At 38.6% G+C, this 72,089-nt stretch overlaps 1 long non-coding RNA gene across 1 annotated transcript; it reads left to right on the plus strand.

The window, feature by feature from the left end:
- Positions 1–15,922: 15,922 nt before the first annotated feature.
- LOC130020113 (uncharacterized) lies at positions 15,923–51,937 on the plus strand. Its single transcript, XR_008791952.1, has 3 exons — positions 15,923–16,008; positions 48,676–48,739; positions 51,882–51,937. It is a non-coding gene; the product is annotated as an uncharacterized LOC130020113 (long non-coding RNA).
- The last annotated feature ends 20,152 nt before the right edge of the window (positions 51,938–72,089 follow it).

The following is a 72,089-nucleotide window of genomic DNA, read 5'->3' on the forward strand; positions in this document are numbered from 1 at the left end:
CTTTCTATAAAATAGAGTTATGGGGCTTTTCGAGGCAACCATCAAGCTGTATCTGAAGTGCACTTGTCCTACGCTTGCTAGATGATCCCAATTTTGCAGGCAATCATGGACTCAGGTTAGACTGAGGAATTGCACTTTATGTAAAAGCAAAGTCAGTCCTAAACTCTGTGTAGGCTTTATATATTCATCACCATTCTGTCACAAAAAAAAAAAATTTCAGGAGGAGAAGAAATAATGAAGCAAGATATTTTATTTAATGAAATGTACTAAGAATAACAAGGGGGAAAGAGAGAAAATATATATTCAAGAAAGAACAAGGCTTCTCAAGTGTGAAACAACAAGAAAATGGGATACATGCTCAATAGAGAACAGGAACTTGGAAAGAAATCTGAAATAAGACACAAAAAGTCAATCAGAGTAAACATATGTTCAAGAGACAATATGGCTAGAGAGTGCCAGCCCTGAATGGCTTCCAAAAGGATATTTTTTAAAATATTTTCTGCAAAGGGTTTTTATTTTCCCTTGGAGTTCTCTGCATATATAAAAGTTAGCACAGTGGTAGGGCGTTTGCCTTGCATGCAGCCAATATGGCCGACCCAAGTTCAATTCCTCCACCCCTCTCGGAGAGCCTGGCAAGCTACCGAGAATATCTCACCCGCACGGCAGAGCCTGGCAAGCTACCCGTGATGTATCCGATATGCCAAACACAGTAACAAGTCTCATGATGGAGACGTTACTGGGCCCACTCGAGCAAATCGATGAACAACTGGAGGACCTTTACCTTTACCTTTACCTTTAACTTGTCTCAGAGAAAGCCTTGCACTATTTTCAGCTTCAGTAGCTTCTCCTGTTTTGCTGAGTGCTCCACCCTTCTCTAATTGTGGATTTGGATTTATGGCTAATTTCGTCTTTGGATTTATGCCTCATTTTTCCTCTCTAAAGAGTCAGGATTTGCATCTCAAAGGGATGTGGTCTTCCTGCCTTTGAACTACACTTAAGAGTTAGAAAATCTGTTCTTAAATTTTATTATTTCCCAAGAGCAACATTACCAGGACCACCTAACTTATCTGCCTGCAACACTTGCAACAAAACAGAAATGAGAGAAATAAATGAAAAAATTCTGATCAAAAATTACTCCTCAAAAAAATCAAAACTTAGAAATCTAACTTATAAAAGAGGTGAAAAAAATATATAAATAAAGATGTAATTGACCTTATATAAAGAAATGAAAGAAGGCATAATGAAATGGAAATCTGTCACCATAAAAATTCTACCCAAAACAATATACACATTTAAGGCAGATCCTTTAAAATACTAACACTTGATCATTTGACACCCGATACTCATCAATTTGCTCAAGCAGGTGTCAGTAATGTCTCCAATTGTCTCTGTTGCATGCTAGTGTAGCCTAATCACATATGCTCCAGGAACACAAAGAGCCTCAAACCATTCGTTCAGGGTCTTGATGAAGAAGTCTGACCATCTCATAGGTGGGCAGCCACGCGATCTTTTGACATCCCGTGGAATCTAGTCTGTAACGGTTCTAGTCTAGTGGTCTTCTCCAGATCGCATTACGTGTCCAGCCCATCTGATTTTTGATGCCTTGTCAAATGAGATAGCATCCCTGATTCTGGATTTTCGACAGAGGTCAGAACTCCAGATTTTTTTTTCTCTAACTTGAGCAAAGCATGATTCTCCAAGCATAGCTCTTTCAATTCCTCTTTGGGAGACCTGAATACCATTCTCATCCTGTTTTTGTAGGGCCCAGGTCTCTGAGGAGTATGTTACTGCAGGAAGAACAGTGGAATTGAAGAGATGTGCCTGGAGCCGGAGGTTCTTTGTCCTCGTAGCTATTTCTTCGATGCTCTTAAAGGCATTCCAAGCTTCTCTCTTCCTCCTGTGCAACTCAGGTGCCAGGTCATTTATCATGTTGACATCTTGACCTAGCTACACATAACTGTTGCATTCAGAGATGTTTGTTCCACTGAGAGTGAATGGAATGTCAGGAATTAGTCCATTTCTCATAAACATTGTCTTTGTGAGATTCAGCTACAGTCTGACATTTCCATATTCATGGTCGAAGTCGGCCAGCATTTGTGCTGCTTGGCTAATGTTTGGTGTTACTAGAATGATGTCATCATCAAAACAGAGGTGGTGTAGTTGCCGTCCATCTATCTTCACTCCCATTCCATCCCATACCAATAATCGCCTGACCTTCTCAAGGCACCGAAGAGTTTCAGTTAAATGGTATCACCCTGCCGCACCCCTCTCTTGATATCAATGATCACTTCCTTGTAGAAACGTCAGAACCTGGTAGTGAATCTGTAATACAGCTCACAAAGGATGTTGATGTATTGAGTCCGAACACCCTGTTTGGCTAGGGCTTCGATAACCACTTCAGTCTCAACAGAATCAAAGGCCTTCTTTAAATCAATGAACATTAGACAGAGCGGCATCTTGAACTCCCAAGAAACCTCAATAAGCTTGGTTACCGTGTGGATATGGTCAATCGTGCTAAATCCTTTTCGGAACCTGGCTTGCTTGCGTGGTTTTTCTTCATCTAGTGTTCTGCCAATTCTATTCAGGATGATTTGAGTGAACAGCTTGTAGAGGACAGACAATAGGCAGATCGAGTGATAGTTGCTAATGTCATGGATATCTCTTTTGCTTGCTGTTGCCTGAGGCTCAAGCCAAGCCATATTGGTGAATGAGATCGAGAGTTTTCAAAGACAAGTGTCTTTTTGTGGCTATCTTTCTCGGTGCTCCTCGCAAAATCATGGAGGTGCTGAACCAGTTGATCATATTCCTCATCAATGTGGTCAACGATGGCATCTTCCCATGTTGCAGCAATAGTGCCAAAGAGCTCCCACTTGGTGGTCATTCTGGTCGTTCTGGGTGGTCTTTTTAAACTTTTCAGTTCTTTGTCCCTTTTTTGTGAAGTAAAATTTTCCACAAAGGAGACAATGGTCTGATCCCATTTAGAATTTTGGGACAACGACATCGGTTAGGCAAAACCATCTATTGAATATGATGTGATCAATTTCATTGTGGAACCGTCTACTGGGAGACTCTCATGTCCAACGTTTAGATTCGACCTTCTGGAACTGTGAGTTACCATAGATGGTGTATTCATACATGGTAAAACAGTAAACAGTAAACAGCCAAAACAGTAAACAATGGGTCTCATTCCCCTGACCCTGAAAGAGCCCCCAATATGGCAGTATTAAGAAGGATGAGGAAGGAGAAGCTGATAAAATCTCAAGGCCAAACTAGGCTTCCTAAATGAAGAAGGACTAAAATGACTGTACTTTGAAGGCCCATCATGCCATTTTCGACACTGGAGAAGAACTGTTCCTCGGAACATGTGACAAAAGAGGTGTCGGTGGTGTCAGTGTCCTTGTGATTTATTCGAATGCCTAACAACCCGAATCGGATGATTACACTTGAATAGATGTGGCTCACTGCCAGCAGTTTCTATCTTCATTTTCTACTCACCAACATCCAATTATGTCACTGTCACTGTCACTGTCCTCCCGTTGTTCATCAATTTTCTCAAGCAGGCCCAGTAATGTCTCCATTGTGAGACTTGGTTGTTACTGTGTTTGGCATATTGAATACATCACGGGAGCTTGCCAGGCTTTGCTGTGCAGGCGAGATACTCTCAGTAGCTTTCCAGGCTCTCCGAGAGGGGCAGAGGAACCGAACTCGGGTCGGCCATGTTGGCTGTGTGCAAGGCAAACGCCCTACCCGCTGTGCTATTGCTCTAGCCCATCCAATTATGATGAAGAAGAAATCAAGACTTCTACATGGAGCTGGAGAAGTTCTATAAAGAAGACCACACCTTCTACAAGATCATTTTTGGTGATTTTATGCCAAGATAGGATCAGCTGAAGAATTGCACATCGGGACCCATGGCCTAGAATGGAACAAACAGGGTGAGAGACTGTCTGAGTTCATCATATAATAGAATACAAATATTAAATGTCAGTTTAATGTGTTTGAAATAATTTTGTGTTTTTGAATATGTCTCATCTCCAATCGAAAATAATTTTTAGTACTATTCTGAAATTGTAACATTCCTCCACTTTTTCTAATAATAGTCTTTCGGTAAGCTAATATAGTCAGAATAATTCTGTATTTCACTTGTGTTTCACTATGTCCGTGTCTAAGATAAGACTTCTTGTTTAGTATTTGACTTCTATTCTCTTTTGGATTCAATAAAGTTCTTTGAAATTCACTTAATTTCCATTCTTTTTGGACTTATTATTATGCTGGTTTCTGTCACATTTTATTGCTAAGTGAGGAACCCATGGAAAAGAAAGAATCTTAAGTATCTAGGTTGTTAAAAACTAAATAGCCATATTTTTTCAAGGATTTTAATATCTTTTTACCTTTTTATACCTTTAGTTTCCTATAAGACTTATTTAATGAAGTATAAATAGAATCAGGGTTAGGGAAATGAGATCCATTTATTACTGGATTTGGCATATCAATTTGGTCTATTTGGCATAGATCACGGATAGCTTGCCAGGCTCTGCCGTGTGGGTTGGATATTTAAGGATATTTAAGGTATTCTGAAGATTATTAAATAAATAGAATACTTGCCCACATACCACATACCACATGATGGATATGTCGTTCCCAATGTTCTCCCTTCCGAAATCCAACATGCCATCTCGTCGGTAAAGAAACAAAAAGCACCTGGCCCAGACAAGATCAAACCTGAACACCTGAAGAACTTACCATCAGTACTCATCAATACATTAGCTCGACTCTTCACACGCTACCTGTCTGAATGCAAGGTTCCATCCCAATGGAAAACCAGCAAGACTGTACTACTATACAAGAAAGGAGACATCCACGACATTGGCAACTATCGCCCAATCTGCCTATTGTCTGTCATCTACAAACTATTCACTCGAGTCATCCTGAATAGGATTAGCAGAACACTAGATGAAGGACAACCATGTGAACAAGCTGGATTCCGAAAAGGATTCAGTACCATTGACCATATCCACACAATAACCAAGCTCATTGAGGTATCTCGGGAGTTCAAGATGCCGCTCTGTCTAACGTTCATTGATTTAAAGAAGGCCTTTGATTCTGTTGAGACGGAAGCGGTCATGGAAGCCCTAGCCAATCAGGGCGTACAAACTCAATACATCAGGATCCTTCGTGAGCTCTATTGCGGATTCACTACCAAGATCTCACCATTCTACAAAGATGTAATCATCCATATCAAGAGAGGGGTTCGGCAGGGTGATACCATTTCACCAAAACTCTTCAGTGCCACCCTCGAGAACATCATGCGACGACTAGAATGGGAAAACATGGGAGTGAAGATAGATGGTCGGCAACTACACCACCTCCGCTTTGCTGATGACATCGTTCTAATAACACCAAACATCAGCCAAGCGGCACAAATGCTTGCGGACTTTGACGGTGAGTGTGGAAAGGTCGGACTACAGCTGAATCTTACGAAGACAATGTTTATGAGAAACAGCCTTGTTCCTGACGCTCCATTCGCTCTCAACGGAACCACCATCTCCGAATGCAACAGTTATATATACCTAGGTCGAGAAATCAACATGATGAATGACCTGGCACCTGAGTTGCGCAGGAGGAAGAGAGCGGCTTGGAATGCCTTCAAGAGCATTGAAGAAATAAATAAAAGGACAAAGAACCTCCAGCTACGAGCACATCTCTTTGATTCCACTATTCTTCCTGCATTAACATATGCCTCAGAAACCTGGACCCTACGAAAACAGGATGAGAACACTATTCGGGTCTCTCAAAGAGGAATCGAAAGAACTATGCTTGGAATATCACGATTCACTCAAATGAGAGATAGAATCCGGAGTTCTGATCTTCGTCAACGCTCAAGAATCAGAGACGCTGTCTCATTTGCCAAGACATCAAAAATAAGATGGGCTGGACATGTAATGAGGTTTACAGACAACCGCTGGACTAGAGCCATTACTGATTGGATTCCACGAGACATCAAAAGATCACGTGGACGCCCACCTATAAGATGGTCAGACTTCTTCGTCAAGACCCTAAATGATCGGTTTGAGGCTCTACATGTTCCTAAAACGAACAGATACCATTGGGCTACGCTAGCACGCAACCGGGATGAATGGAGACGTTACTGGCACCCGCTCGAATAAATCGATGAATAACGGGGATTAAGTGATTAAGTGATTAAGTGATAAATAGAATAATTTGCATAAACCCATGTCAGAACACTTTAGCTTAAAACAGCAGGGGAGAAAATGATTTTCACACAGACTCAGTTTTTGATGTTATTTACAAGTATTTTGCAGGGCAGGAGCGATAGTATAGCAGGTAAGGTAGTTTCCTTACATATGGCTGACCTTACTGATCCGATCCCACGGCGTAAAGTTGAACTACAACAGGGTTTTGCCCCCAAATCAAGCAAATAAATATATAAAAGTATATTGCATGCATTTTGTTTTTTCTATTTAAACACTTGTGTAAATCATAATGGTGCTCTAGAGTAGTTATCAAAGAATTATTGATATTTATTGATCCTGGCTATAAGAGAAAATGTAATTTGAATATCATATAAACAAAAGAAATATTTCTGTGAATCTTTTTTGAACACTAAATGTTAAATGTCTGTGAAAGATTATGCTATTGTCCAATATTTAAACATCTAACATGTTGGCCGCTTGTAAGGCGAACGCCCATAGTTATTTACATATATATATTTAATATATCTTTTAGATGTTTAAATATCCAATACTCCCCTCTCGGAGAGCCTGGCAAGCTACCGAGAGTATTGGATATGCCAGACACAGGAACAACAAAGTCTCCAATGGAGACGTTACTGGGCCCACTCGAGCAAATTGACGATCAACGGGAGGACCTTTTTTTAAATAACTATAGGGCTGTAGCGATAGCACAGTGGGTAGGGCATTTGCCTTGCATGCAGTCGACCTGGCCACCCCAAGTTCGATTCCTCCTCCCCTCTCGGAGAGCCTGGCAAGCTACCGAGAGTATCTCGCCCCGCATGGCAAAGCCTGGCAAGCTACTGTGATGTATTCAATATGCCAAACATAGTAACAACAAAGTCTCACAATAGAGATGTTACTGGGCCCTCTCAAGCAAATCAATGAACAACAGGAGGGCAGTGCTACAGTGTTACAGAAATAACTATATGTTTCTTTGAAGGTTGAATGCTAATAAGAAAATAACATAAAACATTAATCAGTCTTAATTCTTTCAGTTTTATCCTATCTTGGCTTAAAGTTATATATAATTATAAATACAGTTTATAACTTATACCCCTTTTTATTGAATCCATTATTTTTATTGAATCTTCAGTAAATGATACATTGTTTAAAATTTGAATATAAGGAAATACTTCACTAAAAGCCTGTCAATATAATACAACAAAATCACTGTATCACTATCATCCCATTGATTGTCAAATTACTCGAGTGAGCACCAATAATGTCTCTATTCCTCCAAGCCCTGAGATTTTAGCAGCATCTTCTTACTCGTCTTTTCCCAATGGTGGTAAAACTAGATAGCTACCTGCAAAAAAATGAACTCTAACCTCTGTCTAATGCCAGGCACAAAAGTCAGGTCAAAGTGGATTAAAGACCTCAATATCAGACATGAATCTATAAGTACATAAAGGAAAATGTAGGCAGAACTCTCCACAACATTGAAGCTAAAAGCATCTTTCAGGATGAAACAGCACTGACCATGCAAGTGGAAGCAAACATAAACAAATGGGACTACGTCAAACTAAGAAGCTTCTGCACCTCAAAAGAAATAGTGACCAAAATACAGAGAGAGCCCACAGAATGGGAAAGAATATTTACCCAATACCATCTGATAAGGTATTAATATCCAGGACATACAAGACTCTAGTAGAATTGTACTACAAAAAAACCTCCAATCCCATCAAAAAATGGGGAGAAGAAATGAACAGAAGTTTCCTCAAAAAAGAAATACAGGTGGCCAAAAGGCACATGAAAAAGTGCTCCACATCACTAGCCATCTGGGAGATGCAAATCAAAACAACAATGACCTATAATCTCACACCACAGAGACTGGCATACATTCAAAAGAACAAAAGCAACCAGTGCTGGCATGAATGTGGGGGAAAAGGGACACTCTTTCACTCTTGGAGGGAATGCAGACTGGTCCAGCCTTTCTGGAAAACAATATAGACAGTCCTTCAAAAACTAGAAATTGAGTTTCCATATGACTTTACAATACTACTTCAGGGAATATATCCTGAGGATGAAAAAAAAGCACAGTAGAAATTACATCTGTACCTATATGTTCATTGCAGCACTGTTCACAATAGCCAAAATCTGGAAACAACCCAAGTGCCTTAGAACAGATGACTGGTTAAAGAAACTTTGGTACATCTATGAAATGGAATACTATGCAGCTCTTAGGAGAGATGAAGTCATGAAATTTGCTTATAAATGGATAGACATGGAGAGCATCATGTTAAATGAAATGAGTCAGAAAGAGAGGTACAGACATAGAAGGACTGCACTCATTTGTGGAATATAAAAATGTAATATGAGGCTGACACCTAAGGATAGTAGATACACGAGACAAAAATATTGCTCCATAGCTGGAAGCCTGCCGCTTGAACAAAGGGGAGAAGGCAGCTGAAATAGAGAAGGGATCACTAAGAAAATGATGGTTGGAGGAACCAGTCGGGACAGGAGATATGTGCTGAAAGCAGATAATGGATATCAAACATGATAGCCTTTCAATATCTGCATTGCAAACCATAATGTCCAAAAGTAGAGAGAATGGGGAATATTGTCTGCCACTGAGGCGGGGGGAAAGGGGGATATACTGGGGATATTGGTGGTGGGGGAATGTGCACTGGTGGTGGGGGAATGTGCACTGGTGAGGCATAGGTGTTTGATCATTGTGTGATTGTAACCCAAACAAGAAAGCTTGCAGCTGTCTCACGGTGATTCAATAATATTAATAAATAAATAAATAAATAAATTCTTCATGGAGGTAAAAACAAAACAAAAACCTGACTCTTTTACGGTCAGGAGAATAAGACCTGTTATTGTTACTGTATTTGGCATATTGAATACACCATGGGGAGCTTGCCAGGCTCTGCCCATGCGGGCAGGATACTCTTGGTAGTTTGCTGGGCTCTCCGAGAGGCATATATTTATATATTTTTCTCTATGATTTGTTTCCTACCATCTGAACCCCATCAGATATGATGTAGTAATTGTGGAAAATGGGCCAGAAGTGTCCAGAAAGTGGCCTGGAGTGTGGCGGTGGCTGGGCAGTGGAGGTCAGCTGCCAGGGCTGGGTCCCTTGGTGTGGGGAGGGCTCTCACCTGCCCACAGCCTGTTGCAAAGTTGGGTGGCATGGTTCTGGGAGCCTCATTTTATACTCCCATCTGGGTGGAGCATCCTAAGTTCTGGAGGGTGGTCGATGAGGACATTATCTGTTGCCGGCAGGGTGTGCTTATGGGTGTAATCCCCGAGTCACTGGAGACCGGGGAAGCATACAGAGGATCTCTGTTCAGGGGTCCCATTGAGTACAGAGTCCAAGGTCACGAAGTTCTGCATTATTTGGGTTCCGTGGGACTTCATTCATGTGTGAGGCTTGGCCTGAGTGTCCAGAAAGCTTCCTGGAGCATGGCAGTGGTTGGGTTGTGGAGGTCGGCTGCTGGGGCTGTGTCCCTTGGGATGGGGAGGATACTCACCCACCAACAAAATGGCTCTCACAACAGTCATAGATTATAAAAAATAAATAGTCCAAGGAAGTGACTCAGTGGCAAACTACCTGCGCTGCAAGTATAATGTGACAAATTCGATCCCTACATGCCCATGAGTGCACCAAGTGCAAATCCCAATGGTTCTTCCATCTGGGATTCCCTGAGTTGCAACAAAAAGAGGGAAACTTTTCAACTAAAGTATGTGACCTCTGGCCAGCATTACAACTGTAAAGAGCACACACATGATAATTAAAATATGCAATTTATAGCAAGAACATGGATAAACACCACGGCTATAATATATGTACTTTCATGAGGATTGTATCTAGATATCTGAGAATCTCACCAGAAGGGCAAGGCCTAGTGAATACCACAACCAAGCACGCAAAAACCAAGTCAATGCATGTGTGATCCTTCGCAATTACAACAACAAATGGAGTAAAAAGGAAAACTTTAAAGAATTTTAGAAGGGGCTAGAGATATAGTATACAGAGAGTAACATGCTTTTTTTGGACGTGGCTGATCCTGATTCAATCCCTGGAACCCCATATTGTGTCTTCTGAGATCCCCAGGAGTGATCCCTTAGCACAGAGTAGAGTCAGGAGTTACCCGCGAGCACTGTGAGGTGTGGCCTATACCAAAAACAAAACAAAGTAGAGCAAAGCAATTTTAAAAATAAATACTGAATAAATGCAGAAAAGAATTTTATATTATTCAATACTCATTTATGATATATTATTAAATGATATGTTTTAAAATGTTTCTTAAGGATCTGTGATTGAAAAAAACTTTATTAATATAAATAAAGTGATCTGACATTTGAACAAACGTTATTAATATCAGTATTTGTTGGTGCCAACCAGATTGTTAGGATGAGTGCTCGGAGGCTTACCTAAACAGGTAGAACCTTTGACACCACTGTCACAAGTGTGCAAGAGAAGGCTTGTGTGTTCGAACTGGTCTGGAAAGGGTTAAAATATCTTTCTTTAACTGCATCAGCTTTAACCTGCCTCCTAGTGTAACAGAGCCATCTTCCCTTTGTCACAGATCCCTAATCAGCTCAGCTTTGGAATATAGACATTCTCTCACACCCCTTAGAGCCCCAGGGCGGAGCTGTAACCCCTGGCACCATAGGCTTTTGGTTTTCCATTCCCATCCTGAGTTTGTTAACTAATTGTACTACAGATTTAAGAGGACAAAATATCCTTAGTATTCTATTGTTCCTCCTGTAAACCCCCTTTCCCCGTTAATGATTTCTATGTACTAAGTACATTAAATGTGTGTATGTAGGATGGTAAATAAAAAGGGCCGAGGGACGCTCCTCCATGCTTCTAGCCAGAGAGAGCAAGGAGCCTCTCCAGAAAATCCCATTTCTCTCGCGTCTTTTATCTCAGCATCCCCGACCAAAGGAATATTCCCACAACAAGTATTCTCCAAGAATTTCTATTAAACTAAGGCATAGATTCATTATTTTAGGAAAAATATAAAAATTAAAAGGAGATAAATAAAGGTTTTATAATGTGTTTATTTTTTAAAAGTCATTATTAATCTTTTTTATTGGCTCACCATGAGATACAGTTACAAACTTTCATGATTTCATTTTCGTCATACAATGATTCTGCACCCATCCCTCCACTTGTACACATTTTCTACCACCATTGTTCCCAGTGTCCCTCTCCTGCTACCCCACCCCATCCCATCCCTGCCTTTGTGCAGGAACATTCCTTCTTACTCCCTAATTTTGGACTTACTCTCAAATTATGATTTGCAATATAGATACTAAGAGGTCATCATGTTTGGTCCTTAGTCTACTTTCAGCACACATCGCCCATCCCGAGTGATCCCTTAAGCCATCACTTACTTAATGGTCCCTTCTTTATCCAAGCTTCCTTTCCCCCCAGCATGTGAGGCCAGTTTCCAAGCCCGATTGTCCTGACCCTTATCTCTACTGTCCTAGGTGTTAGTCTCATATAACACTACTTTATATTTATATTCTTCAAATGAGTGCAGCCATTCTATCTCTGTCTCTCTCTTTCTGACTAATTTCACTTAGCATGATACTCTCCAAGTTGATCCACTTATATGAAAACTTCATGATTTCATCTCTTCTCACAGCTACATAGTATATCATTGTGTAGATATACCAAAGTTTCTTTAACCAGTTATCTGTTCTCGGGCACTCGTTTTTTTGTTTTGTTTTTTTCCAGATTCTGGCTATTGTGAACACTGTTGCAATAAACATACAAGTGCAGATGTCATTTCTACTGTGTTTTGTTTTTCTTCCACAGAATATATTCCCAGAAGCGATATTGCTAGGACATATGGGAGTTCAATTTCCAGTTTTTAGAGGAATGTTCATATTTCCCCAAAGGCTCTACCAATTGGCATTGCCACTAACAATGAATGAGGGTCCCTTTCTCCCTGCATCGTCACCAGCACTGTGGTTCTTGTTCTTATCAATGTGTGCCAGTTTCTGTGGTTTAAGATGATTTCCCATTGTTGTTTTGATTTTCATCTCCCTGATGATTAGCAATGTAGAGCACTTCTTTTGACCATTTGAATTTCTTTTTGAGGAAGTTTCTGTTCATTGCTTCTCCCCATTTTTGATGCGGTTGGAGGATTTTATCTTGTAAAGTTCTACAAGTGTCTTGTATATCCTGGATATTAAGCCCCTCTCTGATGGGTACTGTGTAAATTTTTTTTTCCCATTCCGTGTGCTGTCTCTGTATTTTGGCCACTGTTTCTTTTGCTCTCAGTTTAATGCAGTCCCATTTGTTTAAATTTGTTTCCACTTGCTTGCCAGTGGTGCTTCATCCTTGAAGATGCCTTTAGCTTCAATTTGATGGAGGGTTCTGCCTACATTTTCCTCCATGTACCTTATGGATTCAGGTTTGATATTGAGGTCTTTAATCCACTTTGATCTGACTTTTTTTTTATTAGTGAGACACCATGAGGTACAGTTGTAGACTTAGAGATTTTGTGTTTGGGTTTCAATTATACAATGATCTGACTTTTGTGCCTGCAGTTAGACAGAGGTCTGAGTTCATTCTTTAGCAGGTAGCTGTCCAGTTTTCCCAGCACCACTCGTTGAAGAGGATTTTCTTGCTCCACTTTATATTTCTTGCTTCTTTGTTAAAGATTAAGTGATTTTATACTTGAGAGGCTGTGTCAGAATATTTCACTCTATTCCCTTGGTCTATGGGGTCTGTTTCTATTCCAATACCATGATGTTTTAATTACTAATGTGTTGTAGTACAGTTTGAGGTTGGGGACAGTGATGCCACACATCTTCTTTTTTACAAGGATTGCTTTGGCTATAAGTGGGTGTTTATTACTCCATATGAATTTCAGGAGTGTTTTGTCTATTTCTTTGAAAAATATCATGGGTGCTGTTATAGGAACTGCATTGAATATGTACAATTCTTTGGAGTATATTGCCATTTTGATGATGTTAATCCTCCTGATCTATGAACACAGAGTGTGTCTCTATTTCCTAGTGTCCTCTTTATTTCTTGAAGTAGTGTTTTGTAGTTTTCTTTATATAGGTCCTTCATTTCTTTAGTTAATCTGATTCTCTTGATTTTCTGAGGCACTATTGTGAATGGGATTATTTTCTCTCTTTTATTTATTTTTTTATTAGTTTTGCTTTTTGGGTAACACCCGGCGATGCTCAGGGGTTACTCCTGGCTTTGTACTCATGAATTACTCCTGGCAGTGCTCAGGGGACCATATGGGATTCTGGGAATAAAACCCATGTCTGCCACATGCAAGGCAAACGCCCTACCCACTATGCTATTGCTCTTGCCCTCTGGGATTGTTTTCTTAATATCTCTTTATTTTTTAATTATCTGTATATAGGAAAGCTATGGAGTTTTGGGTATTAATTTTGTAACCTACAAACCTTGGGGTCAAGAGGGACCTTACCTGCCCCCATTCCCGGTCTCTCCAAATAAAATAGCATGGTGCGGGGTCCAGTAGCATGGCTATGGCCTCTTATCCTCCTTTTGAACTAATTTCTACCTAACATCATGCACAAAAGTCAGATCAAAAAGGTTTAAAGTCCTCAGACTTAATATCAGTCAACATCAGACCAGAATCCATAAGGTACATTGAGGAAAGGTTGGAAACAACCTCACGATGTTGAAACTAAAGGTATCTTCAAAGACAAAACACCACTGACCTAGCAAGTGGAAGCAGAGATAAACAAATGGGACTATGTTAAACTAAGAAGCATCTGCACCTCTTACAAAACAGTGACCAGGATACAAAGTCAGTCTACACAATGGGAAAAAATATTCACCCAATGCCCATCTGATAAAGGACTAATATCAAAGATATACAAGACACTGGTTGAACTCTACAAGAAAAAAAACATTCAATCCTATCGGAAAATGGGGAGATGAAATGAACAGAAACTTTCTCAAAGAAGAAATCTGAATGGCCAAAAGGCACATGAAAAATGCTCTTCATCACTAATCATCATGGAGATGCAGATCAAAATAACATTGAGATATCATCTCATACCACAGAGACTGGCACCCATCCAAAAGAACAAAAGCATCTGCAGGTGTTGGTGTAGATGAGGGGAGAAGGGGACAATTATTCACTGCTGTTGGGAATGCCGGCTGCTTCAGCCTCTTTGGAAAACAATATGGACATTTTTCAAAAAACTAGAAATTGAGCTTCCATTTGACCAAGTAATACCACTTCTGGGAATATATCCCAGAGATGCAAAACAATACAGTAGAAATGCCATCTGCACTTGTATATTTATTGCAGCACTATTTACAATAGCCAAAATCTGGAAAAACAAACCCATGCCCGAGATCAGATGACTGGTTAAAGAAACTTTGATACATCTACACAATGGAATACTATGCAGCTGTTAGAAAAGATGAAATCATGAAATTTGCATATAAGTGGATCATCATGGAGAGTATTATGCTGAAAGAAATGAGTCAGAGAGAGAGAGAGAGAGAGAGAGAGAGAGAGGGACAGACATAGAATGACTGCACTCATTTGTGAAATATAAAGTAACAGAATGTGAGACTAACACCCAAGGATAACAGAGTTAAGGGCCAGGAGGATCTCTCCATGGCTTAGATGGAAGCCTCACATGCTGGGGGGAAATGGTAGCTAAGATAGAGAAAGGACAAGTAAGTAAATGATGCTTGGAGAGCTCATTTAGGATGGGAGATGCATGCTGAAAGTAGATTGTGATCCAAACATGATGGCCACTTACTACCTGAATTGCAAACCATAACACCCAAAAGGGAAGAGAGTAAAAGGGAATGTGCCTGCCACAGAGATGGGGAGGTGGAACTGGGTGTGGGGGTGGCAGGAGGGATTCTGGGAACATTGGTGGTGGAGAATGGGCACTGGTAGAGGCATGGGTATTTGATCATTGCATAACTGAAACATAATCATAAAAGTTTGTAAGAATGTAATTGTACCTCACTGTGATTCATTAATTTTTTAATGAACTAATATCTAAAGCTTCTCTTTGTTTCAGGGAATCCCTGTAAGAGAAATAACATACTAGTCACTGGGATTGTTTGCTCTGACAATATTTCAAGTTGCCAGTAGCCTGATCTACTGTTAGGTAGACTGTGGGATATTACATATTTTGGATCAGGATTGTATAGTCTCTTGCAGTTTTCTGCTATAACTTTTGGAAAAATCAGGGCATATTTTGCAAAACTGTATTTTAGATGGATAGGTAGTTCTGCTTTCTAAATTGTCTGTACTTGATTATTTATACTATTTAAATTTTTTTATGTACTGTGCCTATATTTAGAGTAGAACAAAACAACTATGCCCTACACTTCTCAAGGAAGTAGGAGAAAGGCTGGGGAGCAAGGGGCAAAGATTGTCTTTAGAATTGAAGTACAGAATTGCTTAGAGAATTGCAGAGTGAATGTGAGGATAAAGATCTGCAGTATTTCTGCCATCTGGAAACTTCAGTTCCCTGCGGCTTAGACACTTTTAAAAAGCTGCTCATCTCTTAATGGCAAATTTACTCTTTTTGCTGTTCTGGCACCTATGCACTTGATATGCAGGCTCCCTATGGCTATTAAGCTATTCTTGTCAGATTATCTACGGTTCCAGACAGACTGGAGCCTGTGAAGTGAGGTTTGGGCTGGGTACGCCTACTGGAGCCTGCGCCAAGGTCAGACGGAGCAGGGTACTGAGCACAAGTTGCATTTACTGGAAATATGAGGAACAAATAAAAGGTACTATCTTGGAAAAAGCCACAATTAAAGGTAGGAAAATGTTGTGACTAAGTCCCTGTGTAATAGGAGAAAGAAAAATGAGAGAGACAGGTTAAAGAGACAAACAAGGCGACAGAAAGGGCAGAGGGTGCCAAAGATAGAGAGCCCAAGAATAGCACTAAGCAGGACAAATGAAGAGATTTATTTGATTTTGGCTTGTGGGGAAATATGGGGGTTAGGCCACACTTGCCAGTAATCAGGGCTTACTGCTTGCTCTGTGCTCAATGACCATTCCTTGCGGTGATTAGTGGGGAACATATGCAGTGTTGGGAATCAAACTTGGGTTAACTGCATGCAAGATATGCATCTTAACCCTTATATTTTTTGACTCTGAAAATGAGCATTTGGTACGTTATTAGTTTGTTGAATGAAAGTTTCAGAGTAAAGAAGTTTTTTGAATTAGTTTAGACAGAGTACCCATGGCCTCACATATACCTAAGGAAAAAAAACTATGTAACACAGGGGTGTTATAGTACACTCTGGTTATTTTGCTTATGAAAATTTTTCTCTATCAAAAGTATATATATTATATATGCACATAGTGATAGCACAGCGGGTAGGGCGTTTGCCTTGCACGCAGCCAACATGGCCAACCTGAGTTCAATTCCTCCGCCTCTCTCAGAGAGCCCGGCAAGCTACCGAGAGTATTCAATATGCCAGACACAGTAACAACAAAGTCTCCAATGGAGACATTACTGGGCCCGCTCGAGCAAATCGATGATCAACGGGAGGGCATTTATATAGAACCATTTTCATTATATATGGTATTATGATAAATATATTGTAGATAATGAAATAAACGGATGCGGGAACAATTTTTGAAACATGTTTTTCTTGAACTCTAACTTAATAAGAATTCTCATTTAGGGACTCATGGGAGTGAATATTTCCAGACATCTATCTACAGGTAGTTAGAATCTAATTCTTAAAAATAGCTACAGTTAAGAAACTGAGATCATGTCAAATATTGCAAGTTTTGCTGTAAGGAATTGTACACAATAAGTATGCAACTCATTTTTCTACCCATGATGCTTTAACCTGTAGAGAAATTTTCCTCTTTAGTATACACAGTATTTTGAGCATGTCAATTTTTTCTTCCCTATGTCAGCCAGAATTCTTAATAGCAAGTAGTATATCGTGTTATAGGTTAATTTAAACAACAACAACAAAAAGAAATTTGATTAAAAACTAAACAAAAAAGCCATGTCTCGCATACCATTTCTTTTTGGTTTTTTGGGGCCACATTTGGCAGGGCTCAGGGCTTACTCTTGCTATGCACTCAGAAATCACTCCTTTCCTGCTGCTGGGATACCAGGGATCCAACCTGGATAACCACTTGCAAAGCAAGTGCCTTATGCATTGTACTATCTTTCTAGTTCCAATACTTACACATGTTCAAAATCAAGTTTAAAAACTTTCTAGCCAAGAGGAATATTAAAAATTATACCAATTTTTGGTTTCATAAATACCACCATGTAAATATACATGGTTATTAATATAAATAACCTTTCTGGTACTGCCACTTTACATTCTGGGAGTTTTACTAAAATTGCTGCCAAGTTTGACCCCTGAAATGCATGACTGCTTTCTTTGATTAAAACCTCAGGAACATCTCTTCCTTATAACTCCTGCTTTTTAAAAATGTCAATTGTTACAGGTGCAATTACGCATGAAGCCTAAGTCAGAGACCAGTATCTTGATTACTAGTGTATATAAGAAAAAAATTGTAAAGAAATAAGAAAATCACCCTAAATTCTGTTGTATTATTATTCAGATGTTGCTTAAATAATTGGATCATCAAAATAAAAATAATACATTTTCTTAGTATGTAATAATTTAGTACATAGTTCCTTAGCAAGCAATGTCTTCCTGTATCCATTAAATACACAGAGAAAAAACTTTCTAGCTGTTTTTAGAGGCGATAATTTTGTAAAATTCTGAGAGAGGATATTAGAAAAAAACTGGGAAAGTTCAGTTAGGAAGAAAAAGTATGCAGACATATTTGCCTTTCCAATAGAAAAGTTAAGATTGGCCTTCTCCTGTAGAGAGCTAAAAATATCATTGCAGATAGGTTTATTTGCAAATATCTTTTCAAAAATACAGCCTACACCCGGCCTCAGAGACCCTTAGATGTTATAACTGCTTATAATATATATATTTACATATATATTCAGGAATTAAAGATTTTATTCCATTGCTAACTGTCAACTTAATTTTGAGCAGTGGGATGCAGATTACCCCTTACTGTATGTGGTAGTTTAGGGTCAAAGATGCTACAGTTTCTTGCTTATAATTTAGCTGTTTTAACAAAATTATGAAATCTGACGATTATTAAAATATTATAGCATAAACATTTTTGACACAAATAAAATATATAGGTTAAGAGCTATATCTTCTCAGTGCTAAAACTTTGAGTATGGGAGGCTGATTCATATTTTAATATTCAAATAACTCCATTCAGAAACAGTCTTACAAAATTAAGAAAGTACTCTAAATTTCATACAAATGCACAATTCAAATGCACTTATTCTTTTTTGACAAACATTATAGTTGTTTTTTTTAGCCTCTTCTTTTTAATCCCAGAGAGTTGCTGCACATGCTAGGGGAAAAGGCAGCTCAGATAGAGAAGGGAGCACCAAATAAAGAATATTGGGAGGATTCTCCCAGGATGGGAGATGCATGCTGAAAGTAGACTATATACCGAACATGATTGCCACTCAATGCCTCTTTTGAAAACCACAGCACCCAAAAGGAGAGAGAACAAAGGGAATGCCCTGCCACAGAAGCGGGGTGGGATGGAGGGCTTGGGGGTGGATGGGAGGGATACTGGGATCATTGGTGGTGGAGAATGGGCACTGTTGGAGGGATGGGTACTTGATCATTGTATAACTGAAACCCAAGCACAGACATTTGTAAGTCTACAACTGTATCTCATGGTGTTTCACTAATAAAAATTTAAAAAAAGAACAAAGAAAAAAATAACCCCAGAGAGTTGAGAACTAAAACTTGAGTCTAAGAGTCACAGGTCACTTATTAACTTCTAAAGCAAAAAGACTCGTAGAAACAGAAAAGTATTTTCTCTAAATAAAATTACAGACTGAGACTAAAAGGATAGTCCAGTAGGTAGAGTGCATGCCTTGTATGAGGCCAACTGGCTCTGCTTCTATCCCACTCATCCTATGTTGTAGCCCAAGCCCCACAACAAGTAAATCCTTGAGCATGGCTTTGTGTGCTCCAAAAACAAATTTTAAAAAGTTAAAAATTCTGGAATTATATTTCAGTATTTTTACTACATATAAAATTTTGAGAGTACCCTGCCCACGTGGCAGGGCCTGGCAAACTCCCTGTGGCATATTTGATAAGCCAAAAAAACAGTAACAATAATGGGTCTCATCCCCCTGACCCCGAAAGAGCCTCCAAGATGGCAGCTTTGGGAGAGATGAGTAAAATCTCAGGGCCAGGACATTACTGGCACCCTATCAAGTAAATCCATGAACAGTGGGATGACAGTGATAAGATACGTAAAAATTTGAAACTATGATATATGTAACTGTAGATATTGAATGCTGCATAGGTCTAGATTGCAGTTCCAAGCACTTTAGGCTAAACAATGGGTTGTCTCTTCTCTCCCAGCAGAGAGCTTGTGCTATTGTAGTGCCATGCACTGCAGTGCTCCTCAGGGCACACCACACTCCACCTGGGCACTTCCAAACCTCTATGCTTTTCCTTCACCCCTCCGCTGTGTTATTTTCCCCTGTTAGTCACAACGACCTCCAAATAAGACACGATAACTTATAAAGTCAAACTCTGGATTTTGTATATGTAAGTGGTGGAAATATTGCTTTTCTTTTTCCTTTATGCTCTTTCCATATTTTTATTTCAGAGCAATGTACTTTTTGTAGAAGAAAGTTAATGCTATGCTTTTGTAATATGGGAGTTAATTGACTCTGAAAAAATATTTACTTCTAGACATTCTTCAGGAAAATCTCTGTCATGATCCAAAAATAAGTAACAGAAAAAGCACTCTATTGAGATTAGGAAAAACTAACATGATGACTGTAGTTTGGGAAATATAGCAAGATGTCCTGGGAAAAGCCACTCTTTACCATGAGTCCAGAGAAACCACTGAAGCTAAATTTAGGGTATTGTTAAAATCTATATCTCTTACTATGTTCATACAAAATGACTAGAAAAATTAAGAAATAAATTTAATATGTTTGTTTAAATGGATTACCAGTAAAGGAAAGTAGAAAGTAACATGTTCCTAGATGGAATTCTGCCCCTGGGTGGAATCTCCTTTGAAGGAATCCAGAGTGCTGGACTCCCTAGATGTAGTGTTGTCTATAGGTGGACCTCCTAGAAAAATATCCTTTGAAGGAAGCACGTTACATCTGTTCATATTTACGCTAATGTTCAACAACACCTACGTGTAATCGTTGTCCCCCCAACCCATCACGATTTCTCTATAACAACCCTTATTGATTTGAATTATGTGGCCATTGGTTAACGGCCTATGGACTTGTTCCTTCATCCATCACCGGGGGTGACTGCCATTGGCCCCAAACACACCAGGGAACTCGCATCACCACAGGATGGTGACTCAGGCAAATATTTACATACTTTTAATAAAACAAATGTAATGAATGTAATTACAAATTATAATCATACAGTATATCAGAGAAGCAATAGTATACATTTAGTATATATAGTACTTATTAATTTATAATTAATATATTAATACATTTATTTCAATGACATTTAATTCTAGGGTAGAAAATGATTTAGATAAAACTAGATAAAATTAGAATAGTTAGAATTTGTTCTAGTTAACAAAGACCATACTATTCATTTCTGGCTCTTAGCACTTTCTGGCATTCTGGTGTATCTTTAATTCTTTTAAACACGTGTTTTTGGCTTTCTGGCTCATCTTTAAATTTTTTTTCTTTTTTGGTCACACCCAGAGATGCACAGGGGTCACTCCTGGCTCTGCACTCAGGAATTACCCCTGGCGGTGCTTGGGGACCATATGGGATGCTGGGAATCGAACCTGGGTCGGCCACCTGCAAAGGCAAATGCCCTACCTGCTGTGCTATGGCTCCAGCCCCCTCATCTTTAATTTTTAAAGCACATGTTTCTGGCTTATCTTTAATTTTTAAAACACCTGTTTAACAAGTTTTGATATTTAAAAAACAAAGACATGTTTACAGAGCTATATGAGCCAATGTGCAATAAAAAATATTCACCTTGACAATCCTTGGATATTATCTACCACTATAAAGAGATCAAATTAATACCTATTTAATAACTTAAAATTACATCTTATTTAGTAATTTATAATACATAAGATGAAATATTATATTAGATATTTTATATTATTAGGTTAAAACTAAAGATCAAAAATGGTTAAAATTGAAATAATTAAAATTCTGGTAGGAGTCCTGAGAATTACCAGCTATTTTAATCAAAACATCTTCAAGGGGGTATGTTGCCATCAGCAGGTCAGATTGTACCTGTGAGGTGAGTGCATCAGCAGTCTGATGGTGCCTTCAGATTTCTAGATACCCCCAAATTTCTGCTATGCCTTGGCCAGACCCCAACAACTTGGGGCCAAGTTTACCAAGAAAGTAAAGGGCCAAAAGTGAAGTGTGTGGGAAACACACCCACAAACCACCTCCAGCTCAGCTATATAATTGGAGGCAAGGCCTCTCTGGTTCCTGATGGAGCTGCTTAATGGCCAGGATCCCAGAGACTCAGAGGCAGGTCGGCACCCATGAACGGCCTCTCTGCCTCCTGATCAAGCTGCTTAATGGTCATGATCCAAGCAACTCAGAAACAAATCTCAGAATGCAGCGGCTTTTGGCAGAAATGTGTCTGGTCCCCACAGCAGGTTACTGGTGCCGCAGGTGGGACTAGGTTTCATGCCTTGGCCTGTTACCTCTGGCAGATGGGAGGCCATTGGACAGTCAGGTTTGGGTCCGCAGTGATGAGACACATGGGGTCTCATGGGATGTGAGTGGAGCCAGCCCTTTTCTCCCGGACCCAAAGAGATCCCAAGTTGCTGCCCATGAACAGCCTCTCTGACTCCTAATCAAGGAGTTAACTGCCATGTTCCCAGAAACTCAGGAACAAACCTTGTAACCCAGCAGGTTTGGGCAGAAATCCCACCAGATTTAATTGTTAAAATTTTGGAATTCCAAAATCGTGCGGCCACTACTACAGCTGTGCAACATCATATGCTATTCATAATCAGAAAGAGAAAACAAATTGTCTGGTTGCCTTTTTGGCATATCTGAGTGTTGGGGTAAAGTCCCCAATAATAATGGTGGGTCTGGTGTAGAAATATTGAATGTAATCAAAGTAGAGAAAGAGTAATGTAGAAATCATCTGCTCCACCGGTAGGGGAAGGGTTTGGGATGGGGTGTATATTGGGGTTTTTGGTGGTGGAAAATGGGCACTGGTGAAGGGACGGGTGTTTCATTATTGTATGACTGAGACTAGACCCGAAAGCTTTGTAACTCTTCTCACGGTGATTCAATCAATAAATTTATAAAAAGAAAAAAAGAGAAGTAAGGCGGAGTTCATGCCCAATTCAATCAGCCTAATCAATGGCTGAATAAATAGCAATATTCTAACATTAAAAAAATCTTCAAATCCAGGTTTTCCAAGTCTGCTTCCTCGGATAATTTGAAAAATAGTGCAAAATTTGGCAAATACATTCATTATGGTGATATACTGAAAAAATATACTGAAATATACTGAAAAAATATAAAGGTCTTTATCTCAAGCTTGCATGGTCTCTGTAAAGTCTTAGTTCTTTTAAAAGTATATTAATTTTGTTTTACGATCGACGATCAACGGAAGGGCCTTTTGTTTTACTTAAAGCACTGTGATTTACAATAATTTTTCTTTTTTAAATTTATTTACCGTGAGACACAGTTACAAAGCTTTCATGGTTGAGTTTCAGTCATACAATGATTGAGCACCCATCCCTCCACCAGTGTACCTTTCCAACCTCCAATGTCCCCAGACATCTTTCTGCAACCTCCACCCCACCCAATGCCCTGTCTCTATGGCAGGCACTTTGCTTCTTATACTCTCTCCACTTTGTGGCAATATCGTTTACAATACAAATGCTGAGAGGCCATTATATTTGGTCCTTAATCTACTTTCAGAACACATCTCCCATCCCAAGCAATCCCTAAAACCATCATTGATGTAGTGGTCCCTTCTCTATCCCAACTGCCTTCTCCTCTAGCACTTGAGGCAGTCTTACAACTGTGTACCAATCCTTCTGGCCCTGTCTTTACTGTCCTTGGGTGTTAGTCTCATACTGTGTTATCTTATATTTCACAAATGAGTGCAGTTATTCTATGACTGGCCCTCTCTTTCAGACGCATTTCACTCAGCATGATATTCTCCATGTCCAGCCAAGTATGAACAAATATATAGACTCCATTTTTCACTAGCAGCTACATAGTAAACCATTGTGTAGATGTACCAAAGTTTCTTTAACCAGTCGTCTATTCTCTAGCACTCCAGTTGTTTACAGATTCTGGTTATTGTGAATGGTGCTGAAATAAATATACAAGTGCAGATATCATTTCTAGAGTGTTTTTTGCACCCCCCCAGGATACATTCCCAGAAGTGGTACTGCTAGGTTACACGGAAGCTCCGTTTCTGGTGTTTTTTTTTTTTGAGGAATATTCATATTGTTTTCCAAAAATGTTGGACCAGCTGGCATTCCAATCAACAATAAATGAAAGTCTCTTTTTCCCATGCTCATGCCAGCACTGGCTGTTCTTGTTCTTTTTGATGTGTGCCAGTTTCTGTGGTGTAAGATGATATTTCATTGTTGTTTTGATTTGCATCTCCCTGATGATTATCAATGTAGAAGATTTTTTCATGTGAGTTTTGGCCATTTATGTTTCTTTTTGGTGGAAGTTTCTGTTCATTTATTCTGCTCATATTTCAATGGGTTTTTGTGTGTTTTTTTTCTAAGGCTCTACAAGTATCTAATAATTTTTGGATATTGACACCTTATATGATTCGTATTGGGTAAATAATTTTTCCCATTACATTGGAAAAAATTTGGTAAAAAGAAAAATACAAACCACTATTTCAAAACAAAAAGAGGATACAAGAAAATGAAAAGACATCCCCTGCTCATGGATCGGGAGGATTAGCATTTTCAAAATGGCAATACTCCACAAAGCATTGTACAAAGATTCAGTGTGGTTCCTTTAAGGGTAGCACTATAGCACTGTTCTGTTCTCCCTTTGTTCATTGGTTTGCTCCAGCCGGGGCCCACTAACATCTCCATTATAAAACTTATTGTTACTGTGCCTAGCATATCAAATACATCACGGGTAGCTTGCCAGGCTTTGCCATGTGGGTGAAATATTCTCAGTAGCTTGCCAGGCTCTCTGAGAGGGGCAGAGGAATCAAATCTGGGTCGGCCACGTGCAAGGCAAATGCCCTACCCGCTGAGCTATCGCTCCAGCCCTATAAGGGTACTGATGATATTTTTCAAAGGATTAGACAAAACACTCCTGAAATTCTTATAGAACAACCAACCCCCACAAATAGCTAAAGCAATTGGAAGAAAGAAGATAGGTGGCATCACCTTCCCCAGCTCAAATTGTACTACAGTGCAATAGTAAATAAAAAAGAATTGTATTGGAATAGAAACAAATCTGCAAACCAATAGAATACAGTTAGAATACCAATAGAATATCCTAACACACACCCTCAAATATATGATGACTCAATCTATGATAAAGGAGCAATAAATGTGAAGTGGAACAAGGAATGCCTCTTCAACTAGTGGTGCTGGGAAAGCTGGACAGATACATGCAAAAAACTGAACTGAGTACTCTATCCAATCCCAGGCACAAAAGTCAGATCTAAATGTATTAAAGACCTCAATATCAAGTCTGAGTGCATAATGAACATGGAGGAAAATGTGTTAGAACCCTCTATTTCATTGAAGCTAAAGGCATCTTTAAGGTTGAAACACCACTGATCAAGTGATTTGAAACAAAAATAAACAAATAGACAACATTAAAGTAAGAAGTTTCTGCACCTCAAAAGAAACAGTGATCAAAATGCAATATAATAGTTTTAATTGTAGCAACACTAAGTTAAGTGCATATAATAAATGAACTGGAAAGTCTGATTTCTTATACCACGAAGAGGTTGTCATATCCTCTGTGTTATAGACCTTATACTTGACTTTTATTAGATTTCTTTCATATACATATATGATATATATATGCTACACCCACCCATGGAAGGGCTCATTCCTGATTGTGCACTCAGGGACAGGGGAGGTGCTCAGAGAACCTTAAAGGTTGATAGGGATAAAACCCTAATTGGCTGCATGCAAGGCAAGATCCCTACCACCTGAATTATCACTCTCATCTCTGTTTCAGCCACCATAAGCCTAAAGTATGACTGATGTTCTTGTTTGTTTGTTTGTTTGTTTTAGGAGAGACAGGAGAACTACCCCATGTGCATTAGTTCTTAACCACATTAACTTGATTTCTTTGCACTCTTACATTCTCCAGCTTCAAAACCAATTTTAAAATTGTTTTTTCAGTTTCATTCAGACCCTTGGTGGGGTTCCTAACTAGTTATTTGGGAATAAGGTCAATTTTAGAACGATTAGTAGTAGGGTAAATAAATGTACCAAGAACCTCGGGTTCTATAAAAAGTTGCTTTATAAACCAGCAGGATCTACAAATAATGATTATGTTTTAGAATTTATTTTTTCAATTCTTGAAGCTCCCTCAATGTACAGGTCCTACCAGAGGGTTACAGTTGTTATCTTCTTAATAGATTCTATTCCTGACAGAAAAATATCAGGGTATTCTTTCTTTCTATTATTTTTTTAGTTTAGGTCAATATTTTTGTAATGTAGGCCAACATTTCTAAAACAGTTCAGCTTTGATATTACAGTCAAGGTTTCAGTAATGCAAACAGTATCCAAGTTATCTAACAGAAAGAAATATTTCTTCCTGGATTTTTTTGACAACCAGCGATTCTTATGTCATATAAAACAATTAAATTTTCTGAAAACATAAAAAAAGAAAAGGCAATATTTCAATATTTCTCATAGTAATATATGATCTGCCAGGTTGCTGAAGGTCATGGCTCAGAAAGAAAATGTTTGAGTTCAAAAAGGAAATATTTATGGGGTTGGAGCAATAGACAGCAGGTAGGGCGTTGGCCTTGCCTGCCGCCAAACCGGGTTCAATTCCCAGCATTTTATATGGTCCCCTGAGCACTGCCGGGGTAATTCCTGAGTGCAGAGCCAGGAGTTACCCCTGAGTACCGCCGGGTCTGACCCAAAAAGAAAAAAAAAAAAAAAAAAGGAAATGTTTATAAATCAACAATATAGGGTATAAATACATCAATAAACAAGGATTTTTGTTGCTATTTTTCTTTAATTTCAGTATTATGTTTTTCAATTCACTTTAAGCACTATGGTTTAAGAAAATTGTGATTGGTATAATTTAATATATAAAACTTCCAGAACCACAAACTCCGCCCGTGTTCACTTCCCTCCACCTTAGTCCCAGTACCTTCCTTTGCCACACCCCACTATTTTTTTCCTGTGGCAAGCTTCCTACTGGAAAAGATTCTTAGTTTCAGTTTCCTTTGCACGTTTGTTATCCCACTACTATGTTTCTTTATGTTCATGTGGCAGAGATCATTCTGTGTCTGTCACTATCCTTCTTGCAAACTTCACTCATCTAGAAAAAAATTCAGCTATTAACAAAATAAATCTTATATAGAAGGGGGTGAGTAGCACCCCCGGCATGTGCAAGGGTTATTTCTGGCTTTGCGCTCAAGATTTACTACTGGTGGGGCTTAGGGGACCAGGTGGAACGCCTGGGATCCAGTCCAGGTCAGCTTTGTTCACGGAAAGTGCCACACCCACTGTGCTATGTCTCTAACAAAAACTTATTAGGATTATATTTATCTTAAAGAGTTTCACTTAGTTACATGTAGAAAATATTATTTTATTAAATTGTAATTTGCAATTGTTTTTGTCATGATCTTTATAATTATTATGTTCAGTTCCGTGACAAATCTATACTCCAGTGGGTAGCAAATTATTCCTATAGACATTATGACAAAGAATTAGAACAGTTATGCAAATGGAAATAACTTTATAATGTTCACAAGTAAATATTTACTATAATTGTTGTGAAATGCAATTATCTAGAATAAAACCCAGAATTAGCAGACCATATTAGACCTTCACGAATTCCATATAATTTTATGGAATTTATCTTTAATGACAATCTTCCTCTGTTATAAATTTAATTCATTATAATATTATTTTTTTAGAATTAGTTTTATTATAATTATTATAATATAATTATAATATTAGTTTAATTTTTTGAAGTTCTATTACATTATAAAATTATGAAAACAGGAGAAAATGAACACATGAATTATTCTTTATTCAATTTATATAATAAATATCTTTTCAAATTAAATGAATTTCACAATATTAATGAAAACATTTATTAGATGACCCCATTCATGAGTATTTACTGAAGTTTTCATTTCTTTAGAGAGGAGAAAATAAAAATGCTAAAATTATAGGGCAATCCCAAACTCTCCCAGAAATTTATAAATGACACAATAGGAAATATGAACACAAACAGCAGTTTTGATATGTACGTGTCTATTAATATATGCTAAAAATTATTACTTAAGAGTTTTCTTAATATTTATTATGGCATGACTTATTAAAAAGGAGAAGAAAAGGTTCAATGAGATAGTACGGCAGATATTGTCCCTGCACACAGATGGTGACATGCACCACATATAGTTCCCTGAGCACTGGTAGGAATTATCTCTGAGGACTAGGAGTAAACCCTGAGCACTACCAGGTATGACCAAAAAAAACAAAAAAACAAAAAAACAAAAGGGAGAGAGAGAGCCAGAGAGACAGAGTGAATACATTTGCCTTGCATGCTACTGGCCAAGTTCAATTCCCAGAATCCCACACAGTCCTTTGAGTACCATCAGGAGTAATTCCTGAGTGCAGAGCCAGGAGTAACCCCTGAGCATCACTGAATGTTGCCCAACCTATCTCCCCACCAACTCCCACACACAAAAATCAGGCATCAACAGACTATGTGCATGAATATGAAAGATTTGACATTAAGAAATATTCATTGAGATCAGGGTTAATATGTAAGTAGTATTAGGTCCAGTGTTCATCGATTTGAGTGGGCCCAGTAACATCTCCATTGTGAGACTTCTTGTTACTGTGTTTGGCATATCAAATACGTCACGGGTAGCTTGCCAGGCTTTGCCGTGCGGGCGAGATACACTCAGTAACTTGCCAGGCTCTCCGAGAGGGGCGGAGGAATCGAACTCGGGTCGGCCATGTTGGCGCTTGCAAGGCAAACGCCCCACTGCTGTGCTATCCCTCCAGCCCAAGTCCAGTGTTACCATGTATTTTAGAAGTGTAGATGGCATTTTACAGAAAAAGGAACATATGTGATTTGGAGGGACAAGTCTCCCAAATAGTGTTCAGTGAGCCATTGGGCCTGTGCCCAAAGTACTTGGCCGAGTGATGCCCAAGCTTACCCTTGCTGTGGTCGACCAGTGCTATTCTGAAAGTGTTAAATGGAATTATGTGGTGTAAGAAATATAGTACATGTCAGATATGCACTCTAGTCCCTTGAGAAATTTCCCTAACCCCAAATGAGGTTAAAAAACAAAAAGTTAAAGTCCTAATTTTATCAGACCAATTCAAATGCTAATTTATTTTTCTTTTAGGCCACACCTGGTAGTACTCAGAGGCTACACCCAGTTGGTCTTTAGGGCACCATGTGGTGTTGGGAGTGAACCTAGGACTCCTGCATACAAAGTATTCGCTATAGTTCTTTGACTTATCTCCCTGGTTCCAGTGATAATTTTATCAATATGTATTATGTGAAAATTTTTCATAACCATTTAACTTTGCTTGAGTAAGTATACATTTGAGGTTTCCTTCTATTCAGTTATTTCAATATAAAAATCAAGGGGTGTTTTACATGGCTATGGATATGTGGGAATAAATCTATTAAACTTTTTAAACTTGGGGTAGGAAAGAGTTAGAGGTTTGGGAGAGTAGAGAACAGAGCATTCAGAAATGCTTAGACTGAAAAAAATTAAGAATAGCATGCCAGAGGATAAATATAATGCCAAGATACACTTATCATGTGAAACTGGCAAACACAACTTTGAGCATTGTACTTTTCTTATAGGGAATAGAAATTCGGAAGTTAAATATTTTTGAATATTTTGTTGTACTTGAAGTGGCATTTTAATTATATGATATGTATAAGATTTTGAATACACTTTATTTAAACAAACCTGTACAATAAATGTAGATGATTATTATTTTGAGAACTATTTTGTGATGTATTCTAACTATAATATACAGATTGAATTTAACTTTTTTCTCTTTAGCAATGTAATCATCTCAGCATATTAACCATTGGGAATATTATTTCCCTCTTCAGTTTCCAATTGCAAATTTCATTATAACATGATATGGGTACAATCTGCTGTTTCTTATATAACATTATACTCAGGTTTTCCAGCTTTGAAATGACAATATTTTAAAGCAAAACAATACCAATCTGAGTGCCCAAGAACAGACGAATGGATAAAGAAACCATGGCACATCTACACAATGCAATTATGCAGCTGTAAGGGAAAATGAAGTCATGAATTTTGCCTATAAAAGGATGGACATGGAGAGTATAATGTTGAGTGAAATGAATCAAATAGAATGACTGCATTCATTTGTGATATATAAAAATAATCATAGTAGAAAACTAATACCCATGGCCAGGGAAAACAGGTTAAGAGGACTGATCAATGGTTGGAACTAACCACACGTGTGTGGGGGGGCTGTGGGGGGGGGGCTGAGGGTAGGTGAGATAGGGAAGAGACCAACATGACAATAATAGCTGGGAATGATCATGAAAGTAGGTAAAGGGATATTCTTGATAACCTTTCAGTATCAATATTGCAAACCACAATACCCAAAAAGGGAGGAAGAGAGAGAGAGAGAGAGAGAGAGAGAGAGAGAGAGAGAGAGAGAAAGAGGGAGATATATATATATATATATATATATATATAGAGAGAGAGAGAGAGAGAGAGAGAGAGAGAGAGAAAAGTGCCTACCATAGAGGCATAAAAGCAGGCAGGGGTTGGGGGTGGGTGGTGGGTGGGTGATGGGAGGTCAGCCTGGGGACACTGGTGCTGGGAAATGTTTACTTGTGGAGGGATGGGTATTGAAATACTGTATGACTGAAATCCAATAGTGAACAGCTTTGTAAGGGTCTATTTCACAGAGATTAAAAAAAAGTAAAAAGAAATTATAGGACTTTCAAGACTTTAAGACAACTAAATAAAAAAGCTAATTTGATAAATTTCACACTGATCTCTTAAAATCAACATAGTTTAAAAACTCATATGAAAGTGCTATCTGTATAATTCCAACAAGAATGATAAGCATAAATTAAACTATATTTGTATTTTATAAGTGTGTTATTTACATGAAATCATATTCTCAGGAGGGCATAAATTATTCTTTGTATATTTTACCATGACCCTGAATTATACATATTAAGTCACCTTCTCAATAGACACTTTTTAAATGAAATTGTGACATGTTTACTTTAAATATGATCATTGTATGGTGTATTTCAGAGTGATATTAACTGGAAAATCACATCGCCAATCTAGAGTCCATCCTTAGCACCGAATATGTTCCCTGAGTCTTGCCAGGAGTGATGCTGAGCACAGAGCCAAAACGCATGCTTAGCTCACCTCCTATGTCCACCAACCCTAAAAGTGTCATAAATAAAATGACAAATATGATGCCATAAAGAAGAATAATATCAGGGCTGGAGCGATAGCACAGCGAGTAGAACATTTGCTGTACACGTGACCAACCCTGGTTCAATTCCCAGCATCCCATATGTTCCCCCGAGCACTGCCAGTAGTAATTCCTAAATGCATGAGCCAGGAATAAACCCTGTGCATCACCGGGTGCGACACAAAATAATAAAAAAAAGAAGAATATCACAATAGTGTTCTAAAGTGCACTGAAATTTCTTCTCACTAATGCACTTAATATTTTTCTCACTAATGATTTCCCAAGTAAAATTTTACTCTGTCAAATTTGTTAATCCACAGGACAAAAGGAGTAGAATATAAATATACATTTTTCTATTCTGAACTATAGCACACTAAATTTATCTTGGAATCTTAAACATTCCTGTAGTTAACAAAATATCTTTTCTTTTGTAATAATAAGCCTCAACTTTTATACCTTATATACAACATGCTGAAAAGTTTAGCAATATTAAATTTTGAAATGGTGGCAAATATTTTTTGGAAAATGTACTATTTCAAAAGAAAAAATAAAGACATTAAAGAGATATTAAAGACATAAAAGTAATTTTATCTTAATTTTTCTATTTTGAAAAGTATGCATAGTGAGATTGGTATATTGTCAATATTAAGCACTTTTACCCCATATTTTTTTTAGCTTGTATGAATCCCAATGTCTATTGCCCTATATTTAATATGAATATAATATTTTTGATGTCTAAATATATTATAAAGACAATAAATAACTAAAAAGTCATAGGAAATTGCATTATGACATGATTATGCTATTGGTAAGTTATATTTTCTGAATAAATGACAATATAACAAATTATTCAAAATAGAGAATAATAAAATATTTATGTAAAACATGCATTTTTCTTTTTAAAACATAATACTTACTACAGTATTTTATCTCAAAATAAAGCATAAAATATATTTTGTTTTTAATATTAATTTTGTCATGTTTAAAATAATGGCATTTCCAATTGTTTTTAAATTAACTTTAGGTGCAACTTAAATATTAAAATGTTTCATTTCTAAAATATTTCATATTCCAACCATAATACTGAGTGTATTTTTTTCTAAAAAGCAATTCATCAAGTTAAGTATACATAGGAATATTCTAAGTGTTATATAATTTGCAAAAATTTGGAAATCAGAGTCAAGGGTAGAAGAGAGGACCCTGGGACTGCAGTGGAGGGAAGTGGGCAGTCTGGTGGTGAGTTTGGTGTTGAAACTACGTGTGCATGAACAACCTTAACAATGTTATAAATCATGGAACCTCAATGAAAATGGGACAAATAATTTTCAAATCTATATAACCAAAGTAAATAAAATACGAAAGTAAAAAATAAGGAATGAAGATGTCTTGGTATGTAATGTGCTCATATAAAAAGTTAACAGTTGGAAACTGTGAATGTACAATTTCATTACCACTAATAATTACCCAAAATAATGCTGCTGTTAATCAAATAAATGACCAAATCTTATTACATAGTCACCCCCAATCCTCAATATAAATGGATAGGAGGGGAATATACACATAAAAGGTAAGTAAACATGGAAAAAATTTACAAAGTTTCATACCAGAAATATCTAAATCATAAAAATGTGATATCGGCAGTGGGAGCATGGAAGGAAGTAATTCAGTCAAATTAATTTTGCTATTTTTACTTGTAATAGTGTAGTAAATCTGAAACTCTAAATAGATTACTTCAATAGTATTTTAAGTATGATACCTAAATAAAATATTAGTACAAATAATAAAATTTAAAAATAGAAATACTATTGATATAATTAATCTATAATATGAAAGGTCATAGCTAATGCATTTGACTTGAACTAAAAAAAACATAGAGGGGAAACAATAGAGATAAGGTGCAATTCCTTTTCTGTAATAGGAACCAAGACCAAATATATTAAACCTATAAATACAGCATTTTCTGAATTTTATTCAGGAATCAAGATCATGATTGGTCAATTATGTAAGTTTCTATTGAGACTGATACTGACTACAGATTAACAATTCTATATTGCTAATACAACAATATCAGTAAAGATTCATCGCATTATAGCTTTTTCTACAAAATGACCCTTTTCAGTAAAGTAAAAGTTAAAATATGAATGATTAATTCTTTGAAATTTTAAAAAAAAGTACTGGGAAACTAACCAACACACCTTTCACAAAACCACTCCTTTATAATCACAAGGAAGAACATTTAACCCAAAAGACAGAGTTCATCTTTATAGGCAGAGATTACTTCTCATGGTCAGATGAACATTGTTCTTAGTTATTTGAGCAGCAAGGAGCATGGAATAAGGGAACAAGACATGACTAGGTGGAAAGATTTTACATGGATGCCAATAAGCTGCTAGCAGTATTTTACACTCAAAGAAATAGTGGATCGGACATCCAATAAAATATTTGAGGATATGAGAAAAACAGTGGATCAAGCAGTCAATAAACTACAGGAGGAAATGAGAGAGGAAATAAGAAAACTACAAACAGCAGTATCGTTAATAAAAAGTTGGTAGGTGAAATGAAAAACTCAAGTGTGTGCCCTCAATAGTAGAGTAAAAACAGCTGAAAAAAAAATCAGTGAGCTTCACAATGAGTGGTAATAACAGTTAAAGACATCATTGCTGAAAACTTCTAGAAGCTGGAGAATGCAGGCATCCAAATCCAAAAAGCTAAAAAAGGAACCATCTAAAAGATATTCCTATAAAAAATTATTCCAAGACATATCCTAATCAGAATGATGGATACCATAGATAAAGATATAGTACTGAAAACAAGATCAAAGAAATTATTTACAAAGGAACGTCCCTTAGATTTACTGCAGACTTATTTAATGAAGCCCTTAAGAACCTAGACCAATGTCAGGATCACTGTCACTGTATCACTGTCATACCATTGTTCATCGATTTACTCAAGTGGGCGCCAGTGACATTTCCATTAGTCCCAGCCCTGTGATTTTAGCAGTGTCTCCTTACTCATCTTTCCCAATGCTGCAGATTGGAGGTTCTTTTAGGGTCAGGGGATTGAGACCCATTATTGTTACAGTTCTTGGCATATTGAATATGCCACAGGTAGCTTGCCAGGCTCTGCTATGTGGGATACTTTTATATACCAATATTATTTAAACAATTTTATTCTGTTGCCAGGGATAAAACATAAGGAATCGTACTTGCAAGGCAAGAGCTCTAATACTGAGCAACATCCCTAACCCAATACAAACTTTTAAATAAAGTTTTAAAAACTTTATTACTTTAAAGACTATTAGTAGTTTTATTTATTAGTTTTTATTATTATTAGACCTGCACTGTAGCCCTGTAGCACTGTCCTCCCGTTGTTCATCAATTTGCTCGAATGGGCACCAGTAACATCTCCATTGTGAGACTTGTTACTGTTTTTGGCATATCAAATATGTCACGGGTAGCTTGCCAGGCCTTGCCATGCGGGTGAAATACTCTTGGTAGCTTGCCGGGCTCTCCTAGAGGGGTGGAGGAATCAAACCTGGGTCGGCCCCATGCAAGGTAAATGCCTACCCGCTATGCTATCGCTCTGGCCCATTAAATAGACCCTTCTTTCAAATTTCTACTAAACTGTGCTGAAATGCATAATAAATGTATTAGAGAATATTATAACTGAAATGGACAGAAATGGCAAGGAAGCGATTACACCAACTGATGTGCTCTCTAATGATGCATCATCATGAATCAGCATCCAGTCAATACATTCTCACCAACCGGAATCACGTTCATGTGTAAGGATAAAGCAGATAAAACACAAAGGTGCAGTTCTCCCCTGATCTAGCCTATGTCACAACCAAAGCTAAGCCCTGAGCACAGCCAGGTGTGGCCCAAATGTTGGGATATAATAAAATAACTTAATGAAAGGAAGGCCGCATCAAGAATAATTTCACTTAATCACTTAATCACTTAACTTCCCGTTAGTCATCGATTTGCTCGAGCAGGTGCCAGTAACGTCTCCATTTGTCCCTGTCGCGTGCTAGTGTAGCCCAATGGCATCTGTTCGCTCCGGGAACATGAAGGGCCTCAAACCGATTGTTCATGATCTTGACGAAGAAGCCTGACCATCTGGTAGGTGGGCGGCCACGCGGTCTTTTGACATCCTGTGGAATCCAGTCGGTAACAGCTCTAGTCCAGCAGTCGCTTTAAATCTCATTACGTGACCAGCCCATCTGATTTTCGACACCTTGGCAAATGAGACAGTGTCCCTGATTCTTGATCGTCGGCGGATGTCGGAACTGCGGATTCTTTCTCTCATTTGAGTGAAACGTGATATTCCAAGCATAGCTCTTTCAATTCTTCTCTGGGAGACATGAATAGCGTTCTCATCCTGTTTGCATAGGGCCCAGGTCTCTGAGGCATATGTTAATCCAGAAAGAACAGTGGAATCAAAGAGATATGCCCAGAGCCGGAGGTTCTTCATCCTCTTAGCTATTTCTTCGACGTTCTTGAAGGTGTTCCAAGCCGCTCTCTTCCTCCTGTGCAGCTCGGGTGCCAGGTCTATCCCTCTCGGAAAGACTGGCAAGCTACCAAGAGTATTCCCCCCGCATGGAAGAGCCTGGCAAGCTATCCGTTGTGTATTCGATATGCCAAAACCAGTAACTACAACTGGTCTCATTAACCTGACCCTGAAGGCTTCACCGACATGGCAGCACTGAGAAGGATATGAAAGGAGAGGCTGATAAAATCTCAAGGCCGAACTAGGCTGCCACAACGAAGGAAGACAAAAATGATCATCTGTACTTTCAATGCATGTACGCTAGCATCAGATGCATCCATCGAGGACCTGATGGTACAAGCGTGAATGATCAAGTACGACATCATTGGTCTGACCGAGACAAGAAGGCACGAATCTCACCATGTCGTTTTCGACACTGGAGAAGAATTGTTCCTCGGAACATGCGATAAAAGAGGTATCGGAGGTGTCGGTGTCCTTGTCAAGACAAACTTGGCCATGAGCATTGATTCACTCGAATGCCTAACAACCCGAATCGGATGTTTACATTTGAATAGATGTGGCTCACTGCCGGCCGTTTCTATCTTCGTTGTCTATGCACCAACATCTCATTATGATGAAAGAGAAATCGAGAAGTTCTACATGGAGCTGGAGAAGTTCTATAAAGAAGACCACACCTTCTACAAGATCATTGTGGGTGATTTTAATGCCAGCATAGGACTGAGAAGATCAGCTGAAGAACTTCACATCAGGACACATGAACTAGAATGGAACGAACAGGGTGAGAGACTGTCTGAATTCATCATGTTGACCAAGACCATCCATGGTAACTCACAGTTCCAGAAGGCAGAATCTAAACGTTGGACATGGTCCTGGTGGACAATTCCACAACAAAATAGACCACATCATATTCAATCGACAGTTTTGCCTGACCGATGTCACTGTTGTCCCAAAATTCAGAACGGGATAGGACCACCGTCTCCTTCGTGCAAAATTCTACTTCACAGAGCAGGGAGAAAGGGCTGCAAAGTTCAAAAAGAGAACTCCCAGAACGACCGCCAACTGGGAGCTCTTTGGCACTATTGCGGCAACATGGGAAGATGCCATTATTGACAACATTGACGAGGAATACGATCGACTGGTTAAGCACCTCCATGAATGTGCAAGAAATGCCAAGAGAGAGATAGCCACAAAAAAACGCCTGTCTTCGAAAACTCTTGAGCTAATTCGCCAGCGTGGTTTGGCGCATGCCTCAGGCAACCGCAAGCTAACGTCCGAGCTTGCAAAGCAGTGCAGAGATGCGATCAAGGAAGACCTCAAAGAGAGAAGAGCAGAAGTGCTGGTAGATGCGGCAGAAGCTGGGAAAAGTATTTGTAACGCCCACCTGTCCTTCGCCAACTACAAGACCAAGATAACTGCCCTTCAACATCCTGATGAATCCATCACATCCTCCAGAATGGCAATGGAGAAGATTATCCATGACTTCTACTCAAATAACTCAAATATCTTCGATAGCCATGTCCACTTGCCGACATACCAAATTCCACAGGATGGATATGTCATTCCCAATGTTCTCCCTTCCGAAATTCGACACGCCATTTCATCAGTAAAGAAACAAACAGCACCCGGCCCAGACAAGGTCAGACCTGAACACCTGAAGAACCTGCCATCAGTACTCATCAATACACTGACTCGGCTCTTCACATGCTACCTGTCTGAATGCAAAGTTCTGTCCCAATGGAAAACCAGCAGGACCGTAATACAGTTCAAGAAGTGAGACATCCATGACATTGGCAACTATCGCCCGATCTGCCTATTGTCTGTCATCTACAAGTTGTTCACTTGAGTCATCCTAAATAGGATTGGCAGAACACTAGATGAAGGACAACCATGCGAGCAAGCCGGGTTCCGCAAAGGATTCAGCACCATCGACCATATCCACACGATAACCAAGCTCATTGAGGTTTCTCGGGAGTTCAAGATGCCGCTCTGTTTAACGTTCATTGATTTAAAGAAGGCCTTTGATTCTGTTGAGACAGAAGCGGTCATTGAAGCCCTAGCCAATGAGGGCATTCAAGCCCAATACATCAAGATCCTCCCTGAGCTGTATTGCGGATTCACTACAGGATCTCACCATTCTACAAAAAAGTAATCATTGATGTCAAGAGAGGGGTTGGGCAGAGTGATACCATTTCACCAAAACTCTTCAATGCCACCCTCGAGAACATCATGCGATGACTGGAATGGGAAGGAATGGGAGTGAAGATATGTTCAGCAACTACACCACCTCTGCTTTGCTGATGACATTGTTTTAATAACACCAAACATCAGCCAAGCAGCACAAATGGTGGCCGATTTTGACTGTGTGGAAAGGTAGGACTACAGCTGAATCTTACGAAGACAATGTTTATGAGAAACAGCCTCGTTCCTGATGCCCCATTCACTCTCAACGGAACGACCATCTCCGAATGCAACAGCTATGTGTACCTAGGTCGAGAAGTTAATATGACAAATGACCTGACACAAAGAATACTTTAACCATCTATATTCTCATTCAGATATGAAGTAATAATCACAATTTCATGGATAAACAATAGCTAAGGAAGTTGATAGGGTCAAAACTAATTTTGAAAGAATTACTGAAAGGGATACTGAAAGGCAAGACAAACCCCAAAAACACAACACATTATAAGAGAAAGATGGCACAAATGGCACAAACTCCCAATAATCTTGCTCAACATCAATGGTCTAAAGACACCAATTACAGTACAGAGATTGGCAAAATGTATTAAAATATCGAATCCAACATTTTGCTGCATAAAAGAAAAACATGTGAATAATAAGAGCAATCATAGACTCAAAAATCAAAGTCTTGAAAACAATTCTTTAAGCAAAAAACTCCATTAAACAGATTGCGGTGACCATAATAGTATCTGATGTCAAAGATTTTAGGCTGAAAAAGCTTAGAAGAGACAATTAAAGTCATTTATTAATAATCAAGGAATACATATACCAGAAAGAAATTACACCCCTAAAAACACCCAATTAGAAACCAAAAAATACTTGAAAAATGATTGCTAATAGACTTCAAGAAGGAAGTAGTTAGCAACACAATAGTTTGTAGCAACACAATAGTAATCGGAGACATCAGCACCACTTTGTCACCCCTTGATAGATTAATGAGACTAAAACTGAACAAGGAAACACTGGCTTTGGAGGATGAAATTGAAGAAAGGGAGCTACTATATATATATATATCACTATCACCCCGTTGTTCATCAATTTGCTCGAGCAGGTGCCAGTAATGTCTCCATTCATCCCTGTTATGTGCTAGTGTAGCCCAATGGCATATTGGGGGCTCTTTCACAGTCAGGGAAATGAGGACCATCACTGTTACTTTTTTGGCATATCGAATACGCCATGGGTAGCTTCCCAGGCTCTGTCATGCGGGTGGGATACTCTCGGTAGCTTGCCGGGCTCTCCAAGAGGGATGAAGGCTTTTAGGGAAGCCTCTAATCACCTTTACAGGTGTTCCCAATCAGGCATATATGTGGACAAGAAACTCACAGTAACCTGCTGGGTTCTCTGAGAATGAGAATTAGAGAATAAGAGGTCTGTTTGGAGTAGGCCCAGTCCCGAACTGAGGAGGCTTTAAGATCTCAGCCCTGGGTCCAACACACCTGGGTTCCTCTGCCGGTTCCTTCATGTGTGAGGCTGATCTGAGTATGTGTAGAGTGGTCTCATCATGGCTGTGGCTGGGCCCCAGAGGTCTTAAACTACTGGGGCTCTACTCGGGGTGGAGAGGGAAACTCAACCTGCCCTCCTCCAAGGGGCCCCGGTGAGGACAGCCAGGTGCGGGGGCAGGAGACTCTACGTTGTTCTCTTCCAGGAGCTTGGTTTTATACTCTCTGGATCCTGGCTATATGTGAATTATTAAATGACTGAGAAATAACTCCTGTCTGTAACTGACCTGATAGTGTAGGTCTGATGACTTTTTACTGAAGCCCATAAGTGAGCTTCTTTTGGGTAGCAGTACTTGTGGGAGCACCATCACCATTTAGAAGTGAACTTCTTAATGACCTTAATCTTCACTGCCCTAATCACATTATTCCTATGAGACATATTGCTCAAGGCCATACAGTTTATCATTTTTTAAGACGTTAAGCACAAACAAATTGTCAAAAAAGACCACTATTACTGTTAATAGCCCTTCCCTGAATTCAAATTTAAGAAGCAAGTTTTAGGTCAAAGGCTAAATGGCCAAATCCCTAGATGGTCACATTTATCATTCCCAAATTCCCAAAACTTGGAAGCTAATATAATGATATGTTATTTCTAATTCATAAAATAAAAATCATAATTTAATTGAAGATAATTCAGAACCATTTAATTGAACCCCAACAGCCAAAAATCTCCAGAACCCAGCCACGGCCATGCTCAAGGCCACTCTCCATATGCTCAGACAAGCCTCATGCATGAAGGAACTGGTAGAGGAACCCACGTATGCAGGACTCCGGGCTGAGATCCTCAAGCCTGCTTGGTTCGGGACTGGGCCTCCTCCACACAAATCCCCCATTTTCCAATGGGTTGGCAGTCACACCCACAAACTGCCCCCAGCGTCATGTAATCCCATCAATGGCCTAGATCCAGAGACTAGAAAATAAAGCTTCCAGAAGCACAACGACACAAATGTGGTCACGTGACCTCTTATAGTCGAGCCTGCTGAGATACCTAAAACAGCCAATGTATTTGGTTTTAACATACTTGCTTGTATTCTCTTATATACATTCTCCGACCCTCTCAGAGAGCCCTGCAAGCTACCAAGAGTATCCCGCCTGCACTGTAGAGCCCTGCAAGCTCCCTGTGGTGTATTCGATATGCCAAAAACAGTGACAATAACGGGTCTCATTCCCCTGACACTGAAAAAGCCTCCGATATGTCACCGTTGGGAAGGACAAGTAAGGAGCCACTGATACAGTGATGACAGTGATACAGTGATGAAAAACGTAAATCAAAATAAGATACAAAAGTATCTAAATTCATTTAAAATGTATGAAACAACTCTTGGAAGGAAATCAAAAGAAAGATACTGAAAAATTGCTTTCTAAATGAAATAGCCTTTAGATTTTTGCCAATTAGAGAAAATGTGAAGCTCGCCCTGACAAAAAGTTAAAGGAATATTGGTTAAGATTTCTACTACTGGGTTTCCAGACCCCTGCCCACTGTGCACCACTCTAGCTCTGCCATTACTTTTCCCGCTTCCTAGCACTGCAGACTTAGGTCACAATCTGTATAACCTGTAAAAGCTGTTCAAAGATATGAAGTCATGAAATTTGTGCATAAATGGATCAACATGGAAGGTATGTTAAGTGAAATGAGTCAGAAAGAGAGGGACAGACATAGAAAGATTGCACTCATTTGTGGAATGTAAAGTAACAGAATGGGAGACTAACACCCAAGATAGTAGAAATAAGGACCAGGTGGTTTACTTATGGTTTGGAAGTCCGCCTCAAATGCCAGGGGAAAAGGCAACTCAGATAGAGAAGGGAACACCAAGTAAAGGATATTGGGGAACCAGTGTGGGTTGGAAACTGTGAGCCGAATGTAAACTATAGATAGAACACAATGGTCACTCAATGTCTCTAGTGCAATCTACAACACCCAAAAGGAAAGAGAACAAAATGGAATACCCTGCCACAGAGGTGGGTTTGTGGGGAGATGCGGTGGGTGTGGTGGAAGGGGTACTGAGATCATTGGTGGTGGAAAATAGGCACTGGTGGATGGACAGATACTTGATCATTGTATGACTGAAATGCAAGCACGAAAGTTTGTAAGTCTGTTACTGTACCCCATGGTGATTCACTAATGAAAAATTTAAAAAGATTTCTACATATATATATATATATATATATTTATACACAGAGACACACACTGTAATTGAATAACAGATGAGATGATGGATGGAGTAAGCTCTGTTTTTCACTGTTAGGATGGGATGTTAATGAAGTTTAGGATTATATCTGTGTAGTAATTGGATTTGTATTCTTTTATGTTTAGATTATAAGCTAAAAAGTACTTAAGAAATATAAGCGTTGAGATTAGTTTACATTTATAACTAATAGGTTATAAAAGCCTAACACCAAAATTAATTTGTGTCAGTCAGAACATTATAAGAAACTACAAGAATAAGGGTGATAATAATGGCAATAATAATGTTAATGATGATGATTATGATGATGATGGTAAAATATTCCATGAGAACATGTTATAATTATTCTTTTATCAAGTGTGCTTAGACTTTGAAAATATTATAAGAGGAAAAAGAAAATATTATAAAGAAGTGTGTATTCAAAATACAAATATGAAAACCCGTGGCTCTCTCTTGCCTCCTGTGTTCGGTGATCTCGGGCTGCTTCCCCTACCCTAGGACAGCTGATGGCTATATTCCAATAAACTAAGGAATGGGAGTGTCTCAGGAGCACTGAGATGGGTGTAACCTGATAAAATTAAGCTCCCTGTACCAAGGGTGAAAGGGCAAACAAATGTTAAGCCTAAATGTTTAGAACTATGTTCCAACAAAAAGGAAAAGAAAAATACAGTAAAAAGGGAAATATTTTAAATAGAAGGGGATAGCTCAATATATAGTAGAATATTTGCCTTGCAAACATGACACTCCAAAATCTATAACCAGAACCCCATAGTACTTGAAGAGTCACAAATATGCCATCAAGTAGGAAACATAATTTCATTATCTGTCTTCCTTCTCTAGCACCAGGTTTTCTCATTCCTGTATGGGCCCTGACAATTTTTTTTTAGATTAGCATTTTCTTTTCTTTTTTATTGAGATTCTGTAGTTTATAATGCCATTAATAATGGTTTACCATGCACATAATTCCAATACCAACATCACACCCATCCCCAGTATATCCCATCCCTTATCCAAGAACCCCAATGCTCCTCCCTCCCAAACTCCTCACCTGACTCAATTTTGTGTATCAGTTCTACCACTGTGTTGTCTTCGGATCTGTGTGACCACCTTGCTGGGTATCTTTAAGCCCCACGTCTGAGGGAGATCATTCTGTATCTATCTCTTTACTTCTTGTTGACTTCACTCAGCATGATATCCTCTAGTTCCATCCATGTGGCTTCAAGTTGCATGATTTTTGCTCTTGGTGCTGTATAGTATTCCACTGTGTCTATATACCATAATGTATTAACCCATGAATTTGTAGTTGGGCATTTGGGTTGTTTTCATATCTTGTCTGTTGTACTAAGTATGATAATGAACATGGGTGTGTATAGATGCTTTCAAATGAATGTTTTTTGTGTTTCGCCTGACAATTTTTTTTTAATTTTTTTTCTACTTATTTATTGAATCACCGTGAGAACAGTTCAGAAAATAGTCCTAGAACCCGCATGCCAGAGTCATGCTTGTAGAAGCTCATGGTCACCGGGATTCCATCAGGAGAAGGTGGGGAGACAGCGCCTACCCCATCTGGGACCTCCTGGTGATATCAGCTCTGTGTGGGTCCCGGAGAATTCCCAGGGAGTTGTGGCACCCTCCAGCCAGTTTTCTTCTTCACTGCTGTGTGATGTAAAATGGCTCTGGGGGTGGGTTCACGCCCTGACAATTTTATGATATCCATCCTGGCCCAGATCTGGAACCAGTAAGTTTTAAAAAAAACTAACTCAGAATTACCATCTGGGTAGCCTACTCTTGCTATCTTTGAAGTTTAATTTCTTCCATTCAGAGGTGTCCTCTTTGGTTGGAGAAATGAAGACTCTAACAAGTACTTTAGCCCAAATTTTAATTCTTCTCACACAAATAGACAAGATTGTCTACAGTCATGCAGATGTTCATGTGATATTAGTATCACAATCAACACAAAATGAAAAATTAATACATATAGAAGTGAACTGAGGAAAATGACAATAATATGTAAAGTATAAACTGTGCTGACAGTAAATTTTCACATTATTTCAATTTAAAACTAAAGTATAGTATATCCTAAGATATTAAGGATATATATAAAATCTATTTTCTTATACTTTTCTTATCCCATGTATAGTGTTTTCCTAGTTTCCTAGTTAAGCATATCATGCATTATAAAGATTTATAATTTACTGAATCACTCAGCTTGCATACACTTGTGTTGTTCACATAGGAATTTTTTTTATTTATTCATTGCTATTTTAGCCTATATAAATTTGGAGTTTGAAAAAAAATCATAGAATAAATAATAGAATGTGCTTCCTTTTTGTGCAGAAGAGAAAGTAACATAACTTATATAATATTTATTCTCACTTGCTTACATATCTGCCGCTTTGCTGCAAACTGTGATGATACATTAGTTACACCAAAATTCCATATATTAGTATTAAAAATGCAGACCTAGAATAAAAGAACCCTGAACATAATTAATGGAGACATGCAGGTGTTATACAATGTTTTCAAAACAGTTTCAAAGTAAGTGCACGTACTACTCTAAATCAGTCTTTTGTGATTATTGCTGAGGTTTTTGATGTTTTCTCTTTAATAGATCTTACCTGAAGACATTGTATACAGAAAAGCAATCAGGGTGGCAAAGTATTAATATAGCCAGCATCCTTTGCTTCACATATGTTGAAAAAAAATAGAAAACTAATTACCTATAGTTAATCTATGGCTAAATTATTTAATTAAGTTGTATTCTTGAGCAATAAATGTAGAAAAATTCCCTTTTAGATATTATTTCCTATCTCTGGTGTATGATAAATATTGAGACACTAAATCATCTGAAGAATGTGTATCATTTTTTTCATGAATTCTATCTGCTTTTAGATATAAGCTTATAATATCACACTGTGATGTTAGCTTATAATATCACATTGTGAAAACGTTGTTTTGACTTTTTGGCTAGGAGATAACTCAAACATTTGGATATTATTTTTGCCTGCAAGGGTCCAGGTTTGAACTCTGTAACCTCATGTCCACTAAGAACTGCTGGTACTGACCATTACTAACCAAATCAGAAATACTTACTGGGAACTGTCAGATAGTATACAAAAACAAAAATTACCTTGGACTTATTTAGCATCTTTTACTTGAAGGGAAAGAAATTGATTAGAATATCCCTACCTTCTAATAAAACAAAATTACATTACTTAAAACATTAATTTTCTCAGAGATGTGCTTTAAATTTAAATGTGAAAAAAACGATACTGATAAACTAATCATAATTCTCATTGCTTTAGCTTATATTTCTAGAAGAAATTGATTAATTACTGGATTACTATAACCTCCCAAAGTTGAACCAAGAAGAGATGAAATACCAAATAGACCTATCACTATCAAGGAAATTGTAATGGTAATCAAAAATCTTCCCCCAAATAAAAACCTAGGTCCAGGTGGTTTCACTACTGAATTCTTCCAAACCTTTATTTTTTGAATAGTAAATGATTTAATATTTTATTTTTATTTTTAAAATTTTTTAATTTTCTTTTATTTATTTATTTATATATTTATTTTTTAATTTATTAGTGAAACACCATGAGTTACAGTTGTAGACTTACAAATTTTTGTGCTTGGGTTTCATTTACGCAATGATTGAGTACACATCTCTCCACCAGTGCCCACTATCCGCCACCAATGATCCCAGTAAGCCTCTCACCCCCCCACCCCATCTCCCTACCCCATTCCCCCACACCCTGCCCTGCATCTGTGGCAGGGCATTTCCTTTTGCTCTCTCTTTTCTTTAGGTAGTTGTTTGTAATAGAGGTATTGAATGTCCATTGTGTTCGGTGTATAGTCTACTTTCAGCATCTCCCCTCCTGAGCGACTCCTTCAAACACCATTTTCTTGGTGATCCCTTCTCTATCTGAGCTGCTCCCCCCCCCCCCCAACATGTGCTGTTGGCTTCCAAGACATTGAGCAAACCTCCTGGTACTTATCTCAAATAATCTTGGATGTTCTTTTCCCATTCTGTTATTTTACATTCCACAGATTAGTGCAACCTTTCTATGTCTGTCCCTCTCTTTCTGACTCATTTAACTTATGATATTTTCCACGTAGATCCATTTGTGTGCAAATTTCATGACTTCATCTTTTCTAACAACTGCGTAGTATCCCGTTGTGTAGATGTACCAAAGTTTCTTTAACCAGTCATCTGAACTTGGGCACTGGGTTTTTTTCCCAGATTTTGGCTATTGTAAACAGTGCCACAATGAACATACAAGCACAGATGTCATTTCAACTATACTTTTTTGCCTCTCTAGGATATATTCCCAGGAGTGGTATTGCTGGGTCAAATGGGAGCTCAATTTATAATTTTTTGATAACCATCCTTAATGTTTTCCAAATGGCCTGAACCAGTCGGCATTCCCACCAGCAGTGAAGGAGAGTCCCTTTCTCCCTACATCCTTTGATTCTCTTGAGATGGAAGTGGTCATTGAAGACCTAAACAATCAGGGCATTCATACTCAATACATCAAGCTCCTCTGTGAGCTGGATTACGAATTCACTACCAGGATCTCACCATTCTACAAAGAAGTGATCATCGATGTCAAGAGAGGGGTTCAGATACCATTTCAACAAAACTCTTCATTCCACCCCCGAGAACGTCATGCGATGACTGGAATGGGAAGGAATGGGAGTGAAGATAGGCTGTTGGCAATTACACCACCTCCACTTTGCTGATGACAATCATTCTAATAACACCAAACATTAACTAAGCAGCACAAATGCTGGCCGACTTTGACCGTGAGTGTGGAAAGGTCAGTCTCTAGATGAATCTCACGAAGACAATGTTTATGAAAAACAGTCTCATTCCGGACATTCCATTTGCTTTCAACCAAACAACCATATCTGAAACATGACAAATGACCTGGCACCTGAGTAGCACACAGAAAGAGAGCGTCTTGGAACGCCTTCAAGAGCATCATACAAATAGCTAAGAGGATGAAGAACCTCCGATTCCGGGCACATCTCTTCGATTCCACTCTTCTCCTTGCATTAACATACGCCTCAGAGACCTGGGCCCTACGAGAACAGGATGAGAATGCTATTCGGGTCGCCCAAAGAGGAATCAAAAGAGCTACGCTTGGAGTATCATGTTTCACTCAAATGAGAGAAAGAATCTGGAGTTCTGACCTCCATTGATGGTCAAGAATCAGGGACGCTGTCTCCTTTGCCAAGGCATCAAAAATCAGATTGGCTGGACACCTAATGAGATTTGGAGACAACTGCTGGACTAGAGCCATTACCAGCTGGATTCCATAGGACGTCAAGAGACCATGTGGCCGCCCACTTACAAGATGGTCAGGCTTCTTTGTCAAGACCCCGAATGATCAATTTGAGGTTCTTCATGTTCCTAGAACGAACAGATGCCATTGGGCTACACTAGCAAACCACAGGGAAGAATGGAGATGTTACTGGAGACCACTCGAGCAAATCAATGATTAACAGGAAGTCAAGTGATCAAGCGTTTTTTTTGATCTGCATCTCCCTAATGTTTAGTGATATAGAACATTTTCTCATATGCCTTTTAGTCATTTGGAAATCTTCCAAACCTCTAAAGATGATTGATTGCCAGCTTTTCAAGCTGGTAATATTTTTCAAGATTTTCCAGGAAAGTGAAGAAAAAAAAAACACTCCCAAGCAGCTTCTATGAGGCACATATCACATTGATACCAAAAGTAGACAGATAAACCACAAAAAAAATGGGGAGAAGAAATGATGAGAAATTTCTTCAAAGAAGAAAAAATTCAAATTTCTTTGAAGAAATTTCGAATGGTCAAAAGTCACATGAATAAATGCTCTCCATCACTAGTCATCAGGGAGATGCAAATCAAAACAACAATGAGATATCATCTCACACCACAGAGACTGGCCCACATCCAAAAGAACAAGAATCACCAGTGTTGGCTCAGATTTGGGGAGAAACGAACTCTCTTTCATTGTTGGTTGTAATGCTGACTGGTTCAGCCTTTTTGGCAAACAATACCAATATTCCTCAGAAAACTGGAAATTGAGCTCCCACTTGAAGCAGCAATACAAGTTCTCAGAATATACCCTTGGATCCAAAATCATACAGCAGTTACGATATCTGCACTCCCAAGTTCATGAGTTCATGGGCTAGAGCGATAGCACAGTAGGTAGGGTGTTTGCCTTGCATACGGCCCACCCGGCAAACCAGAGTTTTATTCCTCTGCCCCTCTCAGAGAGCCTGGCAAGCTACAGAGAGCATCTAGCCCGCATGGCAAAGCCTGGCAAGCTTCCCGAGATGTATTCAATATGCCAAACACATTAACAACAAGTCTCACAACATTACCAGGCCCACTGGAACAAATAGATGAACAATGGGAGGACAGTGGTACAGTGTTACAGTGCCTCAGTTCATGCAGACTTTAGAAACAATTTGAGCTCCCCAGAAGAGACGAATGGATCAACAAACTATGGCATAGCTCATAAAGAGATTGGCACAGCTCAAGAAAGATTTCTCAAGTAGGGGGGCTATAAAGAAATTTACCAGGGGAACATAAGTAGGAAGTAAGAGCAAGAGAAAGAGTTTTCAGTTGGAAGCTTGCCACTGGTATGGGTATGGGTGTAGAATAAATTCAGGAAGGTAATACTAGGAGAATTATGGAGGGGAAATATGTCTGTCATAGAGACAGACTTGGGAACAGAGGGAAACGGGATGTTGTGTAGGGGAGTTTTTTCTGGTGAAGGGACGGGTATTGGAACATTGTATGCCTGAAATTCAGTCACAAGTAGCTTTATAACTGCAATTTTCAGGAAACCAGCAAAAATAAATACATTTCTTAAAACAGAAATAAAACAAAAACTGTTCTGTGAATTTTTAGAGTAATTTAAATTTTTGTAGAAAATTAAGATTTATATAACTGCTGAGAACAGAGTAAAAATTTCCTTTCAGTTTTTTGAGTTAAAAGGTAAAGGCCCTCCCGTTGATCGTCGATTTGCTCGAGCGGGCCCAGTAACGTCTCCGTTGGAGACTTTTGTTGTTACTGTGTCTAGCATATTGAATACTCTCGGTAGCTTGCCAGGCTCTCCGAGAGGGGCGGAGGAATCGAACTCGGGTCAGCCAAGTTGGCCGCTTGTAAGGCGAAGGCCCTACCCGCTGTGCTATTCACTCTTTGAGTTACATGTTATTTCTGATATACTCTTAAATACAATTCTTTTGCTGCATTTGGAACTTGGACAAATTAAGTTTCAAACATTCTTTATGTCATAATAATTTTATTCATAATTATTACAGGCTACTTGGAATATTTGTCTCACCTAAGAAGTTTTCGTAATGAGAACATGGACAGAATTTCAAGGTAAGCATATGTAATTCAAAAAAGTCGTCTTGGAAAATTAGCATCATATCCATGAATTATTTTTTAAGATTTTTCATGGGAATGACCTTCCTTTTGGACAAAGAAAAAATATGTTACATGTTGAAACCCTGAGAAGAGTATTTGTTATTTTGGATGTCTTTATTTATATTTCATTTCATTTCATCATCCTGTTAATCGTCGATTGCCTCGAGCAGGCCCCAATAACGTCTCTTTCATCCTAGCCCTGAGATTATATTCACGGCTCTTTAGGAGAATGAGACCCATCATTGTTACTGGTATTTGGCATATTTGGTACACCACGGGGAGTTTGCCAGACTCTGCCCTGTGGGCAGGCTACATTCGATAGCCTGCAAGTTTGTCCAAAGTAGGAATGAGATAATAAGATGTCATAAAAATAAAGTTTTGATTCGCGGCCGCGCGGTTCCAGGATCTGCATTTATTTATATGGCACAAAACTCTATTTTTTCCTTCTTTTTCTTTTTAAATTCAAAGTAGCTATATAAAAAGAGAGCAAAAGTGACAAGGAAGATATCTTTAATATTTTAAAATTTAAAATTTGAAGGTGTATTTCAAAATTGTTTATGCCTTTAGATAGCCATAGAAAAATTCATAATATTATGAATAGGTTAAATGGTTCCAGTTTATACAAAGCAAACATTATTATAAAACTAAATAATATAATTTTTCCCTGCATAAACTCATAATTACTTTTAAGTTGTGTTATTTTAAAGTGGTGTCAGCAATGAAAAACTCGATTTTTCTGTTCTAATTAAAATAAATTAAGTATTGGTAAAGGGAAATGTGTTTGATATTTGCATGACTGAGACCTAAACCTGAAAGCTTTGTAACCTTTCCCACAGTGATTCAATAAATAAATAAATTAAAAAAACAAAACAATAAAATAAATAAATAAATAAAATCAATTAAATGTCCAAATTTATTTGAGAATTTAATTTAAATTTAATTACATCTTACTTTGATATAAAAGATAAATAATGACTGAAATCCTACAATATTTCCAAATTTTCAGACATATTTTAAATGATTCTAAAATTCCAAGAAATAAAATCACCATAAATATTTTGGGTATAAAATTGAAAAACAAAGAAGGTACACAGTTTGAAGACTTCCTCAAATGCTTGATGAGAAGGCAGCTGGGATAGAGATGGGAAAATCATGAAGAAGATAGACAGTTGGAAATGATCACTCTGGGTTAGAAACTGTGTGTGGGGAAATTAGGTAACAGAACCAACATGATAACCTCTCAGTACCTGTATTGCAAACCATAATGCCCTACCACCCCACTGTGGAGAAGAGGGAGGGAGGGGGAGAGAGAGAGAGAAAGAGAGAGAGAGAGAGAGAGAGAGAGAGGAGAGAGGAGAGAAAGGGAGGGAGGGATGGAGGGAGGGAGAGAGAGAAGCAGAGACAAAGACAGACAGAGAGACACAGAGAGACATAGAGACAGAAACAGACACAGAGAAAGATAAGGAAAGTTCCTACTATACAGAAAGGCAGGGGGGAGGGTGGCAGGAGGAAAACTGGAGACATTTGTAGTGGGAAATGTACACTGTGGAGGGATGGCTGTTGGAACACTGCATGACTAAAACCTGACCATGATCGGCTTTGTAACTCTGTATCTCATGGTGACTCAAAAAAAAAAAAAGAATTAAAATTTAAAATAAATGAATAAATAAAACTAGAAAAAAATCACCATGGCAACATGATTCTAAAGAAAACATATTTTATAGCATAAGACACCTAAAGTGTAAATGTCAGAAATCAGTAATTTGGAGATTCTTGCTCTTTGAAAAATTTTATATACTTGGAAGAATATTTAAGCACATTAAATCTTGGTTTAGCAAATATTAGCAAAACTATGTTTAGTTGGAAATAAATGTATTTGCCTATCTACAAAATACCTACAAAGTATATCATTTTTTGAATAATTATTGACTTTAATATGAATATATTAAAATATAATTATTTTTGCATTTACAAGTATATTAAATGTTCAAATTATATTTGTGCCGACATTTAAAATTTTTAAATGACCAACATATATTAAAATATTTTGCTTTGGTTCATTATTTTGTCAAATACACTACATGCTATGTAGTTATGTTTCCTTTGATCACCCACTTTCCTGTGTGCTAGACACCAAAGTTTCATAGAATCTTAGTCTTCAGAACTACCAGTCTCCATTTCAAGCAAAAGAGAAGAATGAGAGAGTGAACTCAATGAATTGAGTACAAGCTCTGCATGCTGTGTGACTCACTCACTGGGTTTGATTTCCTTCACTGAGCGATCCCCTGGACACCATTGGAAGTCACTCTGAACATAACTGACTGTGAGCCCTTAAAAAACAAAATAAAATAGGATTCCCTTCCATTCTAATTACCACAAAAATCTTTGTTTTCTAGTAGATTATTAATGACAATAATCTCATATCCAAAACTGATAATTCAATAATCTGATTCCTAAAATATTGCTGAAGGCATAATATTATCTCCCAGCAAATCTGTATTAACTCTTCTTTTGTAAACTTTTGTTTGTTCAGCATTAGTCAAGAAAATTACATTAAATATACTGGAAAATTATATTAATACAATAAATAAGAGTGATGATTATCTAATATGGGTCAAAATATTCTTTAATTGGCTAAAGTATAATATCCTTAAACATATACACATCTGTGCTGAGGCAGCTTATTTTCCAAAGGTATAGAACTCTAATCGAATAATTTGTCATATGTCTTTTAGAATATTAATAAGAATAAAAGGAAGTGATCTTATATATAATTGAATTATTAAGAATTTTATACTTTATTTACTTATTTATTTTGAGGGCCCCCTGTTGGAGTACATGGAGCTTAGGTTTATCAGGTTACACCCATCACAGTGCTCCCGAGTCATTCCCATTACTTTGTCTGTCTGTAACTAGTTCTATGCTCTCTTGCCCAACCAATTCGTAAGGTCTCATCCTTCTTAGACACTGAAGCTGTACTGTAAGTTAATAGTGCCTTTCTCCTGTCCTTATGTCTTTTGAGCAGTTTACTTTAATGCAATGTCCTTTTGTATAGATACAGGAAGACAATTAATTAATATTATGCTTTATAACATAGGATTTAATTGGCTTTGGATATTATTCACTCCTGGGCATCTGCCTTCTCAACTTAAGCCTCAGTTGCCCTCACTTCCTAGCACCCCAAGGGCAGAGTCCCGACGTGGGACTGGATGGAACCAGGGCAAGCCAGGTAAGTTATGTGCTACCCTGGCATAGCGATGGGCCAGGCCAAGGTACCACGGTTCTTAATTATAAGTTAGAGTTTGATCATAGGCAAATGCTCTCATGATCCAAAAGTAATGACGAGACTAGGACCCTGCTGCTAAGAATAGGAAAGATATCTGGCCTGAGCACTGCCGTCTGAGATTGAGATGGCCCTGGGAGAGCAATTCTATAAGCTCAAGGTATTTCTTACTGTGTCCATACAAAATGATTAATATTACGTATGCTTATGTTGGTTGGACAAGGAGAGGAGAAACACGTCCTAGAAGCAGTTTTCCTTTGTGTACTGACTAGCTTGGATGAGACTGAACTTTCTCCCCTTCAAACTGCCTTCAATAAATGATTTCAGTATATTGAGATCTCACAGGTACCTAGCTGGCCTTAGGTATGCAGATTCCAGGTGCTAAACCAGGCCTGATCTTTGGGATGTAGATGCCTGGCTCCAGGCAGGCTGATGTAGATTCCAAGCTCTAGAGGACTGGTCTTTGTTGTGCTAATCCAAGTGCTTGTAGCTTGTAAGATGAGGCCAGGTTTACTGGCCTGCAGATGTAAAGAAACAATGTATGTTTTGCCACCTCAGTGTTCTTTCTGTAACTCCTTTTGATGACATCACTATATTGCGCCCTTTAGAGGTACTATGATCTATATAAGGGAGATTTCAGGGCTCTGGGGGGGGAGGACACGTGCATCAGAGAACCTGGGAAGATGGGGCTGAGGACAGAAGCTGAGAGAACAAAGGCGCACGTGCTTGAGAGATCCTGGGGCCTCCATGACATACATTTCTTCCCTGTAATAAACTGCTGCTAAGACCAACCAGCCTGGCCCCCGTTTCCTTCCTTCTCCTGACCATCGCCATCGACCTCCGTGGAGTGGGGAAACGGCCTGACCACTGGCCCTTTTATTTTTTGTGTGATTACACAGCCTCCAAGAAGTGCTCAGGGGTACTGGAACTCTATATGGTCACATTCAGCTTTACTTTAGGGGCGCTAGTGGTTCAGTGATGGAGTCAGTAAAGTATTAGAATCCAGCAATATGGCGTTTATCTGTATTTCAGAGGTTGAGATGGTCATCAGGGATAAATCCTGAAGTGGTTGGAGATCACCCAGGATGCCCTGGTGGCACTCAAGGATTCATGCAATCACAAAACTTCAATAAGTCTCATGCTCTACCCATTGATCTAACCCCAATATTCTCAGAACATTAATACTTCTCAGGAATAACAGAAGTTTAGAATAGAGGAGAAAAGTTTAAAACAAAGTCACATGTAAAAATCGGGCAGAGAGATAGTATAACAAGAGGGTGCCTTCCCCAGACTGGATATGGCCTCCCATATGGTCCCCTGAGCATTGTCAGGAGTAATTTCTAAATGCAGGACAAGGAGTAACCTCTTTGCATCAATGAGTGTGACCCCAAAACAAAACACACATATCATATGCAAAAAATAAGAGCAAATAAAACAATGTCAATTTTGTTCAGCATCATAACCTCCAATTCCATACAAGTTGACAAAAACTTCATGAATTTATTCATTGGGTGCTGCATAGTATTCATATATATAATATGAATTATATTATATATACTATGTATTCTTATGTATATTAATACTGTTAGAACAAATCTTTCTGAGTTCTTAGTGCCATAAGACTTAGTGCCATAACTTGCTTCTATGATACATATAGGGCAAGAGACTTTTATAGATTATGTATTGCCAAAATTGGAGTTAAAATTAAGGACATTAATATTTTAATATGCCATCCGACAGCCTTTATACTATACTAGAGATCAAAATAAAACACATTTAATTCCTTATAAAGTGGTTTAGCTATAATGTTACATTTGGCAATAAAGATCTACAGAACCTCATCATTTCTGGAAAGGAATTTACTTTCTAAGTTGAGGAGTTATGAATTTAAAATAATATTTTTAAATTGTTGGGCAGAGATTGAACTTCCGGATTAAGTATACATATCCTAAATTTATATTTAACCTTTTCCTTAGAAGGAAAGATTTTATATCTCTACTTTGGATAATCTATTATTTACTGAGAGGTTTTATGTGTTGGCTAAGGTCAACCAAGTGACCTTCATTCTAATAAGAAAATAGTTATACCTGTTACAAGGATTGGTTAATGCAAAGATGAAAAGAACAAGTAAGCATGGTAAGTCAAAGGTATCCTTGAGCCATGCAGGAGTCTTTCTCATCACTCTCTAGGGGTGTAGAGAGGTCTTGGATTCCAAAGATTTTTTGCTGAGAGTGAAGCCAAGTCAATGATCACAGATCTGAACAATCTTTGCTTTCCATAGTAGGTACATTTCCAGTTTTCTTAAACTGACCTGCCTTTAGAGTCACCCTGAAGACTATATGGTAGTAATTGTAGCTTATTATTTGAGCCTGCTCTTGTCAGTTAAATTCATTCATTTGGACTATTTCCCTGTAGTGGGTTTTGAGGTCCAATATTTGGCTTTTGAGATTCCCCATCTATATTGGGGGAAAATCCTACTGCAGATAAAAAAGACATCCTTTCTGGATTTATGCTATCCAACATTATTGCCATGTGGTAAAACTGTTAAATAGAAAACAAATACTTCACTTTGCTCACCATAAGATGTATCTATCAGTTTGCTGTTGGTCAAAAGAAGTGTTAAAATCTGAAGAAGTAAAACATAGCCCGGTATCAATACTATATTTGTTTAGTCTACTTAGTTCCATGTTGAAAACCTTGATTTCCTATAACTTTTCATTTACCATGGCAAGTTTGTAGACTAGAATATTTGTTAAAGACTTCATCCTGCAGACCTCTCTGAACTCAGTGGTATTAGAATAATTTTTTAAATAGCAAAAAGACTTTACAATGTTCAAAATTAAAAATCTTAGCATACATAACCCATGAACTTTTGCTCCCTATTAATAATTCAAGAGAAAGTACAAGATTTTAAGAGTTTTATCATTAAAATTTGAATTTTTAATGAAAGACAGGTATAAGCATTTTTAAATACATAGAAGACCATCAGAGAAGCAAGGATTTCATATGTGTATATAAAACTTATCTCTCTTAAAGACAACACTAGATTACATAGAAATATTGTGGAAAAAATTGACATAAAACATATTTATTTTAGCAAAAATGTGTTTCTTCTTCTATCATATTAATTAAAAATGTAGTCAGCTTAGTTCCTGATGCCCCGTTCGCTCTCAACAGAACGACCATCTCTGAATGCAACAGCTATGTGTACCTAGGTCGAGAAGTCAACATGACAAATGACCTGGCACCCGAGCTACGCAGGAGGAAGAGAGCGGCTTGGAACGCCTTCAAGAACATCGAAGAAATAGCTAAGAGGACAAAGAACCTCCGGCTCCAGGCACATCTCTTTGATTCCACTGTTCTTCCTGCATTAACATATGCCTCAGAGACCTGGGCCCTGCGCAAACAGGATGAGAACGCTATTCAGGTCTCCCAAAGAAAAATAGAAAGAGCTATGCTTGGAATATCACGTTTCACTCAAATGAGAGAAAGAATCCGGAGTTCCGACACCCGTTGACGATCAAGAATCAAGGATGCTGTCTCATTTGCCAAGGTGTCAAAAATCAGATGGGCTGGTCAAGTAATGAGATTTAAAGACGACAGCTGGACTAGAGCTGTTACCGACTGGATTCCACGGGATGTCAAAAGACCACGTGGCCGCCCACCTACCAGATGGTCAGACTTCTTCATCAAGATCATGAACGATCGGTTTGAGGCTCTTCATGTTCCCAGAGCGAACAGATGCCATTGAGCTACAGTAGCACGTGACAGGGACAAATGGAGATGTTACTGGTGCCAGCTCGAGCAAATTGATGACTAACGGGAAGCTAAGTGATTAAGTGATTTAAGTAGTCTGAAGAAGTTGAATACAATAATTTCCCATATATATTTCTCATATATGTAATGTAGCACTGTAGCACTGCCCTCTCATTGTTCATCGATTTGCTCGAGCGGGCACAAGTAACATCTCCATTGTGAGACTTTTTGTCTCACAATGAATTGAATACGTCACGGGTAGCTTGCCAGGCTTGCTGTGAAGGCAAGATACTCTCGGTAGCATGCTGGGCTCTCCGAGATGGGGATATGTAGTGTATACATATATACATACATATACATGTATATGTATATTGTGTTTGTGTGTATATAAATGTTTATATATATATTGCTAATACTTAAGTCAAAGAAACACTAGCATATATTTTTAAGTGGCTCATTTTGTATTTTTTTCTTAACAGTCTATTTTAGCAGTTTCGTTAGCAAATGGCTAATAAGTTTCCTGGGTTGGTTGTTCCCTCCAGGAGGGAAGAGTGTGAACAGAAGCTAAAAGGAAACCTTACAAAGTGTGCCTTGTACCATATCTTTGCCTTTCCCAATCACCCTTATTTAGAAATTGAGGTCTAGTTTCCAAACATTTGTGTCCTTCCTAGTAGTTGCCTATGGGATGAGAAAGAAACTATGAAAAGGTTGGAATAAACTTCAATCCATGCTTGCAGAAACATGGAGTCTATAATAGTTGCAGGGAAGAAACTACATGAATACTCAGAAATGGGAAAGCATTAAAAGTTGCTTGAGAATCACTGAATTTGTCATCTCCATCAATGATCTCTGCCTTCAACCATAGGCAGCTGTGAAAGAGCAAAACGAATTTTGTACAGCAACTACTGCCTCTCTATTCATGAGCCTTAAACTCATTTTTTTCCTGGTGGGGATTCCTACTCCAAAATTTGCATGAGATTATTTTGGATTAAACTCAATTAATGACTTACACATGCCACCCCAGGGAAACCTAGGCTCTGACCAGGCTTCCTGTGTGCCCAGTTGGAGATGCAATATCTTGCCATTGAGTCCAGGGAGAGAAAATAATTCTGCCTCCATGGCTATAGCCTGCATCTTTTCTTACTAGACTCTATTGCTTGTGTTAAATTTCTACTGGGTATAGAACTCATAAGTATTCCTATTTGTCCTTATAAATCATAATTCACCTACTGAACTGAAGAAGAAGAGTTATGTGAAAGCATTTTGTATACCGGCCTGGGAGGGGAATATTCCAAGAAAACTACAAAAGGGTATTTTTCCTAGGGGTGCATTTTCATAGGTTTACCTCCCTCCTCTTTAAGTCCTACTTCACTGCAAACCTTGATGGTTGCAATTTATGTTGCTGGGTGGGACAAATGCCACATTCAGAGATTCTTAGCTGTAGGCACTTCTGTTCTATTCTTAGTTTATATATATATATATATATATATATATATATTTAATCTCACATACTTTGGGCAGCATACTTGAAGTTAGAAGCTATGCGTGTTGGCAGATTCTGGGTGGGCATCATATATTATTATCTCCACACTTGGTCACTCAGAGAATTGCCTGGGGAAATGTAGAACTGATTAGAGTCTGCTATGAGCATAGTACTGAACTTACATCTCACTAGCTTCAGTATGCCCTTTTCAAACCACACCTATATTCCACCTGACTTCTTAGGTAACCGTGGAATCCAGACTTGGGCAAAGAAACATTCTTCGTAGAAAAAGAAAGCTAATTTTAAATCTTAAGAGAGGAAAAAATGAGAGAAATATACTTGCAACTGTAAATTTTAAAATCAACCCGAAATCTTTAAGGGAGGGAAAAGAGAAGAGGGGGAGAAGGAGATTCACCAAAGTGATGGAAAAGGAGAGAGAGATACCACGTTCAAGAGAAAACATAGGCTTCTCCACAGCAGAAACTATTTGTTGGAGTACAAGGAGCTTAGGTTTATCAGGTTGCACCCATAACAGTGCTCCCAAGTCATTCCCATTACTTTGTCTGTAACTACTTCTTTGTGTTTTCTTCCCTGACCAATTTGTAAGGTCAGGATCCTTCTAGGACACTGAACTTGTACTGTAAGTTAATATTGACTTTCTCCTCTCCTTGTCTTTTGAATAGTTTAATGCCTTTTGAATAGTTTAATGTCCTTTTTGTATAGATACAGGAAGACAATTAATATTATGCTTTATAATTTATGATTTAATTGGCTCTGAATATTATTCACTCCCAGGCATCTGCTTTCTCAACTTAAGCCTCAGTTGCCTTCAGTTCCTAGCACCCCAAAAGCAGGGTCCCGATGTGGGACTGGATGGAACCAGGCCAAACCGGTAAGTTATGTGCTACCCTGGAATCGAGATGGCCAGGCCAAGGTGCCACGATTCTTAACTAAAGGTTAAGAGTTTGATCATAGGCAAATGCTGTCATGATCCAAAAGTAACTGATGTAGGCAGGTAGATATGGAAAGGCCCTTTGCAATGAAACAAAGTTCATGGAAGAAGAATTCTAGGAATGACCCACCTTGTTGATACAGGAAACAAAGGCCTGATAAGACCATCCAAGACCATCTGCAGACCCTGAGGATATAGGCCTCCTCCCCATGAAATTCCTCTTTTTGGACCTCCCCTTTAATCTGATTAACTTTAGTGATTCAGCCCAAAGAAGACCATCACCACTCCCAACCTCCCTGGTAACCTTAGCAACGGACTTTTACCTGGGAAGAAGCTTCACTTGGGGGCAGGCTGGAGAAACCCTATAAAGCCCACCTTGAACAAAGGAAGGGCTGCCCAAGCCCATGTGCTGCTTGTGCCCACGTGGCCGAGCACATGTGAGCTGAGCACATGTGTTGCCCGCATCTCCCCTCTTGAGATGTGCACTTTCATGCTTTTGTGTCTAATGCTACGATGTGTGTAGGGGCTCTCTCTCCACCCTTAGAGAAGCCCGTGCTCTCTCTTGAATACATTATTTTCTCTCTCTCTCTCTCTCTCTCTCTCTCTCTCTCTCTCTCTCTCTCTCTCTCTCTCTCCACACACACACACACACACACAAACACACACACACACACGCACATACACCCCTCTGCACCTAAAAATCCTCCAAATAAAATCTATTTATTTCACTGCTTGTCTACTCCTGAAATTCCTTTCTGAGAGGCGAGACAAGAACCCAGTAACCCTGGGTCCCGGATGGCAGGGGTGGTTGGGGAGAAAGTGACCTTCTTTCTTCTCCCAGCTTCACATAAATCATCCGTGGGCCCACCAACATCATAACGATGAGACAAGGTCCCTGCTAGGAATAGGAAAGATATCTGGCCTGAGCACTGCAGTCTGAGATCGAGATGGCCCTAGGAGAGCAATCCTATAAGCTTAAAGTATTTCTTACTGTGTCCATACAATATGATTTATATTATGTATGCTTATATGTTGGTTGGACAAGGACAGGAGAAACGCACCCAGGGAATTCCGTTCTGGGGTAAGTCGATCTGCTAAATGGGAATCTGTTCTAAAAGCAGCTTTACCATGTGTCCTGACTAGCTTGGATGAGACAGAACATTTCTGCCCTTCAACTGTCTTCAGTAAATAGTTTCAGTAGATTGTAAGAGGCAGTTTCCCTTTTCTATCAGTAATCTCAGGTGCTAGCCAGGCTTGATCTTTGGGATGTAGATTCCCAGCTCTAGGCAGCTAGTCTTTGGGATGCAAAGCTCAGATAATTGTCTTTGGGATATAGATTTCAAGCTCTAGCAGACTGGTCTTCGGCATGCAAATCCAAGTGCTTGTAAAGGTTTCAGTCTTGGTTTTGTATCTTCTTTCCTGAGGCCATGATTACTGGCCTGCAGATGTAAAAGAACAATGTATGTTTTGCAGCCTCAATGTTCTTTCTGTAACTGCTTTTGATGACATCACTGTATTGCGCCCTTTCGAGGTACTATGATCTATATAAGGAGATTTTCGGGGCTCTGAGTGAGGACATGCTTGAGAGATCCTGGGGCCTCTATGACATACACTTCTTCCATGTAATAAACTGCTGCTAAGACCAACCAGCCCGGCCCTCGTTTCCTTCCTTTGCCTGACCATCGCCATCGACCTCCCTGGAGTAGGGAAACGGCCTGATACTACCGAACGTGGGTGGCAGGAGAGATAGACTGCTGCTGTCCCTTTGCCCTGTCCTTTCTTGTGTGTTTACACAATTATTTACTTTCTTTATCTTGAATATTGGGTGGAGGGGCCTCCTCCACCCAGATCCCCCATCTTCCAGTAGCTAGGCATTACACCCACCAACTGCCCCAGCTGCCATGTAATCCCATCAATTGCCAAGACTCTGAGACTATAAAACCAAGCTCCTGGAAGCACGGCTGCATTCACAGCTGTGTGACCTCTCATTGTATAGTTCTCGCTCTTGGAAAATCCGGCAGGCTACCCTCAGGGCAGTGGCATGTTCCCTATGCCAGAACCCAATAGTGATGGCTCTCATTCCCCTTACCCTGAAAGAAACTCCAATGTGGCACTTACTAAAATCTCAGGGCTAGGACATATGGAGACGTTACTGGTGCCTGCTCCAGGAAATGTCATGAACAGGATGACAGTGACAGTGATCCTGAACACTATTTAGCTTGATACAAGCATGGCTTCTCTATATTTTTAGCCTAACAGTTGCTTGCATGTTTTTTTTGTTTTGTTTTTCATTCCTTTCATTCTGATTATGTGTTTATCATATGTTTTTCTATAAGCACCATATATAGTTGAATTTTATTTGCTGATTCCTTCATCATTTTATTTTATTTTAGTTCCTGATTCCTTCAGACATTCTGTCTTTTTGATTCTGGTGGAGGTCCTTGGGTAACCTATGTGAAATGGGGAGGAGAGAGACAGTAGCCTTGAGAAAGAAATTTGCCATTTTCTCTCTATGCACCCTTCTACCCCAGGGATGGCTGGGGAAAGCTAGGACTGATAAGTCTGTGGTGAGCCTTGCTCTTTGCAGGGCAGGGCAAGGCAGGACAGGGCAGGGCAAGGCAGGACAGGGGAGGGGAGGGGAGGCTAGGGAGGGAAGGGGAGGGGAGGGGAGGGGAGGAGAGGGGAGGGGAAGGGAGGGGAGGGGAGGAAAGGAAAGGAGAGTGGAAGGGAGGGGAGGGGAGGGAAGGGAAGAGGAACAGAGGGGAGGAGGGGGGTGTGGAGAAGAGGGGAGGAGAGGAAAGTCAGTCGGGCCTTTGTCAGGACATTCAGATCCATCACCTTTGCTCCGGAATTTTAGGAAGGTACAAGCAGTGAAGTAAAAACAGATCTTATCTGGAAATTTTATGGAAGATGGGGGATGGGGTTGGGGGAGAGAGAGAGAGACAGACAGAGACAGAGACAGAGAAACTAAGACAGAGAGACAGAGACAGAGAGATACAGAGAGAGAGTTTCTTCTCAAAGGAGAATACACATGGGTTTCTCCGGATTGGAGAGAGGACTAGCACATATTCCAACATTAAAGTATGAAGGTGTGAAAGTATACATCTCACTATGTGGGCAACAAATATTCCCAGCATGGCAGCAACACATGGGTGCAGGCAGCACTTGGGTACACTTCCTTGGTTCTAGCTGATTTTTTTCCCAAATTGCCAAATTGCCTCCCAAATTGCCCTACGTGGAATTTTCTGCTTATGAGTACATTTCTAGAGTGTAAGGGTAGCCAAGAGGTAGAGTTGGGAGCAGTTGATGGTCTTCTTTGATATTCCTTTCCAGGTATTTGTTCCTGCTTGGATTTCTCTTGGAGGGCTCCAACCTTCTCTGGATCTGTTCTGGTACAAGGTAAAGATTTTATAAGATTTATTTCCTGTGTTCACAAGAAAATAAATCTTGTGAAAGCTTTAGGGCTAGTTTGCTTTATAACTTCCTAAGAAGTCATTTTCATGAGGGATACTTCCTGCTTCATATTGATGGGAGAATTCAGTCTATTGCCTTTGAGTGAGAAGATTGATAAAAAAAAAAAACATACACACACATAACAATTTAGAACTCTTTGTAGAGCTAACCTGCAAATGCCATCAGTTGAGGTTTATCTGAGAAAGTTTTTGTCTTTCTCAAATCTTAACTTGTAGGATAGTATTCTTGATTGGAACTTTCTTTCTTTTATTACTTTGAATAGTCATTCTATTCTCTTCTTGCTTGGATAGTTTTATTTGAGCTGAGAAATGTGATCTACAAATTATGTTTTTTAGCCTTCTCTCCCTGCCCCCCAGTTGTGCTTAAAGTATACTCTTGGCTTTGCATGCTCCTGATCTTCAAAACAAACAAGGAAAAAAAGAGGACTAGAGAGATAATACATGCCATATGGAAGTTGTTTGCCTTGCATTTGCATGCTGCTTACTTAAATTCTACCCTTAATACTGCCTATGGTTCCCTGAGCACTTGCAAAGTCCTGAGCACTGAACCCAACAAACAAAGATGAACAAATTCCTGGCTCTGCACACAGGAATCACTGCTGATAGTGCTTGGGAGACCATTTATGGCGCCAAGGATCAATCCGGAGTAAACTGTGAGCAAGACAAGCCTCTTACCTGCTGTAATATGCCTGGTCCCTTCATTTTCTCTTTTTTTTTCTAGATACATTATGCTTTCAATTCAATGACACAGTTTTTTTTTAAATCACTTTCTTGTAGGATGTTACTGTAGCTAGCTACTGTTTAGCTTCTTCAACTCAATTTCAAGTAGTCCTTAATTTTTTCTATCATATATTAATATGAATCTGAATTATTTCAGGAGAATAAATCTTTCATACAATGTTCACTTTAGTTCAGTAATCAAGAGAACTGCTGCTCTTAAGTTATCATCAGGCAATGTTGAGAGTTATCATAAATTTTGTGCCTTATTTGGACCTACATTCCCTTTTGTTGAAACAGTTAGATTCCTTCTTTTTTTAAATTTCCATTACTCTATGCTTGTTACATGCTAGGAACAACTGAGATGGGAGGGAGACAAGACGGCTGGTGCAGTTCTATTTCCAAAGCGGAATTGTCAGGCAGAGCTCTTAGTCTCATCTCAACAAAGACTTTTGGTGGGTCTGTGGAAAACCATTTTTTTAGAGTTATGCTAAAATATTATTTATGCTAAAATACCTCTTATACAATAAGCATTGAAATATAAATTATCTCGAAAATTAATATTAAAACTGCGATACTGTATCTTATTTATCTTTTCTTTTAATTTTTATTTAACTAAGGAACTATTATGTACAGTTACTAATATTTCAGTCTTAGGTATACAATACTCCAGCATCACGACCAGTGTCACCTTCCTTCTACCAGTGTTCCTGTGCTGCCTCCCACTCCTACCCCTGCCTGCTACTGTGACCAGTGCATTTCAAAGTACAGTGTTTGCCGTTTAGATCTGGTGTTTTCAGTGTTACTGAGTTCATGCTTTGGTTACATAGCTATAGCGGCTCCCACATCAGTAATAAACCAAGGCCCCAACCCCCGTTTGCCCATTTTTTTCCCTTTACAATCATTTTCCTCCCCTCCTTTATTTCTTTCCTTCTCTATCTTTCTCACACCTATAGTCTGGAGTCAAGAGTGATATATATCTCCCCTTTACAAACTTAAAAGTTCTCATCCATTTATTTTATAGAGCACAAATAGTAAGATGAGTAACATATTTCACTATCCACTGTCCACTGTCCACTGTCCTCCCATTGTTCATCAATTTGCTCGAGTGGGCCCAGTAACATCTCCATTTCGAGGCTTGTTGTTACTGTGTTTGGCATATCAAATATGTCACATGTAGCTTGCCAGGCTTTGCCTTGCAGGAGAGATATTTCACTATAACTGAAAAAAATCATTCTACTCAAATGAAAATTTAAATCAAGCAATGCTACATATAAATTGAAACATTTATTAATATATATTTAGTTAAAATATTTCATGTTTTTTGCTTCATATTGATAAAAAGGAGAAAGGGCTGGAGCAATATCACAGTGGTAGGGCATTGCCTTGCGCTCAGCTGGCCCGGCTAAGCCGGGTTCTATTCCTCCGCCCCTCTCAGAGAGCCTGGCAAGCTACCAAGAGTTGTCGCCTGAATGGCAAAGCCTGGCAAACTACCCACGATCTAGTCAATATGCCAAACACACTAACAACAAGTCTCACAATGGAGACGTTACTGGGCCCACTCAAGCAAATCGATGAACAACGGGAGGACAGTGACAGTGATGGTGATTGATGAAAAAGAAAAATAAAAGAGCAAATTAATCTTAATTTATAAATGTCAAATTATGTAACTTATGCAATAATTCACTTTTTTCAATACATTATTACTGAAAGTCAACTATGTGATCACAGTTCATTAGGGGGAAAAAGACCTCAAATCACTTTCCTTAATTAAATTTAGCTAGAAATGCTGTTTTTCTCAATTATTTAATTATATGGTATTAAATGTTTTTCTCTTACTCTAAAAAATCTGAAAAAGTGCCACTACTCTAGTCTTTGCTTTGCTTATGCAAAATTTTCAAGTGTATTTTTTTTCAAGTGTCTAAATTTCTCCTTGGTTGTATTTAGGCAACTAAAACTGAAAAATCTGTCTAGTGTATAAGGCAATGGCTTGTTGTACTATTGTTGCAGTTCAGTAAGTTGTGCCCTTGTTAGAGTTAATAGGCTTTCTAAGCTTGTAGTCACAGGCAGGGAGGAAATCTGCCCATAGTAATATTTATTACATGGGTTGAGTCTGTCATTTAGAAGGCCAACTTGAGTACTGTCCAAAGGTAAGGTAAAGGTAAAGGTAAAGGCTCTCCCGTTGTTCATCGATTTGCTCAAGTGGGCCCAGTAATGTTTCCATTGGAGATTTTGTTGTTACTGTGTTTAGCATATCGAATACATAACGGGTGGCTTGCCAGGCTCTGCCGTGCGGGCGAGATACTCTCGGTAGCTTGCCGGGCTCTCCGAGACGGGCGGAGGAATCGAACTCGGGTCGGCCATGTTGGCTGCATGCAAGGCAAACGCCCTACCGCTGTGCTATCGCTCCAAAGGTAAAACTAAATTAAAGGACTATGATAACACTAATAGTCTACAATTCAAACAAAAAAATTCTATTTATTGAATCAGAATGTTCAAAATTTCTAGAAAAATATCTCTGTATTATTGAGAAATTATTTTAATTGTATGTATTTATTGTTCAGGGCCACACCTGGTGGTTCTCATGGCTTACTCCTGGCTCTGTTCTCAGGGACCACTTGGCAGGGTTCAGGGGACTGAATGTGGGTGTCTGAGATCTGTCCTAGGTCAGTTGTTACCTACCAGGCAAGAATCTTATCAGTTATACTATATCTCCAGTCCCACAAATTTATTAATTACGTTTTGGTTATAACATTTTTATTAAACTCATTTTTATTTAATAGTTAATAACCACCTTTATTTAATATATTATTTGCTCAAAATAACTGTCATTTTGTTTTTTCTTACTATTTATCTTATACAATACAATATTATATAAAATTATCCACTATACATTAGATTTTAAAGTAAAAGGTAAGTCAAGAAAAAATAATGTTAAAATGCTGTTATGTGGAAACATTTTTTTGGCTTTATTTTATTATTTATCTTTTATTGAGTTACGGTGAGACACACAAAGTTTTCATGTGTGATGATACAATGATAGAGTGATACAATGATTGAACACCTATCCCTCCATCAGTGCACATTCTCCACCACCAATGTCCTCCCGCCCCTCCTGTCTCACCTCTCCCCCTGCCTCTATGGCAAGCAGTTTCCCTCTTATTCTCTTTCAACTTATGGGCAAAATGATTTGCAATACAGATGAAAGGACATCATGTTTGTTCCCTTACCTACTTTCAGCACACATCTCCCATCTCCAGCAGTACCTCCAACCATCACTTCTCTATTTGGCTGCCTTCTTCCCCAGCTCATGAGGCAGGCTAGCAACCATGGAGCAATATTCCTGGCCTTTGTGTCTACTACCTTTGGGTGTCAGTCTCATATTATGTTCCACAAATAAGTGAAGTCTTTCTATGTCTGTCCCTCTCTTTCTGGCTCATTTCACTTAGTATGATACTCTCTATGATCATCCACTTATAAGCAACATTCAGAACTACATCTTTCCGGACAGCTGCATAGTATTCTTTAACTGGTTGTCTGTTCTCAGACATGCAGGTTGTTTCTAAGTTCTGGCTATTGTGAACAGTACTGCAATGAACATACAGGTGCTGATGTCATTTTTATTGTGCTTGTTTGCACCCTCATGGTATACTCCCAGAAGTGGAATTGTGGGGTCACATGGAAGCTCAATTTCTAGTTTTTTGAGGAATGTCCATATTGTTTTCCAAAAAGGCTGGATTAGTTGGCATTCCCACCAACAATGAGAGTCCCTTTCTCCTCACATCTGTGGCAGCACTGGTTGTTCTTGTTCTTTTTGATGTGTGACAGTCTCTGTGGTGTGAGATGTGTTGTTTAGATTTGCATCTCCCTTATGATAAGCTATGTAGAGCATTTTTTTCCCGTGCCTTTTTACAATTTGTATTTCTTTTTTTGAGGAAGCTTGTGTTCATTTCTTCTCCCCATTTTTTGATGGGGATGGAGGGTTTTTTTTCTTGTACAATTCTACTAGTGTTTTGTATATTCTCGATTCTAGCCCCTTATCAGATCGGTATTGGGTAAATATCCATTTCCATTCCATAAGTTCTCTCTTTATTTGGTCTTGCTTCTTTTGAGGTGTAGAAGCTTCTTAGTTTAATGTAGTCCTATTTGTTTATGTTGGTTTCCACTTGCTTGGTCACTGTGTTTCATCCTTTTTTAAAAATTTTTAGTTTTTATTTTATTGAATCATTGAATCATTGAGATACAGTTACAACCTTTCATGTTTGAGTTACAATCATACAATGATCAAACACCCATCCCTCCACCAGTGCACATTCCCTACCACCAATATCCCAGGAATATCTCCCCTTTCCTACCCTCCCACTGCCTCCATGGCAGACAATTTCCTTCATACTCTCTCTCTCTACTTTTGGGCATTATGGTTTGCAATACAAATACTGAGACATTATCATGTTTGGTCCTTTATCTACTTTAAGCACACGTCTCCCATCCCGACCGATCCCTCCAACCATCATTTTCTTAGTTATCCCTTCTCTATTCCAGCTGCCTTCTATGCCCAGCTAATGAGGTCAGCTTCCAATTATGGAGAAATCCTTCTGGCTCTTGGATGTCAGTCTCATATTATGTAATATATATTCCACAAATGAATTCAGTCCTTCTATGTCTGTCCCTCACTTTCTGACTCATTTCACTTAGCATGATACTCTCCATGTCTATCCACTTATAAGCAAATTTCATGACTACATTTCTCTTAACAGATGCATAGTATTCCATTGTGTAGATGTATCAAAATTTCTTTAACCAGTTGTCAGTTCTAAGGCACTTGGATTGTTTGCATATTCTGGCTATTGTGAATAGTGCAGAAATGAACCTATAGGTACATTTGTCATTTCTACTGTTCTTTTTTGCACCCTCAGGTATATTCCCAGAAGTGATATTGCAGGATTATATAGAAGCTCAGTTTAGTTTTTAAAGGAATGTCAATATTTTTTTCCAGAAAGGCTGGAACAGTCGACATTCAGACCAACACTGAAAGAATGTCCCTTTTCCCCCACATTCATGCCAACTCTGGTTGCTTTTGTTCTTTTGAATGTGTGCCAGTCTCTATGGTGTGAAATGATATCTTATTGTTGTTTTGATTTGCATCTCCCTGATGGTTATCAATGTGGGCATTATTTTTCCTGTGCCTTTTGACCATTTGTATTTCATTTTTGAAGAAGTGTCTGTTCATTTCTTTTTCTCACTTTTTGATGGGGTTAGAGGGTTTTTTCTTGTACAATTCTACTAGTGTCTTGTATATCCTGGATATTATTTCCTTATCAGATGAGTATTGAGAGTATTGGGTAACTATTCTTTCCCATTCTGTGGGCTCTCTCTGTATTTCAGTTACTCTTTCTTTTGAAGTGCTAAAGCTTCATAGTTTGATGTAGTTCCATTGGTTTATATTTGTTTCCACTTGCTTGGTCAGTGGTGTTTCATCCTTAAAAATGCTTTTAGCATCAGATAGATGCAGATCAAAACAATAATGAGATATCATTTCACACCACAGAGACTGGCCCAAATCCAAAAGAAAAAAAGTAAATTGTGTTAGTGCGGATGTGGCGAAAAAGGGACCCTTCTTCATTGCTAGTGGGAATGTCAAATGGCTCAGTCCTTTTGGAAAACAGTCTGGATGATTCTCAAAAAATTAGAAATTGAGCTCCCATTTGACCCAGCAATATCACTTCTGGGAATATATCCCAGAGAGGCAAAAAAGTATAGTCAAAGTGACATCTGTACTTGTTTGTTCATTGCAGCACTGTTTACAATAGCCAGAATCTGGAAAAAACCTGAGTGCCCGAGAACAGATGACTAGTTTAAGAAACTTTGGTGCATCTACAAAATGGAGTACTATGTAGTTGTTAGAAAAGATGAAGTCATGAAATTTACATACAAGTGATACTACATGGAAAGTATCATGCTAAGTGAAATGAGTCAGAAAGAGAGGGACAGACATAGAAAGATTGTCTTCATCTGGGGAACATAAAGTAACAAAATAGGAGACTAATACTCAAGAATAGCCAAGATAAGTACCAGGAGGTTTACTCCATGGCTTTGAGGCCAGCCACACATGCTAAGGGAAAAGGCAGCTCAGGTAGAGAAGGAAGCACCAAATAAAGGGTGTTTGGAAGACCCTCCCAGGATGGGAGATGCATGCTGAAAATAGACTATAGATCAAACATGATTGCCACTCAATGTCTCTTTTGCAAACCACAGCACCCAGCAGGAGAGAGAGAACAAAAGGGAATGCCCTGCCACAGAGGCAGGGTGGAATGGGGGCATGGGTGTGGGAGAGATACTGGGATCAGTGGTGGTGGAGAATGGGCACTGGTGGAGGGATGTGTACTTGACCATTGTATAACTGAAACCCAAGCACAAAAATTTGTAAGTCTACAACTGTACCTCATGGTGTTTCACTAATATAAATTTTTTAAAAATGCTTTTAGCTTCAGAAGCTGGAGAGATAGCACAGCGGGTAGGGCGTTTGCCTTGCGCGTGGCTGACCTGGGTTTGATTCCCAGCATCCCATATGGCCCCCTGAGCACCACCAGGAGTAATTCCTGAGTGCAGAGCCAGGAATAACCCCTGTGCATCGCCAGGTGTGACACAAAAAGAAAAAAAATGCTTTTAGCTTCAATGTCATGAAGGATTCTGCCTATATTTTCCTCTTTGTAACTTATGGATTCATGTCTGATATTGAGGTCTTTAATCCACTTTGATCTGACTTTTGTACCTGATGTTAGACAGAGGTCAGAGTTCATTTTTTTGCAGGTAGCTGTCCAGTTTTCCCAGCACCATTATGTGGAAACATTGAAAGAGAAAAAACTGAGGAAAGGAGTATAAAAGAGATATTATATGAAAAACTAAATGCATAAATTTATTTGATAACATTTCATTTTATAGTTTATAGTTTAATATGGACCCACATATGCATTTTGCTAGTCAGCTATTCAATATTACTTCAAAAATCCTTTTTTTAATGAATATGACTGTGGTCTAACATTTTCCCCTATTCTTAACACACACTGAAATGGAGAAATGAAGCAAAATAAATGAATGAATAAACAAGATAGACAGGAAGTACATAGAGTAACGTGGTAATGATTCATGTCAAATTAATGTTTACTGGGCAGGGAAAGTCTTTATTTGGTGACTTTTAAGTGAACCAAATGAAAGTAGAAAGTAACCACGCCAAATACTAAGGAAAAGATATGGGAGTTATGAGCATTAGCAAGTTCAAAAGACTTAAAGTTAAATATTTTTGGGAGAATTTCAAAATCAAAGTAAACGCAAGTCCATGAATCTACACGATTAGTATTCTAAGAATGAAAATTAGTGATCAAAATTTCAGGTAAGTATGATCAATAATAATTATTAATCTGCTAGAATATATTATACCTAGAGTCAAAATAAGCAATGCTTTAAATTTTTAAGAGCAAACAAGACATTTAACATTAGAATTACAATAAAATACAATAAAATAAGTAACAATTTAGTTCATCACAAAACATCAGGTTTGAACAGGAAGAAATTATACAAGACTTTCTAAGCAAAATAGAAATTTTTGGTTGTCTTTAAAAACACGTTACTGAACAAAAGAAACCACGTTAGTGATCTCTTAATTAATTATTTATATATTTTTTATTAGTGAAACACCATGAGGTACAGTTGTAGACTTACAAACTTTCGTGCTTGGGTTTCAGTTATACAATGATCGAGTACCCATCCCTCCACCACTGCCCATTCTCCACCACCACTGATCCCACCCGCCTATCCCCCTGAACCCGCCCTGCCTCTGTCGCAGGGCATTCCCTTTTGTTCTCTCTCCTTTTGGGTGCTGTGGTTTGCAAAAGAGGCATTGAGTGGAAGTCATGTTCTGTTTATAATCTACTTTCAGCATGCATCTCCCATGCCTAGCGAATCCACCAGACACCCATTACTTGGTGTTTCCTTCTCTACCTGAGCTGCCCTTTCCCGCAGCATGTGCTGCAGGCTTCCAAGCTGTGGAGCAGACCTCCTGGTACTTATCTCAACTATTCTTGGGTGTTCGTCTCTCATTCTGTTACTTTATATTCCCCAGATGAGTGCAGTCTTTCTATGTCCCTCTCTTTCTGACTCATTTCACTTAGCATGAAACTTTCCATGTAGAACAATTTGTATGCAAATTTCCTGACTTTGTCTTTTCTAACAGCTGCATATTATTCCATTGTGTAGATGTTCCAAAGTTTCTTTAACCAAACATCTGTTCTCTCGGGCACTTGGGATTTTTTCCAGATTATGGCTAAATGATCTCTTATAGAAGGGCTTAACGGCTCCAGGGTGAAGTACAACAAGCTTCACAAACTTTCCTCTCAGGAAACTTTTTTGGATAATTTTAGCAGTTTATTCATAACAGGTAATACAAAATAAATTGTTTTGATCCTGCTTTGGGGGCAGGGTTTGGGATACAGAGTGGAAACATTTGAAATACCTTGGTGGGGGAAATGTAATGGTGGTGTTCAAATACTAAATGTAATCTACTATTGTGAAAAACTTTATAAAAAATAAAGAGATTGTTGGTTGATCTGGGCCTGGAGAGATATTACAGTGGTTTGCCTTGCCCTTGACTAATCTGTTTTCTATTTGTTCAACCCCTGACACCCGACATGGTCCCCTAAGCACTGCCAGAAGTGAGCATTGAATGCAGAGCCAAGAATAGCTCTTGGTACCCATGGATGTGACCCAAAAATTAGAAAAAAAAAAGAAAGGAAATTAATAAGAATTTAGTTATAGTAAAAAATAGAAAAAGCGTCAGGAGTATCTTGAATGTTTTAGCTTAAATATGACATGATTTTGGAAGAAAAGTCACATGTAAGATCTATGATTTTGGTTTAGATTACTAAGAAGTAAATAAGAACAGTACAAAAGATAATAGAAAGAAACCTGTGTAAAAAGTCTCAAGAACAGTATAGTTCACCGATCTGTTTGCAATTTCTGAGATGAGCAGGATTTTATATTTTAACCTGATAGCAGTATATTTTGCTTTAAAAAAAAGTTCAAATGAGAATGCCTGCATTTCAAAAATAACAATCATTTATAATTTTCCCAACTTTTAAAGAACAAGCTGAGTAAATTTTAATAATATACCTCTATGCCATCATGGTGGATTTTATTTATCTGTGATTCAAGTTGAAACAAATTGTTATTAATGATATCTACTTAGATTATTGTGGGGTAGCATTGGTTTGCCCTTTCTCCTGGCCACAGAGAGCTTGTATTTGTTGATTGCTTCCCCAACCTGTCAACTACCTTTGTCTCCTGATCAGACTATGTTGACTTGTAAATATTGTCTTTCTCGTCTCCTTGATGTCCTTTGCATAGTTAGTGACTTCAGAGCAATTAATTTTTGTATGGACACAGGAAGCCAGTTAAAAGACAAGCCTGCAACTTGGGAGTTAATTGACTCCAGAAATTATAATCTCCTGGACATCTACTCTCTCAACTTAAGCCTCAGTTGCCCTCACTTCCTAGATCCCCAAAATCAGTTCCAAGTGAGGGACTCGATGGACCCAGGGCAAGCAGTGAGCTACCCTGGCATCAAAATAGGCCTGGCCAAAGTGCCA

The sequence above is a fragment of the Sorex fumeus genome, unplaced genomic scaffold (assembly GCF_029834395.1).
Source record: "Sorex fumeus unplaced genomic scaffold, SorFum_2.1 ptg000010l, whole genome shotgun sequence".
Lineage (NCBI taxonomy): Eukaryota > Metazoa > Chordata > Mammalia > Eulipotyphla > Soricidae > Sorex > Sorex fumeus.